The sequence below is a fragment of the Oryza sativa genome, chromosome 10 (genome assembly GCF_034140825.1).
Source record: "Oryza sativa Japonica Group chromosome 10, ASM3414082v1".
Taxonomy (NCBI): Eukaryota; Viridiplantae; Streptophyta; class Magnoliopsida; order Poales; family Poaceae; genus Oryza; species Oryza sativa.
This window is the reverse complement of record NC_089044.1, coordinates 17976767-18047954: the sequence shown is the minus strand read 5'-3', so window position 1 is coordinate 18047954 and position 71188 is coordinate 17976767. Positions and strand designations below refer to the sequence as shown.

The following is a 71188-nucleotide window of genomic DNA, read 5'->3' as shown; positions in this document are numbered from 1 at the left end:
TTGAACTAGTCGAGGATAGATGATGAACACTTCTACTAACTTGGTGAGCTAATCTTCTTCAGATAATGGAAGAGAATGATTTTTGGGTCATGGATAAGGATTTATTTGGATGAAGAGTTCACTCATATTGTCTAATTGCATTGTATTTGATATGTTTCATTAAGCTCCTTCGACGCCTCCTTTCCAGGTAGAAATTACATCGTGATGATGACGACTGTTCAGTCAACGTTTAACCGATTGAAAGGTAGAAATTACATCGTGATGATGACGACTGTTCAGTCAACGTTTAACCGATTGAAAGTGAAACAAACAACATATCTCAGCGGAGCATATAGGAATAACTCCATTGAGTATGAAGGCTAAATCAACCCTAGATTTGTCTTTGCTTTATAAGCATGCTGCAGCATGAGAGGTGGAAGCTAGCGAGATTGTTTTCTGACTTTTCTTCCCGGTTTATTAGGCTAGCTTATTGACCCAAGAGTAACTGAGCTGAATTTTGTTATGAAATAAGCTTACTTTAGATTTCGGAATAAGCCCACTTTGACTCACTTAATTAGTGACCGAATCTGATTCCTATCATTGAACTACAATACCGGATATATTGATCCTCACCTATTAAAACGGGCGCAATTTGACTCCATTTGCGGTTTTGGAGGGCAGCTTCGCTGACGTAGCGCCTACGTGGTAGTATTGACCTAGTGTTCGTACAACGTGGCGTTGACGTGGCGCTTACATGTCATTAGAACTTATATATATATATATATATATATATATATATATATATATATATATATATATATATATATATATATATATATATATATATATATATATATATATATATATATATATATATATATATATATATATTGTGGACCCACTTGTTATTCAAAAAAAAATTGTGGACCCACAAACATGTGGGACCCAAATGTCATCCTCTCTCTCCTTCCCTTCTTACTCTTCCCTCTGTCTCCCTCCTCTCTCCCTCTCTCTACCCCTTCTTCAGTCGTGTGCGAGGAGCATGTTTTGGAGTGGTGGCGGGCAGGTGCTGGAGTGGCGCCGGCGGGACAGCTTCGACTTCCTGCAGAAATCCAAACAAGCGCGTCAGGGATCCACGTCCACACCAGCACATCTTGACGAGCACCCCAACGTGGCGCGCCCTCATGTCCTTGCCCCCGCGTGCCTCATTGGGCCCCGCTGGTGGTAGATGTGGCCCCCATGGCATCGAGCTTGGCGCGGATGAGTGGGCAACCGATGGTAGCATCCCATGCAACGAAGGTCGAGAGGAGCGACGTGAACGGGGATTGCCCCGCTCGCCGGAGTCCCGGCCCCACCTTCCCCCTTCTGCCCTCCTCCTCTCCGCGCCGCCGTCTCTAACACCTAGATCCGCGTCTCCTTCCGCGGCTGGCTCGGCGCCCACGCCACTAGGACCTCCGGGGAGAGGCCACCGTCTCGCTCCTCGACGTCGCCCTACTTGGCGTCCTCCCAACAAACAACAAACGACGGCCCGGTCCCGGCACCGCTGCTGAACTACTGGTGCACCAACGGTAAGGGAGAGAAAGGGAGGAGGAAGAAGGGAAGGTAAGGGGGAGAGAGAGAAAGGAAGGAGGAATAAGGGAAGGAAAGGGAGGATCGTATATGGGTCCCATATGTGAGCGGGCCCTACATAAGTGAAACTGCCCTCCAAAACCGCCAAGGGAGTCAAATTGCACCGATTTCAATAGTTTGGGGGTCGAAGATATCCGGTATTGTGGTTTAGGGATACAGATCAAATTCGGTCACTAGTTAAGGGAGTCAAACTGGACTTATTCCTTAGATTTCTCGTCTTGATGTCATGTTCGTCAATTTACAGTAGCGAAGTATCCGAGATCGACAATATTGTGCCTGCTTTCAGCTCAGGTGGCGAGCTGACTACGGTCAATCCAGTTGAGTTAGAGTGTTACCTAGTCATATGAACACGTTATATATAAGCGTGCCTTGTTTTCTGGTGGTACATAATTTCCATGTTGTTAAAACATATATCTGATGGTAAAAAGATGGAAATACTTGACTTAAGTCCAAACCTAGAAAGATAAATAATTTGAAAGGATCAGCTACTAGCTTACATCATCGGCCGATATGATATACTCCCTCCGTTTTTTTAATAGATGACGCCGTTGACTTTTTCTCGCATGTTTGACTATTCGTCTTATTCAAAAATTTTATACAAATATATAGGATATAAATCACACTTAAAATACTATGAGTGATAAAACAACTCATAACAAAATAAATTATAATTACGTAAATTTTTTAAATAAGACGAATGGTCAAACATGTGAGAAAAAGTCAACGGCGTTATCTATTAAAAAACGGAGCTAGTATCTCTCAAATACTTCATCCGTCGCAAAATATAACAATCTAATATGAGATGTGATATATCATAGTACTATGAATATGGACATACATGTCCCATCATGTACTATATTGCTATATTTTAGGATGGATGGAGTTAGTTGCCTCTAGCGTCATGACTGTAATAGTGCATCTCCATCGTTGTCACCAAATTACTCCTAGATATTTATGGTTCCATCCTTTTACTTATACTTACGTTCATGCGAATCGTTTATTAACAAATTAAAAAATAATTTATGCGACGTGTCCTTATCGATTCGAAAGCAAATACTGTAAAATAAACTATATTTAAAAAAAACACAAAATCAACTCTAAAGTGAAGCTTTAAAATTCACATTTTAGCTTAAGTATAGGCATAAGAGAAACGATGGTGCTACTAGTGCGATTGTGTGAAGCTGTGAATATTGTCCGTATTACCGTTCCTTTACAGAACGAGTAAATAAAATTTTCATTTAACATTTTTAAAGTGCTAATATGTATCATCACCGTTTCTTCATTACATTGCAACTTCAGAATCCAGACGGGAATAGACAGGATACAATTCCGGAAGTGCTGTCATGCCATTGGGGCTGCCTCTGATTTGACCGTCACCACGCCGCCGCCCTGCGCGACGTTGTCCATGGCGACGTCGACGTCGATGGTCTCCGTGGACTCGACGCGGTACGAGTACTTGCAGCTGAGCACGACGAACGCCAGCAGGTTCGCGGCGGCGAGGGTGGCGAGGAACGCGTAGTAGTAGTCGAGGCGCGAGGCGTTGAGGTTGTTGGTCACCCACGGCGTCCTCCCCTTGCCGCCGCCGGTGACCCGCTCGACGGCCGCGAGGATGGCGCTGCTCAGCAGGTTCCCGGCGCCGTACGCCGTCAGCGACATCGCCGTCCCGAGGCTCTTCATGCTCTCCGGCGCCTGGTCGTAGAAGAACTCGATCTGCCCCACCACCAGGAACGCGTCGGCGACGCCCAGCAGCACGAACTGCGGCAGCAGGATGAAGATCGTCACCGGCAGCTGCCCGCCGGTGGCGACCAGCCCGTGCCTCCTCGCGTACCCCAGCCTCTGGCTCTCCACCACCGACGTCACCACCATCGTCACGATCTGGAGCAGCATCCCCAGGCTGATCCGCTGCAGCAGCGTGATCCCCCTCGGGTTCTTGGTCCGCCGGCGCACGGCGGGGACGAGGAACCGGTCGTAGAGCACGATGCAGATGAGCATCGTCGCCGTCACGAACGCGCCGAGGCTCGCCGGCGGCACGTGGAACTTCCCGATGCGGCGGTCCAGCGTCACGCCCTGCTTGACGAACAGCGTGCCCGCCTGCGCCACCAGCGTGCACGGCACCACCATTGTGGCGAGCAGCGGCACCAGCTTCACGATCTGCTTCGTCTCCTCCACCTGCGTCACCGTGCACAGCGTCCACCCGGGCAGCCGCGCCACCGATCCTCCTCCTCCTTCGCCCGGCTTCACCGCCGCCTTGTTCAGGAACGCCATGGACACCGTCGCGTCCATGCGGAACCCGCGGCGGGTGGTGTAGTGCTCGAGCTCGAGCTCGTGGAGCTCCTTGGAGTCGGCGGGGAGCGGGACGCGCCACTTCCACACGGCGGCGGCGACGACCCTCCCCATCGTGGCGAGGGGGCTACCCTGGGGCACCTTGTGGCGGTACAGCGGCGTACCGGAGAGGAAGACGGCGACGGAGACCATGAGGCCCAGGGTGGGGATGCCGTAGCCGACGGTCCAGCTGACGTTGTCCTGGAGGTAGACGAGGACGGTGGTGGAGAAGAGGATGCCGAGGAAGATGGTGAACATCCACCAGTTGAAGAAGGAGAGCTTATGCAGCTTCTCCGGCGGGTGGAAGTCGTCGAACTGGTCGGCGCCGATGGTGGAGATGTTCGGCTTCGTGCCGCCGTGGCCGAGCGCGATGGTGTACAGCCCGCCGAAGTAGACGCCCAGCTGCAGCGCCGACGCGCGCGGGCAGGCGGCGCCGCCGCCGCCGTCGCACGGCGGCGGCTTCAGTGCTGGCACGGAGACGGCCAGTGTGAGCAGCAGCATGCCCTGCGTTTGTTAATTTGGATGGTTCAGATTCAGAAGAAATTTGAAAGAGAGGAATTCTTCCATGTGTTTCCAAATTTCAGGTGAATTTAATTTGAACGAATAAATAATGTTCAAACTCATGTGTTCAGCTTGAAATTGAACTTGGGTTTGGTTTCTAGAAGTTCTACTTGGACTGTGATGAACAAGGTTTGTGTTAGGTTAACCTGTCAAGCATGTGTGGGTTTGCAGTTTGCACCAGTAAAGCCCAAATTAGAAGCCTGAGTTCCCACCAAACCAAAAATTGGTGAAGTTGATATTCTACTTTAGAAAAGCATATTAGTACTAACTACTCCCTCCGTTTTAGGTTATAAGAAGTTTTGATTTTGGTTAAAGTCAAACTGTTTTAAATTTGACTAAGTTTGTAAAAAAAATAGTAATATTTTCAACCCAAGAAAAATTTATTATAAAAATATATTCAATTATTGATTTTTGATGACCAAGTTTGTAGAAAAAAATAGTAACATTTTTAACCCAAGATAAATTTATTATGAAAATATATTCAATTATTGATTTGATGAAACTAATTTAGTATTATAAATATTACTATACTTGTCTATAAAATTAGTCAAACTTAAAGCAATTTGACTTTAATTAAAGTCAAAACGTCTTTTAACCTGAAACGGAGGGAGTAGAACTTAACCTTTATTAACAGTACAAAGTGTGCTAAAACAAAAGATGCATTTTCCAGCATGCTCTCGTAATTAGCTGTGACGTTTACCCAAATCTCCAATTTTTTAGTGGAAATGGACTTGAAGTCACAACATGAACACATCAATCCTCTGTACTAATTTTGGACATTTTGGAAAGGATTACCCCCCTACTTGCTTATATCAAAAGCAAAACCTGGTGTCAATCTTACACCCCATTGTCCTATTTTTCAGGACCAGATCTCACATGGGGTCATGGTAGTTGACCTATTATTTCCTGATGGTTTCATTTTTGTCGGATTTAGTTTGGAAAGACACAGATTATTGTCTTCGAAGATACAAATGCAAAGATACAAAATGACGTACGGCCGGCCTACTGGGATGCCACACACACATGGCATTCATTCTTGCACTTTCATTGTACAGAAGGTATCTCCAAATCCAGGCATTTCCTTCAAAATGAAGATTCCGTCGAAATATTGCTCTCCCCATTGTTAATGATATTGACACCATCAATAATGTATACAGGTAAATTTTATGAACATTGTGTGGTGAGTGCAACACGGTTTACGATAACAAAGCGGTTACTGTCGACATTGTAAAACCTTTTTTAAAAGGGACATTGTGAAGTGAAGTGAACCCCATTATGGGTGCAAACAGGACAAATGAAGTGAAGTGAGTATTATGACATTTCTTTTGTCCAATCAAGACTGGTTTTCTTGATTAAAAAAAAAAGGGAGAATGGTTTTCTTTTGCCGATTGCTTCATTACCACTACCCGGCTTCGTAACTTCGAGTCTGTCATAAGTAAAACTTTACAGAAAAATATAAGAGTAAATTTCACTTTACGATATTTGCAACACAAAATAAATATACTATAAAAATATATTCAATGATGCATTTATAAAACTAATTTGACCGTTTTATAAACTTGGTAAAACTTGAAGAGAACCGAGTTAATACAAACCCAAAATAACTTATAATATAAAACGGAGAGAGTAGTAGCTTCTTAATTAACAGGGGTGAAGTAGCATGAAGATACGGTCTACTATGCAAATTTGGATAGGGACAAGGGACCGGTTTACTATTAGCTGACGAGAGGTCTTTAATCATTACCTCTTCTAATCATATATCGACAAATTATATTGAATATAATATAACATCATTTATGATAAGGAGATATTAGATGCCTTTCAAACATTTGAGAAATTAGTTGAGTAAAACAAGATAGGGTCTTCCAATTATATATATTATCATATTTGGATGAGAAGTCAATAATTAACCACTGCATACATATATATATGCAGATGAGATTACACGAAAACAAAAGAATCAAGCTTAAACAGTTTTAAAAGACCCGAATTCTAAATTTTAAAATGTGTAAAAAAATTACTCTTTCGTCAGAAATTTCGGTACTGAGCTATAATTTGCATACGCCGAAATTGCAAACCATGCTTCAGAATTTTTTTTTTCTCCGTTCATGCAGGAGTAAAACTGTTTCAAAATTCCTAAGAAACTTTTTTCAGATTTTTCCATAACCGTGGTGTTTGAGTTGTCGAGAGTTTAATATTGTTTTCCGTTGAATAGAGAGGAGAGACAGAGGCAGAAGAGAACAGGGTATGTAGCTGAATAGAGAGAGAGAGAGAGAGAGAGAGAGAGATGTGACCATGAGGTAGACGGCGGAGCCGGCGACGAAGGTCCAGTAGCGGCCGAGCCAGGCGTCGGCGACGACGGCGCCGATGAGCGGCGTGATGAAGACGGTGCCGGACCAGTTGGTGACGTTGTTGGCCGCCTCCACGGTGCCCTGGTGCAGCTTCTCCGTCAGGTAGATCACCAGGTTCGACGCGATCCCGTAGTACGCCATCCTCTCGAACAGCTCGTACACTGCCACCACCACCACCACCACACAAACATCACCACCAAGCTCGCCGGCGACGACGACTATACACACGAACACGTTACACGTACCGACGATGAAGGAGCAGGCCTTCCAGCCGCCGCGCTTGGAGCGGAGGACGGGGTTGCCGCGGAGGTCGACGGAGCCGTCGCGCGTGTACTCGTCGTCCCCGGCGCCGGCGCCGTTCTCCATGGCGAGCGCTCGCTCTCAGCTAGCTGCACGCGAGGCGGGAGCTTGAGGTGGTGGTAGCGACGGCTGAGCTGCTGCGCGGGGAGTGGCTGGGCAAACCTGACAGGGCAGAAGCGAACTTAAGACGGGGGCCGCATTGATTCCCTATTGGCAGGACGGTCGCTGTCGACCCTGCTACAGTACTGCGACACTCTTCAAGTCCAGCCATTTATTACTCCCCGAGAGATAGGGTGGCGTTTCACGCTAAAATTGAAAGTTTGATTGAAATTGGAACGATGTGATGGAAAAGTTAAAAGTTTATATGTGTAAGAAAGTTTGATGTGATGGAAAAGTTAGAAGTTTAAAGAAAAAGTTTGGAACTAAACAAAGCCACAGATAGATGTCCAAATAGTACTCCAGTATGTAAACATCTATAGAATTATTCAAATTTTTTATAAAAAAACAAATGTATAAACATAGACGTTCAAGATACACGTATAATCGGACCGGAGAAAACCGGTTAACTCGGGCGGTTTTTATATAAACCGGAGATTAACCTGGCTGGTCAAACCGGGAAAGACCGGCTAATGGGGGGCCCAACTAGTTGCCTCCCGTGCATGCGCGCGCAAAATCCCGAGAAAAATTGGTGGAGACGAGGATTCGACCTCTGGTCACGGGATTGACAGGTTCACGCGCTAGCCATGCCACCATCCTGCTGCTTGTGCCATCACATAAACATTCATTCTATAATAGTAATCAGACCGTGGTTGGACCGGTAAAACCACTGGCTCGACCGCTAAACCAGTGAACCGAGAGCTCAACCGGTTCATTCACCGGTCCGGTCTTAATAACTATGCTATAAACTTGATGAATTCACCACGGTCGTCTGTACACCCTACCATGCACCTCATTACTAATAAGTACATCATTTATCAGTGAAACAATAATTAGCTGTAAATACGAACACCTGTCTAAAATTTAAAACTTGAACGAGGGTAGGCTGGTTACACCATAATGAACCTAGCTAGTTGGTTCTCCTTATATAATTATTTATGAGATATTGATTCCGATCTCTAGCAATTTTAAATGGATCAATCAGAAGAGTACAAACAATTTAAAATCTAACCAATGAGGTAATAAAAAATATTTTGATTTGTCAACCAATGTAGTAGTACCATTTTTGTTAAACAATCAAGATGTATATATTTAGGAACAGAAAATAATACTAGTAGTACATTCCTAAGAGCAAGTTTAATAGTATAGCCAACTGCTAGCTCCAATTTATCTATAGCCAATATAATAGTTCATTCATACAATAGTTATATAATACACTATTAGTATCTAGTCCCACCTATCATACACACACTGTGTCTTGGAGTATGTGCTACACATGGCTATAAATCTGTAGCCCACCGCTCCTCTCTCTCTCCTCATTTATATTCTTAAAATATGTTTGCAGTTATAGCCTGCTAATGTACCTGCTCTAAGTCCAAGTCATTATTACTCCGCGAGATAGATAGCTGTGGTAGACTGGTAGCTCGTACGGCTACACGACACGCAACAAACTGTACTGCCTCACACAGGAGTATGGCCCTCTCCAGCGCTATTAACTGCGGTGGGTTCCATTAATGTGAACAAGTGTGTTTGAAACTTTGAACCGAACGATCACCACCATGCATAACACGATAACTATGCAGGAGTAGTTTTTTTTAAAAAAAAATCAAAAGAAATAAAAACATAACAAGATATTGACGTATTGTGTCCAAGTTTGCTGAAGGAGTGAAATAATTGAGGGGGCTAGCAAAAAAGACTGTCAAGCTACTGCTTTGATCATCTCACATTCCCACCACATTTCGGTAGGAGTCGAGGGTACGTCTAATACACGAATGTTCGCGTAAAAGTCATACTAATGCTAGACACGTGCTTCTGCATAATGAGGATAATCTCCGGTAATATCGATAGAAACGTCATACTATATTGTACTTGTTGTTTAAGAAAAAAAGAGGATAATTTGCGGTAATAGCTAATGTAAAGCTCAATACAACAGGTTGATATATACTCCCTCCATCTTTTAATATTTGAAGTTGGTTAGTTTTTTCTGAAGTACTAATAAACGTAGAAAAGAAAGAACATGGGGGCAGAATTAGGATCAATTTTAGCCATTTTGTTCAGTTGTGTGGACTCTCCGGATCAAATAATACTAGTACGTCGAATCGCAACAGTAAAGAAAAAAACTGTCTATATATGGTGCACCAGCTGGGTATAGCTGCCGCGGCAGCAAGCCAGCAACAGCAACAAATTTAGGAGTACTTACTTATGTTGCCGTCGTAACTAGCACTAATGACGATACAACAATTTACGGCAATTCACTATGGCATTGAGATTTAGGCCGAGTTTAGTTTCAAACTTTTCCTTCAGATTTTCAACTTTTCCATCACATTAAAATTTTTGTATACACAAACTTTAAATTTTTCTATCACATCATTCCAATTTAACGTGAATTAAACACACTCTTATTTTACTTATGACATGTTATCCTCTACAATAAATACAGAGAATTTATGTAGGCTCGATCCGTGTGACTCTGGATTGTGGGTCCACGTGTGCGTTGCAGTTAGAGCAAATTCAGGAGAATAGCCCACTACTAGCTCTAATTCACATATAGCCAATACAATAGCCAATTTATACAGTAGTTACTTACTATACTATTAATATATTGTCCTACCTATCATACACACACTACGTCTTGAAATCCGTGCTGCAGCTGGCTACAGATCTGTAGCCCGCTGCTCTTCTCTCTCATATTTTATCTCATTAAAATATTGTCGGTGATATAGGCCCGGGGGTATCATGTTTAGAGGGAGGAGGCTGCCCCCCAATGCCACGTGGCCCTCCCCCAATGCCACGTGGCCCTCCCCGAGGGGAGTCCGGCCCAAGGTAGGGCGGCGGCCACTCCCTCCCAGAGATTGGACGGAGAAGGCTGCCCCCCAATGCCACGTGGCCCTCCCCCAAGGGGAGTCAGGCCCGAGGTGGGGTGGCGGCCACTCCTTCCCAAAGACTAGTCGGAGGAGGCTGCCCCCCAATGCCACGTGGCCCTCCCCGAGGGGAGTCCGGCCCAAGGTAGGGCGGCGGCCACTCCCTCCCAGAGATTGGACGGAGAAGGCTGCCCCCCAATGCCACGTGGCCCTCCCCCAAGGGGAGTCAGGCCCGAGGTGGGGTGGCGGCCACTCCTTCCCAAAGACTAGTCGGAGGAGGCTGCCCCCCAATGCCACGTGGCCCTCCCCGAGGGGAGTCCGGCCCGAGGTAGGGCGGCGGCCACTCCCTCCCAGAGATTGGACGGAGAAGGCTGCCCCCCAATGCCACGTGGCCCTCCCCCAAGGGGGGTCGGGCCCGAGGTAGGGCTGCGGCCACTCCCTGGCCGAGACTAGAGGGAGAAGGCTGCCCTAGGCGCCACGTGGCCCTCCCCCGAGGGGGGATCGGGCCCAAGGTAGGGCGGCGGCCACTCCCTCCCAGAGATTGGACGGAGGAGGCTGCCCCCCAATACCACGTGGCCCTCTCCCGAGGAGGGTCGGGCCCGAGGTAGGGCGGCGGCCACTCCCTGGCCGAGACTAGAGAGAGAAGGCTGCCCCAGGCGCCACGTGGCCCTCCCCCGAGGGGGGATCGGGCCCGAGGTCAGGCGGCGACCGCCCCCTCCCATGACTAGGGGTTGGGCTCCCCCGACCCCCTCTCTAGGTCACCACGTACGGTGGGTTAGGTGTCCGCCTACAGGTGCCCACCTACCCGCATTTATGGCGACTCGAGCGGTCGCGCCACGCCGCATTTAATGCGGCGTCAGTGTACTCAACCGGTCTGTGACCGGTCGAATGACCGATGGGACTGGCTAGTACGCCTGTGCGCTGCTCGTGTGTCAGGCGGCGTGCAGCCTGACATGTCCCATCAAATAATGATAATGAGAGGTTCTCATCCTCTTATCCCAGCCAGAGTCGGTCCTCCCGCTCTGGTTAAAGCTAGGCTCCCGTTTTCCCGGTGTAAAGGAGCCCAGAAGTCTTCACCCATTAAATGGTGAATGACATGGGCGCCCCCCGTGTCAGGCGGCATGGTTTGGTAGGCCCTACGACCGAGGCGACGTGTATGCGGCTTCCAAGTTAAGGAACAAGACATGCATTTAATGCAAAGATTGTAATACTTCTCGAGGAAGTTAGGTTGTTGGGCCTATGTGGTAACCCCTTGAGGTATAAAAGGAGGTCCAGTCCTAGTGAGAGAAGGGGGGAGGGGGGACTTCCGAGCGAACTGGCACTTGGGTCTTGCAACCCCAAGCACTTGTGTTCTACACTCAATCAATCAAGCACAGGAGTAGGGTATTACGCTTCTTAGCGGCCCGAACCTGTATAAATCCCTTTTGTCTCATCGTCTTTGGGGGATTGAACCCCCTCAAGATCACACAGCTTTGCCCACCAAGCCCTCAAATCTCACCCGCTGCCCCCCGCCGAACTCACAAAGGGCGAGGGAGTCGAGGCGGCGTGGGTGACGATTCTAGGCGTGGTCTAGCCGACCCCCTGATTTTCGCGCCCTAGGCGCCCCCATCATCAGCGCGGTTAACGGCGGTCAAATCGCCATTTTGGCTAATGTGCCAACCTGGCCGCTCGCCGGCAACCGTCTGGATTTCCCGTCGGGCCCACAACCACGGCACGAGAAGTCGTGAGGCGCCACGTCAGACTGTCCTCGAGGGACCAATGTCCGACGTGGTGCTGGGGGCTACTGTCGGAGATATGGGCCCGGGGGTATGCAAAGTGAGGGGAAGTTACCTTCCTATCCTGCCGCGTGGCTCTACAGCCTGGCCCTACTCCCGCACCTCGCGAGTCGCAAAAGCAGCCGAGGGGCCTCGGGGTGCCATGTCGTGCCCCTCGGGCCTTCGCGCTGCCTCACCTCAAGGCTCTCGCCCAGCTGCCATGTGGCGGGGGGAGTGAGTGGGGAGAGGACCCGGGCTGAACAGCCATCAATGCGCGGCGCCCCAACTATCCCTCACCGCGTTTAATGCGGTAAGGGCAGACGTGCGGTGCCGCCTGACTGACCCACGTCAGTCGGACGTGACCAATCTGTGACCGGCCTGTTGCCGGTCACGTCCGATTGACGGGCGGCCGTGCCCCCACGTCGTTTCTGTCTCCGGCGGAGTGGAGATAGGTATGTCCTGTCCCATCGAAGCGTCATTTGGAGTTCCCTCCGTGGAGGAGGACCACCGCAAGTCTTCACCCATTTATGAGGGAATGAAAGGGCTGTCCCCCGTGTCAGGCGGGGGGCAGCACTGGGTCCCGCTCAAGGACGGACTGCTGCTTAGCTTCCGGGCGAAGGCACGGATCGTGGCCCGGTCAAGATAGAGTGGGTGCCCCTCCCATGAAAGAGTAGGTAGAGGCGGTGTATGTGGTATCCCCTTGAACTATAAAAGGAGGACCTTGCCCACCGAGAAAAGGGGACGACTCTCAGTAAACCTGAACTCTAGGAGAAGAGAAGCGGGAGCGCTCTCCGGAGTTTAGGAACCCTTCTAACACTCAGCCATAATCCCACACACAAGAGTAGGGTGTTACGCTCGATAGCGGCCCGAACTTGTATAATCTTGGGGCTCACACATGATATAGCAGCGTTCAAGGCGAATACGCGATCTCCCCAAGCGAGCCTTTTCCCTCGGCCGAACTCACAAAAAGGGGATCTCACGATCTCCCGCTAGAGAGGATTACTCCTTGACAAATATGTTTATAGCTGGCTAACAGTATGTTAGTGCACCTCCTCTTACAAGTATAACTGAACTTGATATGAATTCCTTGCTATGAGCCTAGTACAATTTTATGTCGCTGCCTTCGTCTAATATCGCTATTCACTTGTTTCATACGGAATTACGGAATAAACCTTTTTGCTTTTCCCGATGAAGTTCAGAAAATGTTACTCCCTCCATCCCATAATATAAAGGATTTTGAGTTTTTGTTTGCACTGTTTGATCACTCGTCTTATTAAAAAGTTGTGTAATTATAAAAAACGAAAAGTTGTGCTTAAAGTACTTTGGATAATAAAGCAAGTCACACAAAAAATAAATAATAATTCCAAATTTTTTTTAATAAGACGAGTGATAAAAAGTGCAAACAAAAACTTAAAATCCCTTATATTATGGGACGGAGAGAGTAAGTAGAAGCCAACGTGACGTCAGCTGGTCATCATCCTGACGACTCCGCTCGTTAGTAGGCGCGCGTGTAGCAGTAGATGGCAACGGGTGCATACCCATCAGGTTTCCTTATCCCATACCCACACCCGCAACGTCTAAATTTTCCCACTTAAATACCCACACCCATCGCGGGTACAAAATCTTCCCCATACCCACACCCGTGCGGGTAACGGGTATCCAACGGGTACCCATACCCATATAGTTGACTTGTAGCATTTATAGTTTTGTACTATAATTAGTCATATTAGAGTTGTAAACCATCAATATTTTCTCTAGCAATAATATATTAACATTAGCATACAAAGGCGAGTAAAAAAAATTATACAACCACATACATAATCAAGAAATCAAATAATAATTTCATATAACTAGAATAGAACAATGCTTAAGATGTGAAAGGAGTTTCATATTATGATTTAGTAGTCGTTGAGACTTATATTGCTTATAGTTTTAGGCTTAATCAATAGGTTTTTTCACCCACGGGTTGGTGGGTATGGGTGGGTAAAGAACGGACCCATACCCACGTACCTAATGGGTAAGAGTTTTGCCCATTAGTAGACCCATGGGTATAAGAGTTAGAACACAATTAGCTCCTAATAGAGTAAAAACCCGTCGGGTCACAGGTTTTGGGTCCCCATTGCCATCTCTAGTAGCACCGTGGAGAAGTACGGCCCATTACAGGTGATGGGCCATCGAGACGAGGACTGTGCTGGGCCGTACTAAATGGATCAAGCCCATGAACAAAAGCACCGTGTGGAGTATGTAATAATGGGCCGTATAGATGACGGAAGCGGACTTCGTTTCGTTTTGTTTGGGCCGGGCTCGCGAATCGAGGACGAAACCGCGTCAGAACGAGCTACTTTGCGCTCGCGTCGGCGTCGGCTTCTGTCTCCGACGCGGCGGAGCGAGGGTCCCGGCCGTCGCGCGCCGCCGCCGCCGTCGTGGCTCCAATAGAAGCGCTGCAGCATCCGCGGCGGCCAGAGCTCGGTCCCCCACCTAGCCTGGGTTTTGCCCAGGCGGCGGCGCTTTGAGGAATGTCTCGGTCTCGCCGGCGTGCTGCGCGCATGATGTGCTCGAGGAAATGCCTGGGAGGAGGAGGAGGGACTCGGGGCGGGAGGAAGACGGCGAGGAGGGGACAGGAGCGCGGCGGGCGACGTCGCTCGCGCGGGAGCGCCATCATCGGGCGAGCCTCTCATGATCAAGGTACCATTCGTCTCTGACAACTCCACCGTGTGTTCTGAAATTTTGACTGCAAAACGCACTGCTCGCCATTGGCTCCATCCTTGACTCTGGCTGGATACTGTGCCATTGTGCCTTTCTCGGGTCATCAGTCCAAGTCATCTCACATGGTGGAGCCGGCTGGTCCATCGCTGTCGCTGTGCCGTGTGAAACATGCGCCGACCGCGACACGGCGAGCGCTCCAAATTCCTAATCCGCAGCACCCCCACCCGACGACCCCCATGGTCACGGTCAACCTCGCCCCCTGTCCATAGCCATACCAAGAAAGAGAGAAAGAAATACTCCTGCAGCTTTACAAGTGGAGTTCAATACTTCAGTTCCACAAGCTCCTTTGCACTCTACCAAATCCAGCCATGGCAGCCAAGGCCCCTCTCGTGCTGCGCCTCTGTCTCTTCCTCTGCATCTCCCTCTCCCTCTTGCTGTTATCATCTCCTCAACGGGTGACGAGCTTGAGCCTCGATGCCGATGTGGACGATCACTACTACCATTACGATGGGGACGAAGACGATGACAACTACTACCATGATGACGACGACGACGTCTTCTCCGGCAGGCCGGTACGGAGAATATACGACGGCGACGACGACGAAAACTACTACCGCAATGATGAAGTAGACTTCTCCAGCAGGCCGGCTCGGAGGCTATACGACGGCGGCGCAGTCATGCCGGAGAAGTACAACGTCCTGAACGGCAACTCCTCCAACAGCAGCTCCGGCTCGGCCTTTTGCAGGTTGCTTTCTCTCCAGATCCTGGACCTGTCAAACAACAAGCTCACCGGTAAGCTGCCTGACTGCTGGTGGAATCTGCAGAGCCTGCAGTTCATGGACCTCTCCCACAACCGCTTCTCAGGTGAAATCCCTGCAGTCAATACAAGCTACAATTGTTCTCTTGAATCGGTTCATCTTGCCGGCAACGGCTTCACCGGTGTTTTTCCATCAGCGCTAAAGGGATGCCAGACGCTGGTCACTTTAGATATTGGGAACAACAATTTCTTTGGTGGCATTCCTCCTTGGATTGGGAAAGGCCTTTCATCTTTGAAGATTCTTAGCCTTAGATCAAACAACTTCACCGGTGAAATTCCTTCTGAGTTATCACATCTTTCTCAACTCCAACTGCTAGATATGACCAACAACAGTTTGACAGGGTCGATTCCCACATCTTTTGGCAACTTAACATCCATGAAGAATCCAAAAATTGTATCCAGTGCGGGATCATTAGATGGGTCTACCTATCAGGATAGAATCGATATAATCTGGAAGGGGCAGGAGATAATTTTCCAAAAAACACTTCAATTAATGACGGGTATTGATTTGTCAGGTAACTCATTGTCTGAATGCATCCCCGATGAGTTAACAAACCTCCAAGGCCTTCGATTTCTGAACTTGTCAAGGAACAATCTATCGTGTGGGATACCTGAAAACATAGGTAGTTTGAAAAATCTTGAGTCCCTTGACCTCTCGTCAAATGAAATTTCAGGAGCCATTCCTCCAAGCCTTGCTGGTATATCTACCCTTAGCACTCTTAATCTCTCGTATAATCATCTATCAGGCAAGATACCCACCGGGAATCAACTTCAAACCTTCACTGACCCATCAATATACAGCCATAATTCAGGGCTCTGTGGCCCTCCGTTGAACATTTCATGCACAAATGCTTCAGTTGCGTCAGATGAGAGAGACTGTAGAACATGCGAGGACCAGTATTTCTACTACTGTGTAATGGCTGGAGTGGTTTTCGGTTTTTGGCTATGGTTTGGAATGCTCCTTTCCATCGGAACCTGGAGGTATGCCATTTTCGGTTTTGTTGATGGCATGCAATGTAAAGTTATGCAGAAAGTCTCCTCTGTTGATAAATTTCTTTCAAGAGGAAATACTGATCAGTATTTGTAGCTGTGTGTTTTCTTTCTGTACCATCTGAAGATGTAGCATGGTTAGTTTTGTCAGTGTTCTGTAATTGGCAGGAGTCATAGGACCCCCAACAAACTTCCTTTGTATCAAGACTAAGATGTAAGAAGTTACTGCATCCATCCAAAATTATATGGAACATGTCCATCTTATATACTACCAACAAATGCTGCTATGCTTGGATATTCATTACATCTGAAATCGAATTACTATATTCATTACATTTGGATGAATCATTTTGCTTTAGTTTTAGATGAAATACAAAATTTTAAACTACTACTCCAGCGTGCATGTGAGATCTGCCAAATAGGACCTAAATTATAGAAAATATGATTGACAGACCAAGCATAGGACAGCTCGGTTTTTGTTAATTCCAAAATTCGAAATTATCAAATCATGAATATGCTAAATTGAGACTCAAACACAGATATAACTCTATTATTTCTATTTTTTAAATAATAAATTGAGATATTAAAAGCATGGAAGAAGTATTAGTGTGGGTGTACATAGTTATTAATTACTATATTTTTTTTAAACTGTCAATAATGTAAAATTCTCACTTTCTTAGTATAAAGTACAAAGGAGAAAAAAAAAAGGCCGTGTGAATGCCCGGTTACCTTCTTGTGTTTTTGGAAGGAAAATTTTATTGTAACTTCTGTATTGATGATTACACACCTAATATTGTACAAATTATTTTCACATTTTGTCTATTGTTGAGGGCCATTTGTTTGATTTTTGTGTTAAGAACATTTGTTTTTGTACGAAATATCACTGAAAAAATGTATGTGAATGTATTTATCTACTACCAGCATAGGAGATTCTATGGTCAACAGGGTATGGCTGACGTAGGATTTCAGTGCTTGCTTACTTCACTAAAATAAACGGGAGTACCTATGTATCTTTCGAAAAAATTTTATAATCGTATCATACAGATTTTTAATCTTTGAATTAAAATCTGATAAACACAGTAAAAGGCAAAAAGCAACTAAGAAATATCATAATGGACACTAAATTACCATATCTTCAAGAAAAAGACCAAATCCAATACAAATATCAAAACTTACATGCGAAGATTCAAAAATTACACTGTAACTTACAAATTACAATGTAAGTTTCATAAATTACACTGTAACTTACAAGAAAATGCACTGTAAATTTAAGTGAGAAAATCGAGTGAGAGATAAGAAAAAATCTTTCGAGTGAGATATAGCAAAATCGAAAATAAACCTACCAAAATTTGATAATACTAAATTTTGCCATGACCAATTTTTGGTAAGGTAATAAGGTGTGGATGAAAGTGTTTGGTTTGTGCATCTTACCAAAATTTGGTAGAATATTTGAGAGTGGAAAGCTCTGGAATTACCATAAAATATCACTGAAGGGTTGAAAATGACATCAAATCAACAAGCCCTTAAGCTTCGCTGAATAATTACTTACATGCACCCGGCTCCTAAGCGTTTGAACTGTGCTAGAAGCGTTCAATAGAACCTGTTTTTTTTATAACAAAACCCTTATAGTTGTTCCCTCACCCAGATGGATGACTAGACAAATTTGATTGTCCAATCTATTAACTTATTAAAAGAATAGAAAAAGAAACCTCCATATTCGTTCTCACGGTCTAGAAATTCTCATATTAATCGGAAAAAAAGAAAAAACAGAGTCCATATAGAAATACAATTTAGAAATAGTTAAAATTCGGAATTAAAAAATAAGGAATATTGGAAAAGGAGACTAGAGCCCATATAGAAATACAATTTATAAATAACTGAAATTCAGAATTAAAAAATAAAGAATATTAGAAGAAGAGTATAGAGTCCATATAGAAATACAATTAAGAAATAGTAGAAATTTGAAATTAAAAATAAGGAACATTAGAAGTAGAGTATAGATTCCATATAGAAATACAATTAAGAAATAATAGAAATTCGGAATTAAAAATAAGGAATATTAGAAGTAGAGTATAGAGTCCATATAGGAGTGTAAAACTAACTAAAATTCGGAATAAACATAATAAAATTAGAGTAAATTGCACTGGCGGTCCTTAAACTTGTAAGCAGGTTTCATCTAGGTCCACGAATTTGCAAAGTGTGTATTGAGGTCCCTAAACTTGGTTTATTGTATCACCCCGGTCCAAAGCGTCGTTTGACCATAGTCTTGCCTACGTGGCATGACATGTAGACGACGACATGGCACATTATTATTTTTTTTCTCCCTTCTTCCTCTTTCATTTCTCTCTTCTTCGACCTCTTCGACAAGGGGGAGCTCGAGGTAGCTCTAGTGGAGGAAGAAGATAAAAGAATAGGAGGAAAAAGAAAAGGGGAGGAGAAAAAAAAACCACCATGCCATCATCCACGTAGGCAAGACCACGGTCAAACAACGCTTTGGACCGGGATGATACATTAAACCAAGTTTAGGGATCTCGATGTGCGCTTTACAAGTTCGTGGACCTAAGTGAAACCTCGTGACAAGTTTAAGAACCGCTAGTGTATTTTACTTAAAAAAGAAATATTCAAAGACGAGTCTAGAGTTTTTATAGGAATATAATTTACCAATAACTAATGTTTGATATTAAACATAATTAATAACTAACACATATATAAAATACAATATGGATATTAAACATTAGTAGTTTCGTAAAGTTAGTACAAAATTTAAAATTATGTTGTTATTTTAATATATTTGAATGATACATTGAGAAAACATATATGCTATTATATGAGAGAAAATATAATGATGTTAGCCGCGCAATCTGCGCGGGCCACCGTGCTAGTTATTTTTTATTTAAAAAGGAAGTTCCGGTTAAATATATTTTGGTTTTTATTTTTTAGAATAAATCTCCTAACATAGCCACAATGTGCTCTAAAACTAGATAGAAGCCAATAAAAGATATTCCCTCTAGTTTTTAATGTTTATGTCACGTATGTTTAATCATTTATCTTATTTAAAAATATATGTATTTATTATTTATTTTTGTTGTGATTTAATTTATTATTAAATATACTTTTAGCATGACTTATTTTTTATTTTTTTTAATAAGATAAATGATCAAATATATGTCTAATATTTAAAGGTGTTAAACACTAAAAACTGCAGAGACATTTTGAATTTTTAACAACAAATACATGTTGTTTTTATTTCCTGCATCGAGTTTTACTTATGAATTGGTAAAGATATATTGGAAAATTATTAAAAAACCATCCTAAATGTTACCTTGAGTTTGAGGAGAGAGAAAAAAAAGGTGCGAGCGACAACAACTGAGGAAGAATCTCAAAATAACCAAGGTAAATTAGAAGGGGATATTTGTAATAAATTAGTTTATATAAAAAAAATCTCAAACTCAAATGACATTTACAGAGTGATTCTTGCGATTTTCACATTGCTGTAAGAGAGATAGCTACGCAGGTGTGGAAGAAATCCTCCCATTTTGAACGATTGACCTAGCCAGAGTCCAATATGGCGGGAAGCGACGGCGACGCTCGTATGAATTCACGCGCACGTGGCTTTGGAGGTGCGACGAACCCATTTGCTGGTGTTTTAGCCACTCGTCGTATCACAACAGTTCGCCAATGAAGGCGTCGACTGCCCACAATCCCACATGGCACGCCTCGTCCTCCCTCTGCTGATCATCCTCGTGGCGGCGGCTGCTGCCATCCCTGCGCTGGCCAATGCGGCGACGCCGACGGAAGCGGAGGCGCTGCTGGCGTGGAAGGCCAGCCTGCAGGACGACGCGGCCGCGCTGTCCGGGTGGAGCCGCGCCGCGCCGGTGTGCGCGTGGCGCGGCGTGGCCTGCGACGCCTCCGCCGCCGCCGGCGCCCGCGTCGCGAAGCTGCGGCTCCAGGGGCTGGGGCTCGGCGGCGGCCTCGACGAGCTCGACTTCGCGGCGCTCCCGGCGCTGGCCGAGCTCGACCTCAACGGGAACAACTTCACCGGCGCCATCCCCGCGAGCATCACGCGGCTGCGCTCGCTGACCTCGCTCGACCTCGGCAATAATGGCTTCAGCGACTCCATCCCGCCGCAGTTCGGCGACCTCTCCGGCCTCGTCGACCTCCGCCTCTACAACAACAACCTCGTCGGCGCCATCCCGCACCAGCTAAGCCGTCTCCCCAATATTATCCATTTTGACCTGGGAGCAAACTACCTGACCGACCAGGACTTCGGCAAGTTCTCGCCGATGCCCACCGTCACGTTCATGTCGCTCTACCTCAACTCCTTCAATGGCAGCTTCCCGGAGTTCGTCCTCAGGAGCGGCAACATCACCTACCTCGACCTGTCGCAGAATACTCTGTTCGGGAAGATACCGGACACGCTGCCGGAGAAGCTCCCGAATCTGAGGTACCTCAACCTGTCCATCAATGCGTTCTCCGGCTCGATTCCGGCGTCGCTCGGGAAGTTGATGAAGCTGCAGGACCTGCGGATGGCCGGCAACAATCTCACCGGCGGCATCCCGGAGTTCCTTGGGTCGATGCCGCAATTGAGGATTCTTGAACTCGGCGACAACCAGCTCGGCGGGGCGATCCCGCCGGTTCTTGGCCGGCTCCAGATGCTGCAGCGGCTCGACATCAAGAACTCCGGCCTTGTCTCAACTCTGCCGTCGCAGCTGGGAAATCTGAAGAATCTCATTTTCTTCGAGCTGTCCTTGAACCGGCTCTCCGGTGGCTTGCCGCCGGAGTTCGCCGGGATGCGGGCAATGCGGTACTTCGGCATTTCCACGAACAACCTCACCGGTGAGATCCCGCCGGCGTTGTTCACGAGCTGGCCGGAGCTCATAGTGTTCCAAGTGCAGAACAACTCGTTGACCGGCAAAATTCCATCGGAGCTCAGCAAGGCAAGGAAACTGGAATTCCTTTACCTATTCAGCAACAACCTTAGCGGTTCCATCCCGGTAGAGCTCGGCGAGCTGGAGAACCTGGTAGAGCTAGATTTGTCGGAGAACTCGCTCACCGGACCGATCCCCAGCTCGCTCGGCAAGCTCAAGCAACTCACTAAGTTGGCGTTGTTCTTCAACAACCTCACCGGTACGATCCCACCTGAGATTGGCAACATGACAGCGTTGCAAAGCTTCGACGTGAACACCAACCGTCTGCAAGGTGAGCTCCCTGCCACCATCTCGTCCCTCAGGAACCTTCAGTACCTCTCCGTGTTCAACAACTACATGAGCGGCACCATTCCGCCGGACCTCGGCAAGGGCATAGCCTTGCAGCACGTGAGCTTCACCAACAACAGCTTCTCCGGCGAGCTGCCGCGCCACATCTGCGACGGCTTCGCGCTGGACCAACTCACGGCGAACTACAACAACTTCACCGGCACGCTGCCGTTGTGCCTGAAGAATTGCACGGCGCTATACCGGGTCCGGCTGGAAGAGAACCACTTCACCGGCGACATCTCGGAGGCCTTCGGCGTCCACCGCATCCTGCAATATTTGGACGTCTCCGGGAACAAGCTTACCGGTGAGCTGTCCTCTGACTGGGGACAGTGCACCAACCTCACCTATCTGTCTATCAATGGTAACAGCATATCCGGCAACCTTGATTCGACCTTTTGTAAATTGTCATCTCTTCAGTTTTTGGATCTATCGAATAACCGATTCAATGGTGAGCTCCCAAGTTGTTGGTGGGAGTTGCAAGCTTTACTGTTTATGGACATCTCCGGCAACGACTTTTATGGTGAATTGCCAGCAACAGAAAGCCTTGAACTTCCTCTACAATCGATGCATCTCGCTAACAATAGTTTCTCTGGAGTTTTCCCAAATATTGTTCGCAAATGTGGAGCGCTTGTTACCCTAGATATGGGGAACAACAAGTTCTTTGGCCATATTCCCTCTTGGATTGGAATTAGTCTTCCTCTCCTAAGAATTCTTATCCTTCGATCAAATAATTTCAGTGGAGAGATTCCTACAGAATTATCCCAACTTTCTGAGCTTCAACTTCTTGACTTGGCCAGCAACGTGTTAACTGGATTCATCCCAACAAGTTTTGGCAACTTATCATCCATGACACAAGCAAAAACCTTGCCAGCGACAGAATATTTTAACGCGGAAAGCAGTCCTTTTCAGCCAGAAGTACCCCAGGTTCCCAAGCCTCACCGCAGAAGAGAACCCAAAAATCAGTCCCCTCTTGATCAGTCTAGAGACAGAGTTAGCATACAATGGAAGGGACATGAAGAAACTTTTCAAAGAACAGCTATGTTAATGACAGGCATTGATTTATCAGGCAATTCACTTTACGGTGAAATCCCAAAAGAGCTAACATACCTTCGGGGCCTCCGGTTTTTGAACTTGTCATGGAACGATCTATCAGGCAGTATTCCAGAAAGAATTGGCAATTTGAATATCTTGGAGTCCCTTGACTTGTCATGGAATGAGCTTTCAGGTGTTATCCCCGCAAGCATTTCAAATCTGTCATGCCTCAGTGTGTTAAATCTCTCAAACAACCACTTATGGGGAAGCATACCCACAGGAAGACAACTTCAGACATTTGTGGATCCCTCAATTTATAGCAACAATTTGGGCCTTTGTGGCTTCCCTTTGATAATAGCCTGCCAGGCATCTAGATTGGATGAGAAAAATGAAGATCATAAAGAACTTGATATATGTTTATTTTACTCTTTAATTCTTGGCATTGTTTTCGGGTTTTGGCTTTGGTTTGGAGTTCTAATTTTACTTAAGCCATTAAGAGTTTTTGTTTTTCATTCTGTTGACCACATAGAAAGAAGCTATGCAAATTGCAGAAGATGTATGCACTAAGTATTCTTCAGATGCAAATCAGCAACCAAATAATATGCCCCTGTTGCTTTTCCTCGACAGAATTATATGTCAATGTCATGATTTTCATTTATCTTCTCTGTCTTGCATTTACAAGTTTGCTTAGCCAATGGGAAAAATAATAATATTACACAGGGATAGAAGCAAGTAGCAACGAGGAATACAAAGTTGATGAAGGACAGAACTTTTGTGATTGATAGTCTTCAGAATAATTTCAGTACATGTATCACCAGTAATAGAGTACTATCCTAAGCTTGCCCCTGGCGTTAATCTAACAATGCATCTTAGCTGTGAAATTCCAACCGTTCCCGACGGCGCAACGGGTGACCTGGAGTCGCTCCAGCGAGCCATGGCGATCTTGCCAGTAAAAGAGAGGGTAAAGGAGATTCATCGCGTGTAGAAGGACGATGGTCACCTCAATTTCGGACGAAGGAACTCGGGTGCGGGAGAATTTTCGGGATTTGGTGGAGCCGGTGAAAGCTAGGGTTTTCGCCGCGTTTGCGTCCGGCGACGGCGATGGAGGAGGCGAAGCCCTGGGCGGCTCTCGGGCGGAGGTAGACGGGGCGGAGGCGGTCTCTTTTGCCGTTGGCGGCATAGCTCGAGCGCATGGAATGGAGGTCGAGCTTGTCGTCGGCTTGGTTTGTTGGCGCGGCAAAGCTTGGGATGAAGCAGAGGCAGAGCTACTATTGCGTGGCTCGGCAAGGCGATGGAGAGCGGCCGAGCAGAGCTGCAGAGGAGACAGCGAATTTGGATCAGAATTCAGTAGAGAGAGAGAGAGAGAGAGAGAGAGAGAGAGAGAGAGAGAGCGAGAGGACCAGGCCAGGAGGAGATCACATCAAGGTGTAGTTAGTATATTTTAATTTTGAAGTTAGAGCATCTTTTTTATTTTACCCCAAAATAAATTCTAAGTGATTAGTGATAAATAAGTGATCACATCAGTGGATATGCTAGATGCAAATCAGCAACCAAGTAATATACCACTGTCAGTTTATAGGGATGTTTGTTTTGGTCATTTTTGCAACAAATAACTCCGATTCTATCTATCCAAATAAAAACTTGGTATGTTAGATGCATCTTTACTAAAAGATAAATATCAGGGTGTTTAGATCCAGTGGTGTAAAGTTTTAGCGGGTCACAACATATATACGGACACTAATTTAAAATATTAAATATAGACTAATAAAAAAACTAATTACATAATAAGCCTATAAACTGTGAAACGAATTTATTAAGCCCAATTTATCCATCATTAGCAAATATTTAATGTAGCACCACATTGTCAAATCATGGAGTAATTAGGCTTAAAAGATTCGTCTCGCAATTTACACGCATACTGTGTAATTAGTTTTTTTTTCTATATTTAATACTTCATGCATGTGCCTAAACGTTCGATGTGACAGGGTGAAAAAATTTGTCAGTGGATCTAAACAGGGCCATCATCTTTATGGAGAACATAAACATTTATCAACTCTGTGCTACCGCGTCGCCCACGCGCGGGTGGCTCAGGGGAAAACCTAGCACCGCCGCCACCGCCCCTCTCTCCTCCTCTCCCTCCCCTCACCGCCACCGAAGCGCGCCGCTAGAGAACCGAGCAGCTAGCCAGGATGGCGGCCGCCGTAAGATGGTCACGCTGGACAGGCTAGTACGGGGGAGAGGGGATCCATTCTTCTCTCTCATTCTCTCCCTTTCCAACCCAACCACGTGGATGGATTGAAGCGCGATGAAGGATGAGACTCTTCTTTGATGGCCAGCCAACAGCGAGACGTCGGCGCGGTGGCTGCACGTCGAAGGGGATTAGCTGGTGGTTCTGTTGAATCTGGCATGCACTCTTTAGCGCGGGAGAGTAGAACAAGGAGCGAAGGCCTAGCCTTCGGGCCGGCAACGGCGACGCCTACAGGCACCGTTTTCACCTTGGGACGTTGTTGCGTTTTCTATCGTTTCCCAAGAGGTTCTTCAAGTGAAAACCACATCCTGGTTCTCTAGGATGGGCGGCGGTGGTGCTTTTGGCGTCATTTTCCTCCTTGGAGCCATCGTTTAGAAGACTTATTCCTTAGGGGTATTGTGTGTTTGTTCAGTATTTAGCAGTAGGATCAGACGCAGATGCGTGGTGTGGTTATATATTTTCTTTTTTTTTACTATAGTCTCTCAGGACTATAGACTTATATTTTATTCCTTCTTTATCAATAGAAATGTCGCACTAGCGGGTTGTTTTAAAAAAAGAACAGCTACGTTCTACCATGATGTACTTGATGCCTATCTGGTTGTGGTTGTCTGATGTCTGCAGACCGCAACCTTTCTATTTTGAAGGGATTTTTTCATGCATCATATAATTTATTTTCTTTTGAAAAAAAAAGTCCATTTTACTCTCCTAAACTAATTCAATGGATATCTTAACCCCTGAACTATTTTTTCTCGTTTTATCCCCTAAACTACTAGAAATGTCGTTTTACTCCTTAATAACATTTCTTTTTTTTACTCTTTATACACGTTATATTTTAAGCTGAAATTTATTAGAGCCATAGATGATACAATTACTAAAGTTCAAAAATATTTTGAAATTTTTCATGACGTTTGCTTGAACTTTAAAATTCTGATGTTTAAATCAGTTTGAAGTGCTTTCAACCTATGTAAACAGTGAGAAAAAAAATCAAAGAAGAATGTTGAGACTTAAGTTATGGATGCATCTATATTCTACCAAAATTTCAATGCAAAATATGACTTATATAGTGAGAACTAAAGAAGATAAATAGTGTTAGGGGATGAAGTGGACTGTTTTAAATAGTTCGGGGGTGTAAAATGAGTTAAAAATAGTTTAGGAGATTAAGTACTCCCGTGAAATAGTTCAAGGGAGTAAAATGGAACTTTTTCTTTTCGTTTTTGTATCAAAGTGCAGGAGCACTGCCCGTTCATTTACAGTATCACACACATTTATCTGTCGTCCGTTCTGATTTCTCAGAATATGCTTAGTTACATTCATAGAAGAAGAAAGAGGACTGCTGGAATATATATACAGTTTATTTCTAAGGCCATTTACAATACAATAAGGTGTCATTCAGCCTCAACTAGCCAACTCAGATATTCCCCTTCACCTCAGCACTTTTGGATGGTTCACCAAGAACGGGGAGCCAAAACGTGCTACTCATTCCTCATCAAAACCACAGTTCTGGGCCCACACAATTTCGTGTGCCATGCCGTGCCCATCCGGGAAGAGAGAAGGACCGAAGGAGGAGAGCATCCACACCACCGGCCGTCGACGGCGACGGCGATGCAGCCACCGCGGGCGAGGACCGGACCGGTGACGGCGACGCAGCCACCGTGGACGAGGACCGGGCCGGCGCCGCGGACGAGAATCGGAGGGATGAAGAAGGGGGAGGGGGGAGGGGAGCTCGAGGTTGATCCGCGCCGCCGCTTGGGCCACGCCGCCGCCACCGTCGTTGGGGGTGGAGGAGAGGGTGCCGGCGACGGCGATGCAGCTAGCCACCGCGGACGAGGACCGGAAGGGATGAAGCGGGGACGGAAGCTCGAGGTCGATCCAGGCCGCCGCCACCGTTGTTGGGGATGGAGGATAGGGCGCCGCCGCTGCTCCGCTCGACCGCTGCCGGACGCTCGGCGCTGCTCCCGACCACGACCGCCGCGGCCGTGCTGCTTGCGACCACGACCGCCGCCGCCCCGCCGCTCGGCGCCTCTCGCAACTGTTGAGATTATGGGCAGCATATAATGATTTAATTTATTCCATAAATAAATCATGACATTACAGATGAAAACTAGCATGAACGCATCATTAGATCTACACATGTAAACTACGCAGAATAACATGAACAGATCAAATATGCGCAACATATTGAACACGTACCGAGGTGACGAAAAGACCGGCTGCTTGGTCGAAACTTTTCGCAGGTGTCTACGAAGGCACGAAACACGCGAGCGAAGAGGAAGGCGAGCCGTCGCGAACGAACAGGGAGCAGTCGCGCGAAGCGCTTCCCAAAAACCTTATTGCTGCCTTCTCCCGGTGCAGGACGTCAAAGGCAGAGGTTCCGGAGACCTGCTCTCCCGATCGCTGGTGCACGCCGGCGAGCGGGATGGAGTAGTCTACGAGCGACGGCGCAGTACAGAGTAGGAGGCAAACCCTAGATTGATTTTCACATATATTGCGTGAAGACGGCGGGTCGGTTTATATAGAGAAGGGTCGCTTGATCAGGGCGCCCGCACGATCTCTACTGCGCGTAACCGAACCGGATAAGTCGCGCGTAACTTATCCGGACTCCACGCCGTTTGCACGCATCGGATTTTTCGGAACGTTTCCAAAACAAAAACGAATCCGAATTTGCAGCAAAACAAAACTGCAAAAGGAGGCTGCATCTGCGCAAGGGTGAGGAGCCAATTTTTCGGACCATTCGACGCGTACGTCGTGCACGCGCGCCGCCTGCCCTGCCCTGCCAGGCGAGGCGAGCGAGCGAGCGCGTGTGTTTCCCCTCTTCTCTCCACCACACATGCTTCAAGTGGCTAGGAGGGCATCCTCCCTTTTAAGGAGGTCCCCCTCTCCTAGAATAAGCAAGGTGGTACTAAACTCCACATGCATGCCATCCCATGAGGTGGGCTTTTGTGATTTTCCAAAGAATTAATCTTCGAGTGGGCTAAGGCCCATTCATTAATTCCAACAGCAACTACGACCGCCGCCGCTCCGCTCGACGCTGCTCCCGACCACAACTGCTGCCGCCGCCGCCGCCGCCGCTTGAGACCATGACCACCGCCGCCGCGCAGCTCGTCGCCGTCGCCGGTTCGTTTCTTCTGCCGATGAGGGATGAAGAGAGGAGAGAGACGAACGGGAAGATGAAAAGGGGAGGAGAGAAAGGTGGGACCCACAATACTGTGATATGTGACCTGCACTGTGGAGTATGTGGCTAATAGGGTTCCTAGTCTACGTGGCACATGAGGATCGGCATTTTCCGTAGACGCACTGCTATTGCCCTAAGAAGTATTGAGGATCGGCATTTTCCGTAGACGCACTGCTATTGCCCTAAGAAGTATTGCTTTTCTACGAGGGAATTATATGGCGATTACATTTACAAGTTTATTATTTAGCCTATGAAAAAAATAAAAATACTCCACAGGGATAGTAACGACAAGGAATACAATGTTGGATGAACGATAGATTTTTGTGATTCAGTTTACAGAATAATTTCATTATATATTTATTATCACCAGTTATACTATCCTAAGATTGCCCTTGGAATTAACTTGACAATGCATCTTACAAATCACTAGCTGTGAACGGTTCAGAAAAGGTAGGCTTGAACGGGGACTGCTGGAAGGAGGCCAGCGGCGTGTGGCCGCGGGCGGCGGCTAAAACCGAGCAAAGAGGGGGTGCGGTGGCCGGGAGTCGCTCCGGCGAGCGAGCTACGGCGGCGATCTAGCCAGGAAAAATAGAGGCTAAAAGGGAGATTCGTCGCGTGTAGGGGATGAGGAGCGATGCGCAGGCGCTGCGGCGCGTGACTCGGCAAAGGCGACGGAGAGCAGCCGATCGATCAACAAGGCAGAGCGGGCCAGCAGCCCAGTAGGCAGCAAAGCAAGAGCAAAGGCTGCAGCCTGCAGGGGGCAGGGAATTTCGGCCGGATTGGCTCTGGGCCAGACTGGGCCAGAAAAAAGAAGAAATAAGTTCACCATCCCTCCCTCAACTTTACATCGAGTTTATGACATCCCTAATCCCTAATACCAGAAATCTTCACCCCTAAACTTTACAAAACCGTGCAATCTAGAGTCGATAACAGTATGGATCTCTGAGAGTTTCGCTGACGCGGTATCCTAGTCAGCACAAATAAAAATTAAAAAATTATGGGGCCCACATATAAGTGAGAAGAAAAAATGTGAGGTCCACATCTTTTCTTTCTTCTCTTGTCTTTTTTCTTTTCTCTCTACTGTTTTCTTCTCTTCTCTTCTCTTCACGGGAGGCCAGTGGCGGTAGATGGGGTAGAGGCGGCCGGTGAGACCGGCTGAGCTCTGCCACCGCACCTAACGACGCTCACGCGCACCACCGTCACCGTAGCCACTTCCCGCACCTGACAACCTTGGCACGACCGGCGAGGTCGAGGCATGGCGTGGGGAGGCGGGCATCGAGGACAGTGCGATGAGCATGGTCGAGGGGGAGGGGGAGGCGGCCGGCAAGCCTGGGCGGCGCCGGGATCCGAACGACGGTGTTGGCAATGAACCAGGCAGCACAGATGGAGCCAGCAGCCGCGCGCTCATCCTTCAGATCAGGCGGCGGGGTCGACAGCCGGTGAGGGGCCGCTTGATCCGCCCGCAACAGCGTGAAGTCCGGGTCGGGGGTTCCTCGACAGCGGCGCCCCCGCACCAGCACCGACAGGCCCTCAAATATGCGGCGAGTAGCCCTGTGAGGGTGCTCCGGCGATGACAGCGCTGGCGCCGAACGGGCATCGACGGTACGGGTGCGGCCGGTGGCGCCTTGGCTTGCTTCTCCAACACCGTAGCTTTCTTCTCCGAGCCCTTATCCTTCTCCTTCTTTTCCGCGCCGCTCCCTTCCCATGCTCCGGGTCACCGGAGCAGCCGCAAGTGGCGGTGTTGCGGCGATCTCATTAGGCTTCTTCGCCGCGGCGACCGGCGGTGACAACCACTCGTGTAGCGTCATGTAATGCCACGACACACTGACATGTGGGGCCCGACATATGCCACGTCAGCAAAACTAGGGGAATTTTTGGCCTATAGAGTCTTGGGATTAACTTTAAACGGTTTTGAATAGTTTAAGGATAAAGATTTCTGGTATTGGGGATTGAGGACCTGATACAAACTCGATATAAAGTCGAGGGACGTCAGGTGAACTTATTCAAAAAAAGAACTTGAAAGAACAACGTCCAATATAGGTCCCTTAAATATTATTATGTTATTGTGTAGTTTAGTGTACAATATTCTGATTTTTTTTAGTTGTGTTAAACAATACTACTTTGTAACTTTGAATACCCATGCTAGAAATCCTGCATCAGCCACCGTTTACAAGTGCATGAATTTTAGCGAATCCTAATGAATATATGTGCACGCCGAAAAGCGTACAAATTAATACATACATGCACCAAAATTACACCCGGCCATTCACCCCAAGAATCTATCTTTTTTAAATAGCAAAACTGGATCAGTGGGGGTAATGAGTAAGGCACTGACGACGAGCACCCAAAGCAACGACTGCACACCACTGGTGGCAGCGACACTAGTCCACTAGCAGTGCGCCAGTGCGAGTATGCGACTGCCGGAGACGACGGCGACGCGGGGTCGTTACGTCGTGCGGTGCCGCTGGTGGCCTGAATAAAAAAAACTCGAATATTAGAGAAGAATCTAATATCAAATAATTAGAAGGGGTGAGCCTTTAAATCCAGATCCTCTAGCCCACCACCTTGTGAAGCTAGCCAGAAAACTTCTGGGCATTTCTCGCTGGTGGCCTGAATAGTTGGCCTCCACCGCACGGGCTACGTTTTAGCCACTCCCGCTCTGCGAATTAAGCAGAAGTCAAATAGGGGATTCTGGTGATATTGTTAGGGGTTGTTTGGTTGAGTGACCCAACTAACTTGAGGTTATTATATATTTTAAGTTATTCATCTAATAGCATCACCAACAGCTTTTTTATTCTATTCCCTATCTTTAGATTCTATCCTTAGATTTAGGAAATTTTTATAGGACAAGCCTATCAGACTTTCTTCATTTATGGGCTTCAGATAGATTGGGCTGGTTGAGCCGTTGAGGAACTGTCGGAATTTTGACGGAAATTACCATACAAATACGGTTACCGATGAAACGGTCGGAAAAACATCCATCCCATTTCCGCTACCATTTCCGAAAGATATAACCGTTTCCATTTCTATCACCGTTGGTTACCGATACCGACTGAAACAGACAGTGCAAATTGGAAACGGCAGCTGAAAAGCTCGGAAATCTTCGTACCGTTTTCACCCCTAATAGTAGCATTGCGATTCTAAATATTTTTTCTTCGTGAATAGAAAAAATTCATTGTATCGTTAGATCAGGTTTGCTATAGAAAAATTCGGAACAAAACGTCTACCGCGTTGAAGCCTACTCCCTGTGAACCGATATAGGTACACGGTACACCCGATCAAAAATGGGTTGATCGTGACCATTCTATTGGATCATCGGAAGTTAATTAGAATCGTTACCAACAACGACCAAATAAAGGCTAGTTAAGTTGGTTAAGGTTCCTGTGGTGGAACACCCAGTTCAAATCTCAGATCTTTAGTGTTAAAATTTGTTCCCATATGCGCCTATGCTATAGGCATTACGTGCGGTATGTGTGCGCGCATTCCGGTGGATCACTGGATCTAGTTCTAGTGTGTAATCATCAGTAGGATAATCACACCAAAAAATATTTACGAACTAATAAATCACTCTTATAAACTTGAATAAATATGTTTACAAATAGAATTGAATAAACGTGTTCTCCTTATTTTGGCTATATTTCCTCTGCTTTTGTTTGGTCTGTTCTTTTTAATTTAAACTACACTCTTTCTTTGAGTGCTACTTTGTAATAATTGGTTGTAGCTCGTTCTGAGTAGAGACCGGAATGTTATATTCCATTATCTAAAAAAAAATAAATCACTTATATTTATATATAGTTAGCTATTGGCACCATCATATATTCATATTTGAAAGAGGGACCCGAAAAGGCATAGCCGGAGACGACGGCAATGCAGGATCACTGCGTTGGTGTTTTACTCCGCATGGCCCCCGTCGTCCACCCTTTCTTCCTCCTCCCCCTCCTCGTGGCGATCGCTTCCATCCCAGGATCAGTCAATGCCGCAGCATCGTCCCAGCAGACCGACGCGCTACTGGCATGGAAGTCGAGCCTCGCTGACCCGGTCGCGCTGTCCGGCTGGACGCGGGCTTCGCCGGTCTGCACCTGGCGCGGCGTGGGCTGCGACGCCGCCGGCGGCGGCCGCGTCACGAAGCTGCGCCTCCGGGGACTGGGACTCGGCGGCGGCCTCCACACGCTCGAGCTCGACTTCGCCGCGTTCCCGGCGCTCACCGAGCTCGACCTCAACGGGAACAGCTTCGCCGGCGACATCCCGGCCGGCATCTCGCAACTGCGCTCCCTTGCCTCGCTCGACCTCGGCGACAACGGGTTCAACGGCTCCATCCCGCCGCAGATCGGCCACCTCTCCGGCCTCGTCGACCTCTGCCTCTACAACAACAACCTCGTTGGCGCCATCCCGCACCAGCTCAGCCGACTCCCCAAGATTGCCCACTTCGACCTGGGAGCAAACTACCTGACCGACCAGGACTTCGCCAAGTTCTCGCCGATGCCCACCGTGACATTCATGTCGCTCTACGACAACTCCATCAATGGTAGCTTCCCGGACTTCATCCTCAAGAGCGGCAACATCACCTACCTCGACTTGTCGCAGAATACTCTGTTCGGGCTGATGCCGGACACACTGCCGGAGAAGCTCCCGAATCTGATGTACCTGAACTTGTCCAACAATGAATTCTCTGGCCGGATTCCGGCGTCGCTCAGGAGGTTAACGAAGCTCCAGGACCTGCTGATTGCCGCCAACAATCTCACCGGCGGCGTCCCAGAGTTCCTTGGGTCGATGTCACAGTTGAGGATTCTCGAACTTGGTGACAACCAGCTCGGCGGGGCGATCCCGCCGGTTCTTGGCCAGCTCCAGATGCTGCAGCGGCTCAAGATAAAGAACGCTGGGCTTGTTTCAACTCTGCCGCCGGAGCTGGGAAATCTTAAGAATCTCACTTTTCTAGAGATATCCGTGAACCACCTCTCCGGTGGCTTGCCCCCGGCATTCGCCGGGATGTGCGCAATGCGGGAGTTCGGACTTGAAATGAACGGGCTCACCGGTGAGATCCCTTCGGTGTTGTTCACGAGCTGGCCCGAGCTCATATCGTTCCAAGTACAGTACAACTTCTTCACTGGCAGGATTCCAAAAGAGGTCGGCATGGCGAGGAAACTGAAAATCCTTTACCTGTTCAGCAACAACCTTTGCGGATCCATCCCGGCAGAACTCGGCGATTTGGAGAATCTGGAAGAGCTGGATTTGTCAAACAACTTGCTGACCGGACCGATCCCTAGATCAATCGGCAACCTCAAGCAGCTTACGGCTTTGGCGTTGTTCTTCAACGATCTCACCGGTGTAATCCCACCTGAGATTGGCAACATGACAGCGTTGCAAAGGTTGGACGTCAACACCAACCGTCTGCAAGGCGAGCTCCCTGCCACCATCTCGTCCCTCAGGAACCTTCAGTACCTCTCCGTGTTCAACAACTACATGAGTGGCACCATCCCGCCGGACCTCGGCAAGGGCATAGCCTTGCAGCACGTGAGCTTCACCAACAACAGCTTCTCCGGTGAGCTGCCGCGCCACATCTGCGACGGCTTCGCGCTGGAGCGCTTCACGGCGAACCACAACAACTTCAGCGGCACGCTACCGCCATGTCTGAAGAACTGCACAAGCCTATACCGGGTGCGGCTGGACGGGAACCACTTCACCGGCGACATCTCAGATGCCTTCGGCATACACCCCAGCTTGGAATACTTGGACATATCCGGGAGCAAGCTCACCGGTCGGCTATCGTCTGACTGGGGACAGTGCACCAACCTCACATATCTGTCAATCAACGGTAACAGCATATCCGGCAACCTTGATTCGACCTTTTGTACATTGTCATCTCTTCAGTTTTTGGATCTATCAAATAACCGATTCAATGGTGAGCTCCCAAGGTGTTGGTGGGAGTTGCAAGCTTTGCTGTTTATGGACGTCTCTGGCAACGGCTTCTCGGGTGAATTGCCAGCATCAAGAAGCCCTGAACTTCCTCTCCAATCTCTGCATCTTGCTAACAATAGTTTCTCTGTAGTTTTCCCAGCCACCATTCGCAACTGCAGAGCACTTGTTACGCTTGATATGTGGAGCAACAAGTTCTTTGGCAAGATTCCCTCTTGGATAGGAACTAGTCTTCCTGTCCTAAGAATTCTTCTCCTCCGATCAAATAATTTCAGTGGAGAGATTCCCACAGAATTATCCCAACTTTCTCAGCTTCAACTTCTTGATTTGGCCAGCAATGGGTTAACTGGATTCATCCCAACAACTTTTGCCAACTTATCATCCATGAAACAAGCAAAAACCTTCCCCACAATAGGGACTTTTAATTGGAAAAGTGCCCCTTCAAGAGGATACGATTATCCGTTCCCTCTTGATCAGTCTAGAGACAGATTTAACATATTATGGAAGGGACATGAAGAAACTTTTCAAGGAACAGCTATGTTAATGACAGGAATTGATTTATCAAGCAATTCACTTTACGGTGAAATCCCAAAAGAGCTAACATACCTTCAGGGCCTCCGGTATCTAAACTTGTCAAGGAATGATCTTTCAGGCAGTATTCCAGAAAGAATTGGCAATTTGAATATCTTGGAATCCCTTGACTTATCATGGAATGAGCTTTCAGGTGTTATCCCTACAACCATTGCAAATATACCATGCCTCAGTGTGTTAAATCTCTCAAATAACCGCTTATGGGGAAGCATACCCACCGGAAGACAACTTCAGACATTTGTGGATCCCTCAATATATAGCAACAATTTGGGCCTTTGTGGCTTCCCTTTGAGAATAGCCTGCCGGGCATCTAGATTGGATCAGAGAATTGAAGATCATAAAGAACTTGATAAGTTCTTATTTTACTCTTTAGTTGTTGGCATTGTTTTCGGATTTTGGCTTTGGTTTGGAGCTCTAATTTTACTTAAGCCATTAAGAGATTTTGTTTTTCATTTTGTTGACCACATAGAAAGAAGCTATGCAAATTGCAGAAGATGTACGCACTAAGTACTCTTCAGATGCAAACCAGCAACCAAATAATATACCCCTGTTGCTTTTCCTTGACAGAATTATATATCATTGTCATAATTTTCATTTCTCTTCTCTGTCTTGCATTTACAAGTTTATTGCTTAGCCAATGGGAAAAATAATAATACTCCCTCCGTTCCAAAATGTTTGACGCCGTTGACTTTTTTAATCATGTTTGACCGTTCGTCTTATTTAAAAAATTTAAGTATTTTTTAATTCTTTTCCTATCATTTAATTCATTGTTAAATATACTTTTATTTATACATATAGTTTTATATATTTCATAAAAAATTTTGAATAAGACGAATGGTCAAAAATATTTAAAAAAATTAACAGCGTCAAACATTTTGAGATGGAGGGAGTATTAGACAGGGACAGAAGCAAGTAGCAACGAGGAATACAAAGTTGATGAAGGATATAACTTTTGTGATTGACAGTCTTCAGAATAATTTCAGTACATGCATCACCAGTTAAAGTAATAGAGTACTATCCTAAGCTTTGCCCCTGGAGTTAATCTATCTAACAATGCATTTATGCATCTTAACTGTGAAATTCCAACCGTTCCCTTCCCGGCGGCGGGGGAACGGGTGGGCGGGAGTCGCTCCGGCGAGCTACGGTGATGTTGCCAGGAAAAGAGAGGGTAAAGGAGACTCATCGCGTGTAGAAGATGCTGGTCACCTCAATTTCGGACGAAGGCCGGGTCTCAGGTGCGGCGAGTTCTCGCGAATTGGCGGAGGCGGTGAGGTTAGGGTTTCGCCTGGTTTGCGGATGGCGACGGCGGTGGAGGAGGCGAAGTGTTGTGCGGCTCTTGGGCGGAGGTAGAGGGGGGCGGAGGCGGTCTCTTTTGCTGTTGGTGGCGGCTTGATCAGTGATTCGGTGAAAGAGATTGCGGGGGAGGTGGATGGAGCTCGAGCTCCTCCTCGGCATGGCGCTGCGAGCGCCTGCGATCGCGGAGGGGACGATGCGATGCGTAGGCGTGGCTCGTGTAGGCGATGAAGAGCAGAATTTGGGCCGGCTCGATCGGCTGCGGGCCAGACTAGATTGGTGGCACACAGAAGGGGGAAAAGGAGAAGAGGAAGATAACGGGAGAGGGGGGGAGGGGGGGGGGGGGGGGGGGAGGGCTGAAAGAGCGAGGCTGCGAGAAAAAACAGGGAGGGGGGGGGGGGGGGGCGAGATTGGGATGGGCCGATCAGTCGTGCGTCTCCCTCCTCGCACACGATTGGGCACTTGTCTCGCGCGGAGAGGGGGCGGCGGACACGCCGCGAGGGAGGAGCGAGTTTCTTCTTCTTTTTTTTTTTTTGTCTTTTCCTTTTTTATCGTTTCTGTTCGGTTGGTTTTTTTTCTTTGGTTTTTTCTTTCTATTTGGTTTTTTCTCCGGTTTTTTCGTTCGGTTTGTTTTTTTCTGGTTTCTCTTCTGTTTGGTTTTTTTCTTTTTTAATGTATAAATACAAAATTTGTATTCGTATGTATACCAAGTTTGTATTCGTACGTATAGAACTTTCTATACGCGCGTACAAACTTTTCATACGCGTATACAAACTTTCTATACACGTATACAAAGTTTGTATACACATATACAAAGTTTATATGTGCGTATACAAACTTTCTATATGTGATGTTTTTTTTTATTTTTTTATTTTTTAGTGCGTATACAAACTTTGTGTCTGTGTGAATATATTTTTATGCATTGAAATATATTCATAAAAATATATATGTGTGTTAGGGTTATGGATACCACATACCTAATAGTAGTTGACTAAATCTTGGCAGGATCCACCACATACCATATCTAATACGGAAACTGACTTCAGATATGGAGGGAGTTCTGGATAAGGAAAGACAACCAGAGTTCTACATGGAAACGACAAGGACTACTCGGATTGTATCCATACTAGTTTCCCTAGTTCTACTTGGACAAGGGGACACCTGTGGGTATAAATACAAGCCCCCCTAGGAGGACAGGGGGACACCCATGATATGAGACGATCAACACGATCAACAACCACCATGGGGGACAAGACAATCAACACCCAACGGGATTAACACCTGACAGGATCAACACCTAACACAATCAACACAGAAGCCTACATACGCCAAGACACGCCGCCGGATATCGACTTCAGGGATAAGCACGGCTAGTACCCTACGGTGTCTTCGGATACTGTCAGGAGAGACGAAAGCGCTATCTCTGTTCTCGCCGGGCACGGATTCGAGGTGGAAGGCTACCCTGTTGTCGACTACGAGTCAGATCGTTAGACCGCCATGTCGACAACAGTTAGATAGGCTACCCCAAACATTGTACTGGTGTGATTATCATGAATAAGAGCAATACCGGCTTCGGCCAACAGAATGTAGGGTTATTACCTGACCGCTCAGGGGCCCGAACCTGTATAAAAATCCTCATCTCCATCTCTTTTACCTCAGTCTCGCGTATACCCTAGCACCGACGATCCCCATACTATGCAAATACCAGAATTGCGACATCAAACGTCGACACTGGCGCGCCAGGTAGGGGGATTTTGGTGCTTCAGGATTTCGACGAGATGGGTTTAAGAGATGAACTCTCCGACAACCAGCTGAGATCCAACCTAACCAGATCGGAACCATCATCGTCATCGACAACTTGGTCTATCGAGATCATCCAAGCCTCAATATACGCGACGTACCAAAAGATGTCAGATCATATGATGTCCAACGAGTACGCAATAAGATAATTGGTAGATTGGTTTTTCAAATTGATCTACTAATTTCGTAAATACATCCGGCATGTATCTACAAAGGTACGCAATATTTTATCTGCAATTTATCGTACCTATTCAGATCATACATCATTGTCAGATCCATGATTTATTATGTTTACCTAGAGCATGTTCTTTATACAATAATATCTGTTGCGCGAGTGTCCCCGATGTTAAATCGACTACGGTCTAACGTAGGGGGCTCGCTCTATTTTCTTCTGTATAAATCATGCTTGTTTACGGTTTACATAATGCCTGACATTTACATCTGCTCATTATATCCTGATAATACTAGAAGATCCATGCAGTTTTTGAGTACATACTCGATATCCCATGCTATATATCTTGTCTTCTAGAAAATATTTTTCAGGAACAATTGAGCACTCGAGTATATTGTGGTCGAGTACACCGCATTATCGAGAACGATCTCGACAAATGCAGAGTCGTCGCGCCCAACCTACCAAAGAAGTCCGACGACCTATCTCATAGCGCTAGCCATCGCTGGACTACTCGAGAAAAGGTTGTTAACGGATAACTCCTCACGAACACCGTCGGCTTGATCACCCGACATGATTGCGAGCGGACATCCGGATATGCTATAAGTTGGGTATGTGAGTCATGCTGGCCACATGATATGCACATGTAATAAACCAACTTTAGCGCCCCTATAGGTGATTAAGAGACTCCTACTCCTGGTTCTCGAACCAGCAAAATGTAGTGATCTCTCTCGCCTCACTTTAAGTGGTCGAGTTACGACTACTGCCTGGTCCTCGACTAGCGATGTAGCGTTTCTCCCACTACTTCTACTTTCAGTGGTCGAGTTACGACTACTGCCTGGTCCTCAACCATCGATGTAGCGTTTCTCCCACTACTTCTACTTTCAGTGGTCGAGTTACGACTACTGTCTGGTCCTCGACCAGCGACGTTTGTTTCTCCCACTACCCCTGCTTCAACAAAGTTGATACCAGGTGCACAAGATCGCCAAGGGTTTTACCCAGAGATCCCTTACCCAGATGACACCTAACGTTGAAACCTATCCTAATGTCCCTTTACGCCGTCTTGACAAGGCCTCCGATGAACCTGAGGGAACTTCGGCTAGGGACGCCTAGAGCCGATAAGGCCTTGTTGGATCCTTCAGAGACGAAAGACCATGTAAGACCTGGTCGTGTAAGAGTTCTCGCCGTGCGTATTAACCAAGCCGTGTAATTGGAAATTGAGTTTTCCAACTTCATGGCTGGGGACTAGGATCAGTGCTTGTTCAACCGAGGCAGGTCAAAGGTCCAAGAGCCTTGACATCCGAGAACGATTCTCCGACGACAAGGCTGGGGGCTAAGGAGAGTGTATGACTCTACAAACTGACTGATCGGAGTCGGTAAGAGAGAAGACGCTCATATACAAAACACTAGTCTGTACATTCAATTCACTAGTCTGTCATATTATAACATGTCACCCTTTGAGAATTCGCTCGGGGGCTATTTCTATCTAATATTCTTTTCTGAGTATTGATTTTAGGAAAATTCTATTCGACATTATCGAGGACTCCATGTCTCTATGGTTCTAAACCAAGATTGACTAAGGCGAGTGCGACAAATGTCGACAAAGTTCTATCGCAGACTCTACGCCTTCTCGATCGCTCGAGAACGGTTGCTAGATCTCGACAAGGAATACGGAATGAAGAAATGGTGTACCCGCCGAGATAAAATTTCTTGACTTCAATCCAAATTCTCGATTACAGCAAGACGTGAGACTTAGTCGTACGCTCTATATTTTCTCGGTCGACATCAAAGATTGACTTAGACAAACCCTTTCGGTGCCCGCACGAGGCTGACAAAGGAAGTCCAACGTGACGAAGCGTGGGGCTCCTCACCGGGAGACCGCGCGGGCCCCCCTTTGCCGGTTCGGCCGGGGGCGCTGGGTGAGGTTCTAAGCCCTTGATCTGTGGAATGGTTCGCGAGAGAGCAAATGCGCAAGACACGGGCGATGTAGACAGGTTCGGGCCGCTGAGAAGCGTAATACCCTACTCCTGTGTTCTGGTGGATCTGTGTATGAAGGAGTTACAAAGAGCTGGAGAGCAAGAGAGTTCAAACTCTAGAGACCCTCTCACTCCTCTTTTCTCCAGTCCCCCTCTTGGTAGGCATGGTCCTCCTTTTATATCTCAAGGGGATACCACATACACCATTTCTACCTACCCTTCTTTTGGGTGGGGACCCATCCTACTTTGACCAAAACTTGGCTCGTACCTTCGCCTGACACCGGGATAACCCTGTCCTCCCTCATTAATGGGCGGAGATTTGCAATGGCTGCTGTCCGAATGACCCTCCGATGGGATGGGTCATACCAACCTCCACTCCGCCGGAAGCAGGTGCAACGTGGAAGCACGGTTGTTTGCTGATGACGTGACCGGCGTCAGACCAGTCACAAACCGGTCATTCTTGTCTACCACGTGTCAGTTTAGCATGCCACACGTCAGCCCTTCTTCATAAAATGACTTCCTTGTAATGGTTGCGATGAAGCCTGGTATGAATCTAGCCGGGACCGACGTGCTAACTCCAGGAGTTCCCACGCCGGCTCCGTCTAGGGACGAGTGCCTAGAGGCTCTCATCATTTCGACGGGACGGGGCGAGGCGTGCGAAAGGCCGCCTGTTGCCACCTAACCCGCGATCTGACCGGTCTGTGACCGGTCACACACTGTGACCTGTCACGGACCGAACGAGTGTGCTGCGCTGCATTAAATGCGGCGTGGGGCGCTCGTCCAACCCGCAATAAACGCGGTTAGGTGAGCGCCGCTGTGCTCACCTAACCCACACACGTGGCGCCAAACCCTCAGGGGGTCGGGGCGCCCCAGCCCTCGGGGACGAAACGGGAGCGGCCCAACCCCTCGGGGAGATAGAGGGAGGGGCGGCCTCATCACCCTCGGGCCCGACCCCCCCGAGGGGGTCAGGCCACGTGGGTGACCGCGGCTGCCCCAAACCTCTAGTCAAGATATCCCCGGTCCCATGTCACCGACACAACGTTATCTCTAAACTCACCGAGAACGGTCACATGAGCTCGATAACAGTTACTCTAATGTCTGCGCGCGGTTGAGAATATGAATTCATTCATTTGCATCGAAGTTGGGGGCTACTGTCAGGGTTATGGATACCACATACCTAATAGTAGTTGACTAAATCTCCGCAGGATCCACCACATACCATGTCTTATACGGAAACTGACTTCAGATATGGAGGGAGTTCTGGATAAGGAAAGACAACCAGAGTTCTACATGGAAACGACAAGGACTACTCGGATTGTATCCATATTGGTTTCCCTAGTTCTACTTGGACAAGAGGAAACCTGTGGGTATAAATACAAGCCCCCCTAGGAGGACAGGGGGACACCCATGATATGAGACGATCAACATGATCAACAACCACCATGGGGGACAAGACAATCAACACCCAACGGGATTAACACCTGACAGGATCAACACCCAACGCAATCAACACAGAAGCCTACATACGCCAAGACACGCCGCCGGATATCGACTTCAAGGATAAGCACGGCTAGTACCCTACGGTGTCTTCGGATATTGTCAGGAGAGACGAAAGTGCTATCTTTGATCTCGCCGAGCACGAATTCGAGGTGGAAGGCTATCCTGTTGTCGACTACGAGTCAGATCGTCAGACCGCCATGTCGACAACAGTTAGATAGGTTACCCCAAACATTGTACTGGTGTGATTATCATGAATAAGAGCAATACCGGCTTCGGCCAACAGGATGTAGGGTTATTACCTGACCGCTCAGGGACCCAAACCTGTATAAAAATCCTCGTCTCCATCTCTTTTACCTCAGTCTCGCGTATACCCTAGTACCGACGATCCCCATACTATGCAAATACCAGAATTGCGACATCAAACGTAGATAATATGTATGTATATTATGTATATATGCACACGTATATACATATGATGCATATAGTATATATGAGAGACTAGAGGGGGGGCGATTGACCGCGCGCCTCCTCGCGCGCGCAGCTGATCGCGTATCAGCACCCCGGGGGGAGGGGGGACAAGTCGACTTGTTCGCAGCTAACTTTTCGTTAAGTTGATTGATATCACTTATTCTCAACACCATATATCTTTTCACTCCTAAATTATAAAAAAACCATGTAACTTAGGGTGAGTTCGAGAAGAGGATTGAGAAGATTGGGAAGATACGCAAAACGAGGTGAGTCATTAACGCATGATTAATTGAGTATTAACTATTTTAAATTTCAAAATTGGATTAATAAGATTTTTTAAAGCAACTTTCCTATAAAATTTTTTTGCAAAAAAACACACCATTTAGTAGTTCGGGAAGCGTACACGCGGAAAACGAAACAAACAAACTCTAAATCACCTCACCACGAATGCAGCCTTAGATCCGATTAATTACAGTAAAAACCTCATTTTTCCTTGTTTTTTATTACATCGTAGATGTCTGGGCCCACTTGTCAACCAACCAAGCTACGACCACCATATCACCGAGAGAAAAAAAATTGGCGCTCGTCATCGCTCCGCTACTCCGCCTCCCGATCTCTCCTACTTCCCCACCACAACCGATGCCGGCGGTAGCCCCCTCCCCCCCCCCCCCCTCTCTCTCCTAGCGTGTAACTCCATCTCCTTGGCGCCCTCCCCCTCTTAGCAATAGCGTCTGCCTTCGTCCTCAGTGCAGCAGGCAACCGCGCCTTGCCGTTGCGAAACGGCTTCGACCGCTGGTGGACGAGGAAGCTGTTGCTCATGTATTTGTAGACAAGGAGACCATTGGCAAGCCTGACGTGTCATCGCACCATCCTCTGGTTCAGCCAATGCAGTCGCTGTGTTTCAACGAGGGCTCACAACACGATAAATGTTAGGGGACGGTGGTTGCCACTGTCGCCGACGCCGCGATGTTCGACTCGAAAGCGCGGCTTGAGGTGTACAATGGCTGTAAGCGGTGACTGTCGCATTCGACGAGAAGCTCCCGATTTAGAGATTGTGGCCATCGGCAGCTAGTCGGATGGGAAGAGCTCCCTCCTTAAGGCCCTCCTCGACTTCCACTTCAATGTCCGGGAGGTCAAGATGGGGACCTACCGTCCCTTTGTCCTCTAGATGGTCCACAGCTTCACCGTCCTCGATCCATGGTGCCTCTTCCCTGTGCGTGTTCCGCTTCTTCCCCTAGGCGGCACCCTTTGGACGTCAAGGTCTCCTTCTCTTTTGAGGATGACAAATGGGCCTGAACATCTGTCATGTAAGAGAAAACAAGGGAAATTGGGATCTATACTACTACGAGACCCAAGTTCGGTTTTGTATAATTTAGGTGTATAGATTTTTGGTATTGAGATTAAGGCATGCCAAGCAAATTAAACTCGAAATAAAGATGAGGGATGGTAAGTGAACTTTTCTGAGCAAAAAACAGGTCAACAATGAGAAGCAAAAGGAAATAAAAATCTATTTTGACTCTCTTAACTAGTAGATGAATCTAATTCGTAATCCTCCACCATAAAATCAGATATGAATGCCCTCTCAACTATCAATATCTGATCAATGTACGTCCTTTGATGGTTCTTAGAGTGGTTTCGTACTATGTGACGTGTTTGTGACGTGTTGACTAGTCAATCCATGTTGAGTCATGAGATATAAGTATATAACAACATGACATTGACGTGGTGGTACAGCCAGAAAAAAAAGAAAATAAAGAAAAATCAGAAGCTCATTATCCCCTCCTTCCTCCGGTCTCAGAATGACAGACATGAAGGACAATACTCCATAGCTCCATGGCTACGGTGAGGAGCAGCAGCTTGCAGCAGAGGAAGCAGCGGGCTTGGTAGAGTCCTCGGCGGCATGCAGTGACTCCGAGCTACGGTGGTGGCTTGGCGGGTCTTGTCAAGCCGAAGGTGGAGTAGGGAAGCCGAAGGTGGAGTAGGGTGGCACTAGGGGCCTGTTTAGCACAGCTCCACCTCCACCTCCACCTCCACCTCCATCTCTTTTGGAGCTGGAGCTTGAGCTCAGCTAAACAGTTTCAGCTTCACAAAAACTGGAAGTGGAGTTGGGTGGAACTCTCTCACAAAATAAACTAGAGTTGTGGAGCTGGGTTTAGGCAGCTCCACAACTCTACTCCAAACCCAACTCTTAGGAGTTAGAGCTGTATCAAACAGACCTCTATAATTGAAGTTGCTGGGTCAACAAGCTCGGTCCAAGCTTTCATCTGCCACCCGACCGCCCACCACAGTTACCGCCACAGTCTCACCCACCAGTGTGAGGACATCTCGCTACAACGACGCCCCCGCTGGCCAGCCTCCACTCACCTCTGCCCGCTGCCGGTCAATAAAAGAACCATTGGTACACTTCACTCTATTAGAATGTACTCCCTCCGTTTCTAAATATTTAACGTCATTGACTTTTTTAAACATGTTTGTTTATTCGTCTTATTTAAAAAAATTAAGTAAATATTAATTATTTTTTTATCATTTGATTCATTGTTAAATATACTTTCATGTATACATATAGTTTTACATACTTCACAATTTTTTTAATAAGACGAATAGTTAAATATTTGCTAAAAAGTCAATGGTGTCAAAAATTTAAAATTTAAAAACGGAGGGAGTACCATAAGCAATCAACAACTAATATGAGACTCATCTAATAAACAGTGACAAAAAATACATTATACTATATATCAGGAGAAGTATATGCGTATATCTAAACGGTGATAATTTAGTGTTCAATTATCCACCGAATGATCACTTAATCACATGATGACTAGTGATACTGAACACAGTTCCTCTCCTTGGCATTCACTGATCTGGCTATCTAGACCATTAATTAGTTTTGACGAACCAATGTAGTTAGTCACATGCATGCAAAGAGATTAATTATTTCAGAGACAGATCGATGTTCTTTTGAGGGTGAGACAGATCGGTGTTGAACCATCCATTTGTCACCTTCTAGCTTTTGCAGCAGTAGTTAAGTACAGGAGATAACTATATACTATTTGAGTCTTGAGAGACTGATTATTGACTAATTGTTACATGTGTGACAGCTCAGGCATTTCTCCCGTTCTGCTAGACACATGCCTGAGCTGAAGAAAAAAGAAAGAAATAATTGGACCTTCTCCTGATAGTTAGTAGTACCATGCATGCATTTAAGCGCTAGCTAATCCGAGTACAACTCACTGCATATATTTATAAGTATAACAACCAATATTAGTCATTGCCACACATAGGATGTTTAATACTCTCTCCGTACTTTAACGTATGACGTCGTTGACTTTTTTTATCAACGTTTGACCATTCGTTTTATTTAAAATTTTTGTAAAAATATAAAAATATTTATGTCATGCTTAAAGAACATTTGATGATGAATCAAGTCACAATAAAATAAATGATAATTACATAAATTTTTTGAATAAGACGAATAGTCAAACGTTGGACGAAAAGTCTACGGCGTCATACATTAAAATATGAAGGTAGTAGTTAGATTAAGCTAAGTCTTTTTAAAACAAAGAATATTTTAATGAGTAGTAAACCAAATAATTGGCTGAATCGATCGCTAAGATATGACCAAGTTGTAGGATCGCACAGCAAGAATCGAGCCCAAACAGACATGGGATAACGGTTGTAGTAACAAAAAAACCAAAACTTTTAGCAAAATTAAAAGTTATCCTTGTAGCTGATGGAGATCGGTCTGACCGGAGTATATACACCAATCTGACCAATCGAAGACCTCCGGCCTAACTGGTGTTGAAGCTCTAGTCTGATCGCCTACCGCGCCGCCAACACCTGTCATCGCCGCCGGTCCAATCGCCATGGTGTCACTGGTCTTATCGCCGGTATGATCGTCAAACCTGAGCAAACACAAATTGAAGATCTCTCAAAAGTAAATTGAACTTTATTACGTCTATTCGTGTTTCTAAAGTGCAACAACATCACTCCTCCCACAAAATTTAATTAAACTCGAAACATTAACTTTTCTCTAAACTCAACTATGTCAAAATCAATATCGGGAGGCCTCAACCCCCTCTCTATTTATAACCAACTTGTACAAGAAATTCTAATCCACTATGAAACCTTCACATGCAGGACACAAACTTTACAAACTCCAATTATATTAAATTTGGACTCCTTCCAAATTCGACTCCTTATCCCATACACACACAATCTCCCTATCATATGCCACAAATAATTTTTATCAACCACGTACATTGTTCTTTAGCCTAAGCATCCTGCATAATATCATAATCGTCCGGACGTCATTTTCTTCCAAGTTGATTCCCGATCCATCACCAGCAACACTCTCCTGAAGCATTAAGACTCAGCTGCACATGAATCAACAAGAAACTATATTCGAGCACAAGTTCTCTCCAACTTGACTCAACATTAGTACACAATAGTATTATATACATATAATAAACATTTAGAAGTCATAAATATAAATTAATCATGAATATCAAATAAATAATCCGAAACTGAAACCGACACAAATTTAGCCGATCAGACCGTCCGCTCGCATAACTCCGGTCTGACCGGCTCCACTCAGCCGAAAACTTGTTCATCAACAATCACTATTCACAATATTTGTCTAACCGATACACAAAACCCGGGTTGATCGAACCACTTTTCTAAATAATAAAATCAATTATCTCAAATACTAATTGTTCGTCATGAAATAATAATGAAAAGACACTTTGTTCACACAAGTTGGCTGTTAAACAAACAGCATCATTTGCTCATCAGTCATCCCCGTGAACTAGTAGGTACACCGGACGGAAGATGAGTCAGCCATTCTATTATCAGATCTGTCCTCGGAAGTCGGAATCTTTACTTACAAAATATTGACCGACCAGGACCAGCATCTTTGGAGACGACACCAACGCGAGATCGCCACGTCGTGCCGATCAGCTCGATCGTGTGTTTTCCTCCGTCCGGCTCGCATGGCCGGCGTCGTCTTCCTCGTCCTCTTCGTGGCGGCCGCCGCCATGCCAGCATCGGTCACCGCAGCGACATCACAGACCGATGCGCTGCTGGCGTGGAAGGCCAGCCTGCTGCTGGGCGACGCGGCCGCGCTGTCCGGCTGGACGCGGGCCGCGCCGGTCTGCACCTGGCGCGGCGTGGCCTGCGACGCCGCCGGCCGCGTCACTTCGCTCCGGCTCCGGGACGCCGGTCTCAGCGGCGGCCTCGACACGCTCGACTTCGCGGCGCTCCCGGCGCTGACCGAGCTTGACCTCAACAGGAACAACTTCACCGGTCCCATCCCGGCCAGCATCTCGCGGCTGCGCTCCCTTTCTTTGCTCGATCTCGGCAGCAACTGGTTGGATGGCTCTATACCGCCGCAGCTCGGCGACCTCTCCGGCCTCGTCGAGCTTCGCCTCTACAACAACAACCTCGTCGGCGCCATCCCCCACCAGTTAAGCCGTCTCCCCAACATTGTCCATTTCGATCTGGGAGCAAACTACCTGACCGACCATGACTTCCGCAAGTTCTCGCCGATGCCCACCGTCACGTTCATGTCGCTCTACCTCAACTCCTTCAATGGAAGCTTCCCGGAGTTCGTCCTCAGGAGCGGCAGCATCACCTACCTCGACCTGTCGCAGAATGCTCTGTTCGGGCCAATACCGGACATGCTCCCGAATCTGAGGTTCCTCAACCTGTCCTTCAATGCGTTCTCCGGCCCGATTCCGGCGTCGCTTGGGAGGTTGACGAAGCTCCAGGACCTGCGAATGGCCGGCAACAATCTCACCGGCGGCGTCCCGGAGTTCCTCGGGTCGATGGCACAGTTGAGGATTCTTGAGCTCGGGGACAACCAGCTCGGCGGTCCAATCCCGTCGGTTCTTGGCCAGCTCCAGATGCTTCAGAGGCTCGACATCAAGAACGCTAGCCTTGTTTCAACTTTGCCGCCTCAACTAGGCAATCTTAATAATCTCGCTTATCTGGACCTGTCCTTGAACCAGTTCTCCGGTGGGTTGCCGCCGACGTTTGCAGGGATGCGGGCAATGCAGGAGTTCGGCCTTTCCACGACCAATGTCACTGGTGAGATCCCACCGGCGTTGTTCACGAGCTGGCCCGAGCTCATATCCTTCGAAGTGCAGAACAACTCGTTCACCGGCAAGATTCCATCGGAGCTCGGCAAGGCGAGGAAACTGGAAATCCTTTACCTATTCCTGAACAACCTTAACGGTTCCATCCCGGCAGAGCTTGGCGAGTTGGAGAACCTGGTAGAGCTGGATTTGTCGGTGAACTCGCTCACCGGACCGATCCCCAGCTCGCTCGGCAACCTCAAGCAGCTCATAAAGTTGGCGCTATTCTTCAACAATCTCACCGGCGTAATCCCGCCGGAGATTGGCAACATGACGGCGTTGCAAAGCTTCGACGTCAACACCAACATTCTGCACGGCGAGCTGCCAGCCACCATCACGGCCCTCAAGAACCTCCAATACCTCGCCGTGTTCGACAACTTCATGAGCGGCACCATCCCGCCGGACCTCGGCAAGGGCATAGCCTTGCAGCACGTGAGCTTCAGCAACAACAGTTTCTCTGGCGAGCTGCCACGGAACCTCTGCGACGGCTTCGCGCTGGAGCACTTCACGGTGAACTACAACAACTTCACCGGCACGCTGCCACCGTGCCTGAAGAACTGCACGGGGCTGTTCAGGGTTCGGCTAGAGGAGAACCACTTCACCGGCGACATCTCGGAGGCCTTCGGCGTGCACCCCAGCCTGGAGTACCTGGACATCTCCGGCAACAAGCTTACTGGTGAGCTGTCCTCCGACTGGGGACAGTGTACCAACCTCACGCTCCTGAGCATGGACGGCAATCGCATATCCGGCCGCATTCCTGAAGCATTTGGGAGCATGACAAGATTGCAGATTCTCAGCTTGGCTGGAAACAATCTGACAGGAGGTATTCCACTTGATTTGGGTCATCTCAACCTTTTGTTCAATCTCAACCTGAGCCATAATTCCTTTTCCGGGCCTATCCCGACAAGTTTGGGCAACAATTCTAAGCTACAGAAAATAGATATGTCAGGAAACATGCTTAATGGCACGATACCAGTTGCTCTTGGCAAGCTTGGTGCTCTGACATTTCTTGATTTGAGCAAGAACAGGTTGTCAGGGAAGATACCAAGGGAACTTGGTAATCTGGTTCAGCTGCAGACCCTACTTGATTTGAGCAGCAATTTTTTATCGGGTTGGATCCCCCAGGCAGCCTTCTGCAAACTGCTCTCTCTTCAGATTCTGATCCTGTCGAACAACCAGCTGACTGGAAAACTGCCCGACTGCCTATGGTACTTGCAAAATCTGCAGTTCTTGGACCTTTCCAACAATGCATTCTCAGGTGAAATCCCTGCAGCAAAGGCAAGCTACAGTTGTTCCCTTATATCGATTCATCTTTCCAGCAATGACTTCACTGGAGTTTTTCCATCAGCGTTAGAGGGATGCAAGAAGTTGATCAATTTAGATATTGGGAATAACAATTTTTTTGGTGATATTCCTATTTGGATTGGGAAAGGCCTTCCATCATTGAAGATTCTTAGCCTTAAATCAAACAACTTCAGTGGTGAAATTCCATCAGAGTTGTCACAGCTTTCTCAACTTCAACTGCTAGACATGACCAACAATGGTTTGACAGGGTTGATTCCCAGATCTTTTGGTAAACTTACTTCCATGAAGAATCCAAAGCTTATATCTAGTCGGGAATTATTACAATGGTCTTTTAATCATGATAGAATCAATACAATCTGGAAGGGGAAGGAGCAAATATTTGAAATAAAGACTTATGCAATAGATATTCAATTAGTGACGGGTATCAGTTTGTCAGGTAACTCATTATCACAATGCATCCCTGATGAATTAATGAACCTCCAAGGCCTTCAATTTCTGAACTTGTCAAGAAACTATCTGTCACGCAGCATACCTGAGAACATTGGTAGTTTGAAAAATCTTGAGTCTCTTGACCTATCATCAAACGAACTTTCAGGAGCCATTCCTCCAAGCCTTGCCGGTATATCTACCCTTAGCAGTCTGAATCTCTCGAATAATCATCTATCAGGCAAGATATCCACCGGGAATCAACTTCAAACCCTCACTGACCCATCAATCTACAGCAACAATTCTGGGCTATGTGGCCTTCCGTTGAACATCTCATGCACAAATTATGCACTTGCATCAGACGAGAGATATTGTAGAACATGCGAGGACCAGTATCTATCGTACTTTGTGATGGCTGGAGTGGTTTTTGGGTCTTGGCTATGGTTTGGAATGTTATTTTCAATTGGGAACTTAAGGTATGCCGTTTTCTGCTTTGTTGATGACATTCAGCGTAAGGTTATGCAGAAGGTGTCCTGTATTAATCAACTTCTTTCAAGAGGGAATACTGCCCAATATCTGTAGCTGTGTTTCCTTAACCTTCTGATGATGAAGTATGTGCTTCCTTTGTATTAAGAGTAAGAAAAATGTAATTGGAAGGGACCTGAAGAAACAGAGAACAGCTGGTTTAATGACAGGTATTGATTTACAAAGCATTTCACTTTACATTGAAACCCCAAAATAGCTGACATACCTTCAGGGCCTCTGGTTTTTAAACTTGTCAGGGAATAATCTATCACGCATGTGTTCCAGAAAGAATTGGCAATTACTATATCTTGGGAGTCCCTTGACTTAATTATGCATTGAGCTTTCAGGTGGCTTCTCTTTGAGAACAGCCTGCCATGGACCTACATTGGATGAGAAATGAAGACCATCAGGAACTTGATAAGTTCTTATTTTACTCTCTGAGTTTTGGCATTGTTTTCGGATTTTGGCTTTGGTTTGGAGCTCTACTTCTACTTGAGCCATTGACAGTCTTCAGAATAATTTCAGTACATGCATCACCAGTTAAAGTAATAGAGTACTATCCTAAGCTTTGCCCCTGGAGTTAATCTATCTAACAATGCATTTATGCATCTTAACTGTGAAATTCCAACCGTTCCCTTCCCGGCGGCGGGGGAACGGGTGGGCGGGAGTCGCTCCGGCGAGCTACGGTGATCTTGCCAGTAAAAAGAGAGGGTAAAGGAGATTTATCGCGGGTAGAAGACGATGGTCACCTCAATTTCGGACCAAGGAACTCGGGTGCGGGCGAATTCTCGGGATTTGGTGGAGCCGGTGAAAGCTAGGGTATTCGCCGCGTTTGCGCCCGGGCGACGGCGGTGGAGGAGGCGAAGTGTTGTGCGGCTCTTGGGCGGAGGCGGCCGTCTCTTTTGCTGTTGGCGGCGGCTTGATCAGTTATTCGGTGAGAGAGATTGAGGTGGATGCGGCAGAGCTCCTCGCTCCTCGGCTTGGCTTGCTGCCGCTGCGAAGCTTTGGAGGGGGGTCTCATGCAGCACAAGCTGCTGCTCACGGTCCAGACTGAGCTGGCAGGGCCACAAGCGAGGAAGAAAAGAGGAAGATAAAGGCTGTGTTTTGATTCAAAATTTTCTCATCAAACTTCTAACTTTTCCATCATATTAAATATTTGTACATATGTATTAAACATTAAATGTGGATGAAAAAAGAACCAATTGCACAGTTTACATGTAAATTGCGAGACGAATTTTTTAAGCATAATTACACCATGATTTGACAATGTGATGCTACAGTAAATATTTGCTAATGATGGATTAATTAGGCTTAATAGATTCATCTCGCAGTTTATAGGTGGAATCTATAATTTGTTTTATTATTAGTCTACGTTTAATACTTCAAATGTGCATCCGTATATAAAAAAAAAATTTGGCACACGAATAAAAGTCAATTTTGGCCTTCCTCGTTCTCTCTCTCGGTCTTTGATCGAATCGTCTCCCTCAACCGCAAAATCGGGTCTAACTGTTTACGCTCAAATTTAACACGTAGGTTCAAATTAAGGAAATTTGCCAAGATTTAGGAAAGTCGCCGGTTTCCTCTACAGGGCCGGTCAAATTGCGGCTTGAAAGCCGGTCTAACCGGCGGTATGTGGCCGGTCAGACCGGCAGAGTCTAAGCCCGAGTCTATTTTCATCAGGTCTCGAGTTTCCTTACTCAAAAATATATGTTTCGAGTTTCCATTGGTTTCTATCCCAAGTTGACGTGGAGGAGGATTTGTAGTAGGCAAGACCAACCCCTATTTAAGGGGCAAGGTCGATTCGATTAAGAAAATCTCTCTCCCCCAACAATCTCTACAATTGAATCGTTTTCTTTTACCTTTTACTTTTCAGCTATGTTTTCTACTTTACCCTAGTTTAGTCTATCTTTATCGGTTTGCGCCATAAATCGTCCGCCGTCGCTGCAAGAGTGCGATTACCCCTTTGTAGGTTTGTCCCGCAAACCTTTTGTTCGCCCACGAGACGGGTAGTTATCATCGTATCGATCAAAATCGGCTCCGCTAGCCGGTTTAGCTTTTCTTTCTACAAAACCCATTTTGAACTAGTTTTTGCTTGATTGAGGTGGTTAGCGACTCCATATCACCGCAATACTTTTAGGTGTCCCAATCATGTTTTTCTTCTTGCCAAAAAAAGTTTCCAACAATAATGTCTCTCTATCTTCAAAATCCGGTGTAAATCAACTCCTTCGGTGGTTTAAAAAGTAGTTTATGTTGATGTGGCAATTTAGGCTGGTCAGCGGATGGAACATGAGAGGACGCCGTCTGCGCCGGTGAGGAAGGTCTGAGAATAGATTAAGTAAGGTGGCTCCCGCCGCTGGAAGGGTGAGAGGGAAGAGGGAAGGAGAGAAAGAAGGGAGAGGTGAAGAAGAGGATGAGATGAGCAGGAAGTCATTTACATATGGTTCTCGCTTGCTGATTTAGTTAGTTAACCATGGTTAAACTGTCATTTCAGCATAAACCACTTCTAAAACCTCAAAAGGAGGTTATTTCGAAGTTAGGAAAGATTTTATACCCGGTTTTACGATGATGGAGCCAAAATAGACTTATATTCTGCAAAAGAATTAAGGGGCGAACCCGTCTTGGGAGCATTGTCCTCATACCTCTGGTCTAGTGTGACATGGGGTGTGGTGGTGTGATGTGATTAGTTTTGGCGTGTCACATCAGGTATTATATATGGTGTCGTATAGGGTGTTCGAGCACTAATAAAAAAACTAATTACAGAATCCGTCTGTAAACCACGAGACAAATTTATTAATCCTAATTAATCCATCATTAGCAAATATTTACTGTAGCACAACATTGGCAAATCATGGAGCAATTAGGCTTAAAAGATTCATCTCGTAAATTAGTCACAATATATGTAATTAGTTATTTTTTAGCCTATATTTAATACTTCATGCATGTTTTCAAATGTTTGATGTGACAGGATGAAAAATTTTAGGGTGGGATCTAAACAGGGTCGTAGCCATTTTTGAAAGAAAAAAAACAAATACTCCCTCCGTTTCGAAATGTTTGACGCCGTTGACTTTTTAGCACATGTTTGACCGTTCGTCTTATTAAAAAATTTAAGTAATTATTAATTCTTTTCCTATCATTTGATGTAGGCATATAATTTTACATATTTCATAAAAGTTTTTAAATAAGACGAACGGTCAAACATGTGCTAAAAAGTCAACGGTGTCAAACATTTCGAAACGGAGGGAGTATAATGGTAAACTTACAGTCAACTAACGAAATGGGTACAATTATCGGGGATAAAAATAAAACCTCACAGTAATATAAAGAGGATGATGTAATATTCAGAGGCAAGAAGGAATGGAGAAAAAACTTATGGGTACGTAAGGAATTTTCTCATTTCTCTCCGCATCAACTCCTGATTTGTTTCAAACATGTAATATATTATTTCATCTGTTCAAAATTATAGTGCATACCTTTAACTGTTTTGAGGCACAGTTCGCACCGTTATATTGCCCCAAAAATTTTCATATGAAAGTTTTTTAGGACTCTAAACAAGAGTATATATGATCTGGTTGAAAGTTTTCTTTTTCAAATAAGTTATTTAGTTGATCGCTGTAGTAGAAAGTTTTTAGTCACAAGTCAAACTTGTTGGTCAAAATTACACACTAAAGAAAAAAAAATAAATATAAAGTAACAAACCAAATCTTTTTCTATACAAACCAAAGCACATGCAGTTGGGACATAAAAAAATTAAGACATGGCATGGCTTTGGTGGAAAGTGGAAAGGACAAGGGTGCTAAAGCACATGAACATCGTGTGCGCGCATGTTCGGCAAGGGTCTTTTTTTTTTTAATTTTGTTGTATACTCATTTTGCTAAGCTCTTTTTTAGAGTGAAGTAAAAGAACGGTCCTCATGTGAATGTATCATGTAGATCTTTGTATCATGTAGATATGCAGTGGTTGTGGTGCTGAAATTTTTTTCTCCAACGAAGCAGACTCCAAACAGTAGCCCGAATGGGAGTATTTTCCGAATAGTTTAAAAGGTTAGATTACTTGTGTGATATATCTACTACCGTATAGAGTATTGCCGATGTGAGGAGTCCGAACCTCTATAAAAATACCCCTATACACCGCTCTTTAATTTACTCCATACTCGTATAAACCATGGTAGTAGTACTAAGCTAAGCCCTACATCCAGAAATAATGTAGTCGGGTTTAGTCCATACGTTGTGTGTTGTGCTGCCTTTCTCCCTGGTTTGCTGATTAGTGAGGTGGGTTCTCATAATAAACATATTTTTTTACCAAAAAAACCCTCGGAAGTCGGAATCCTTACTAACACATGATGTTGACCCATCCGAAGACTAGGGTAGCCGGAGACGATCCCAACACGGGGATCGCCGCGTACGTCGTGCCGAGCCGAATGGCGATGGAGCTGAGTAATCTAGTCAAAATACTCTCTATATCCATCTCAGCTTCTATAGAAACCAATATTCATTAAAATTGGAGTTTAGAGTTGAGAGTTAGAGTTTGGAGCCGTACCAAATAGGACCCTGCTCTCCTCGTCCTCGTGCTTCGTCTGCAGGGCAGTAGGGAATTTGGGTCGGCTCGGCTCTGGCCCAGATTGGGCAGAAAGGAAAAGAAAGATAAAGAAAGGGGAGTGAAAAAGTCTATTTTAGCTGTCTACTCTATTGACCCAATTTGATTCTCTCAGCCATAAAATCGGTTATATCACCTCTACCAAGTATTAAAATCGTGCAAAACAACTCCCTCAACTGTTTTAATGGTGGTTCTAGCTGACGATGGCTTCTACAGGGCGGACCGGTCATCGTAAAAATTTTAAAATAGATACGGGCCCAAATGTAAGTGACTACCTCTCATCCCCTCTCTCTCTCTCTCCCGTGCCGTGCAGCCACACTCGCCAAAAACCTACCACTCGCCGAATATTCGCACTAGATGTGGCCTTTTGTCGTGTCCTTCCGCCTGTTCATCCACCCACCACTCCCTCCCACTACTAGTCCTTGGGACACCAGGCAGTTTCGGTTTCTAGTGTGCAGTGGCTCAAGTGCCTCATCCATGGCACATCCGCATAGTCACAGAATCCCTCCTCACACGGGTCTTCAAGGAGGAGAAGGGGGTGGCCGAGTGAGGGAGAGGTGGGAGTGGGCATCGCTGGTTCGACCTACTTCTTATGGGCCACGACCATAGTGCCTATGAATGGGGCTATACCTAAGACGGGTGCCTTCTTTGTCGCTGCTCTCCGCCTCCTCGTCGGAGTCTACATTTGGTAACCTTGACGTCCTCCATCACCTCTCGTCCCTAAGCCAGTGTAACACTCTAAAAATTCAACTAATAAACTGTGGACCATAGTTGACGACTGTCGAAAACTTTTATTAAATTGCATCATACCGATGGTACACCTCTCATTTATTGTAGTTATTATTGGTGCCAACCAAATTAATTCATGGAGTCCTCAAAACCAAATCAAACTATATAAAATAATTAAAGGAATTAAGTTTTGATTTGATTAATAAAATTAAATAGATATAAGGGAGAAGTGTAAACTTATAAAATAAATATGGTAGAACCAAAGCATCTAGAATAAAGTTCATGAAAGATATTCCTAATTACTTAATTAAATCAACTTTGAAATTACCATTTTACCCTCCTATTTTTTTCCTTTTTCCTTTCCCCGTTTCTTTTAGGCAAAATTTGATACAGGACAATCAAAAATCGTGTAATTGGCTGAGAGACACCAAAAAATGTGACACTGCCGATGGACACTACAAAAGTTGTGTAATTAGTTATAGGACACCGAAGGGATTATTTTATAATTTTCGGGCTAAAAGAGGGGAGAGAAATTTCGAATTGACGGGAATGTCCCCTCTACTCCTTCCTCATGGCCGCCATCAAGCGCTCCCAGGCCACCTTCCACTTCTACCACTAGGCCACCACCGCCCAGACTCCCGCCGCCGTCAAGGTCGTCAGCCGCGTCTTTGCCGAGGCCGGATTCCGTAGCGGGGACATCAAGCTCACCATCCTCCGCCCGGCTCCATCCATGCCGCTCCTCGGCCGCCTCCCCACGCGCACCCGCCCACAGCCTCGCCGACGAGTATGCCTCCTTGGCACCCTTCACCGCCACCTCCGCCACCACATCACCGCCGCCGCCGTCGTCCTTCTTCACTGTCTGAAAGCCCTGCACGGCGCCGCCGACGTTCAGCATGTTGGCGAGGCCGATGGGCACGAAGCTGATCCGCCGCTCCAACAAGAGCTCGTAGGTGAACGGCTCGAGGGTGAGCTCGAAGGACTCGTTGCGGCGGAGCAGCTGAAGCTTCTGTGCCTCCACGAAGTAGACGGTGAAGCAGTCGACACCGTCGCCGTTGCCGCCACCGCTTCCGTGCCTCCACGAAGTAGGCGGTGAAGCAGTCGACGCCGTCGCCTTTGCCGCCGCCGCCATGCCTCCACTCGGACTTGTGCCTGTATAGCTCGTTAATTCATCTTCTCCTCTCTCCTTCACATTTGTTTCTAGGTAGCTTACTTGCTCTAAGCGATGATAAATTAGTAATATTCAATTATCCACCAAATGAGCAATTAATTACCACATGACTACTGATATACAAACACAGTCCATCTCCTTGGTATTCACTATTACATAAAAGCACTTATGTGCCGCTTGGGAACCGATCATAGGTACCGGATATCCCAACCGGCACTCAGCAAGTGGCACAGATGACTTTAGTTTGGCCATTTGTTGCATTAATTTTGACAAACCCATCTAGTAGTCACATGCATGCAAAGAGATTAATTATTACCTCCATATCAAAGTACATGTCACTCTTAAGTATGATTTATCCCATCACATTTCATTTAAATTTCTCTCTATTCTACCCCCAACTACCACTACACTCCTAACCATGTACTTCCTCCGTCCCACTCACTAAGGCGCACACATATTTTAAATTTTAACTCTTTAAATATTTGATCTGCAAATACTTTATTATAAATTAAATTTTATTTGATGAAAATTATATTATTGGATTGTCATCTATATTTACTTTTATATGATTATGATTTTGTTGTTACAAACATTATAATATATGAGAAATTTAAAGTCAAAGATTAGTTTTGAAGAGTGCATCAGGTTTGACCGTGTCTTAGTGAGTGGGAGAGAAGGAGTATCATTTAAGGATAGTATAATTTTTTCTTAAACTTTAATCTATGCTAAACTGCTAAGTTATTCAGAATGACGGATGAATTATCTGAGAGACAGATCGATGTTGAACCATCCTGTCACCTTCTGCTAGCTTTTGCAACAGTAGTTAATTACTACTCCCTCCATCCTATAATATAATAAGTTTTAAAGTTAGACACGGTTACTAGGTAGAAGTGAATGGTGGAGGGTTGTAATTGGATTAGTAGTAAAGGTAGGTGGGAAAAATGAACGATGGAGAGTTGTGATTGGTTGAGAAGAGAATATTGGTAGAGAAGTTGTTATATTTTAGGATAAATCCTGAGAGCTAAAAGTTGTTATATTTTGGAACGGATGGACTACTTCATTATAGCCCATAGTTAGACTGATGATTGACTAATTGTTAGAGCAAGGTCAATAGTATAGCCAGCTAAAAGCTATAAAAATAACCACATCAGCAAATTATAGTTAGTGCTAATAGCTAGTGCATACAATAGAGATCTACTATCTTCTATTGCTACACAGTTCCCATCAACCATGAACAAATGCATTCGGTAGAATGAGGTGACCCCACCCAGCTTCTTGCGTTGCCATAGCGTGCAGCCAACAGCACTTAAATGCTTTGCCTTGGATAGAGTGAGCAGCTAGCGACTAATTAGTCGCCTGTTTAATCTCTCTCACCACCTTTTTCACCTCCAGCTAAGCATCAACGCTGACATGGTCATCCTATCGCCAGCATCTACCGTCTTACTGTACCTGCTCTAAGTACATGTGTGACAGCTCAGGCATGTCTCCCGTTCTGCTGGACACGCATGATTCAGCTGAAGAAAAAAATTGATATAATTGGAGCTTTTCCTGCTATCATACCACGCTTGCAGTTATGAGCTCGCTAATCCGAGTACAACTCGCAGCATATTCTACACACGCAATATATCTATCTATTATATTATTAAAGAAATAGAAAAAGAAGCTTCCACGTTCACTCTCATGGCTTAGAAATTCTCACATTAATCGGAGAAAAAAAAAAGCAGAGTCCATATAGAAATACAATTTAGAAAATAGCTGAAATTCGAAATTAAAAAAATAAGGAATATTAGAACATAATAGAGTCTATACAGGAATTTAAAACTAACTAAAATTTGGAATAAACATAATAAAATTAAAAGTAGAGTTTAGAGTCCGTATAAAAATACAATTTACAAATAACTAAAATTCAAAATTAATAAAAACATGGGAAGAAGAGTTTAAAGTCAATATAGGAATACAATTTAAAAGTAACTCAAATTCGAAATTAAAAATTAAAGAATATTGAAAGATGAGTTTAGAGTCCACATAGAAATACAATTAGAAATAATAAAAATTCATAAATAAAAATAAATAATATTGGAAGAAGAGCGTAGAGTCTATATAGAAATATAATTTATAAAAAATTCGGAATTAAAAAATATTAAAATACGAGTCTAGAGTCCATATAGAAATATATATAATTTACAAATAACTAAAATTTGATATTAAAAATAATTAATAACTAACACGTATATAAAATACAATATGAATATTACTACACATTAGTAGTTTTGTAAAGTTATTGCAAAATTTAAAATTATGTTGTCATTTTAATATATTTGAATAATATAATGAGAAAACATATATGCTATTATATGAGAGAAAATATAATGATGCTAACCGCGCAATCTGTGTAGGCCACCATGCTAGTTTATAAGTATAACAACAACAATAATAGTCCTTGCACCCACATGATGGTGACTAGTTAGATTAAGCAAAGTCTTCTTAAAACAAAGAATGAGTAGTGATAAACCAAATAAATCGATCAATAAGACATAAATGACCAAGTTGGCTGTTAATTAAACAAACATCATCACGTACGTACTCCCCGTGAACTCGTAGTAGGTATACCGGACGGAACATGAGTCAGCCATTCTATTAGATCTGTCCTCGGAAGATGGAATCCATGCAAAAAAAAAAAATTCACCGACCTGCACAGCCGGAGACGATCAGCTCGATATATCGATCGTGTCTTCCTCCGTGTGTCTGCTCGCTACGTACGCCTCTGCCATGAAAGAACCGACTGCCCGCATGGCCGGCGTCGTCCACCGTTTCCTCCTCCTCCTCCTCTTCGTGGCGGCCGCCGTCATGCCAGCATCAACCAATGCCGCAGCGTCGTCGCAGACCGACGCGCTGCTGGCATGGAAGGCCAGCCTGACCGACGTGGCCGCGCTGTCCGCCTGGACGCGCGCCGCGCCGGTCTGCGGCTGGCGTGGCGTGGCCTGCGACGCCGCCGGCCTCGTCGCGAGGCTGCGGCTCCCGAGCTTGGGCCTCCGCGGCGGCCTCGATGAGCTCGACTTCGCGGCGCTCCCGGCGCTCACCGAACTCGACCTCAACGGGAATAACTTCACCGGCGCCATCCCGGCCAGCATCTCGCGGTTGGTATCCCTCGCGTCGCTTGACCTCGGCAACAACGGGTTCGTCGGCTCCATCCCGTCGCAGATCGGCGACCTCTCCGGCCTCGTCGAGCTCCGCCTCTACAACAACAACTTCGTCGGCAACATCCCGCACCAGCTCAGCTGGCTCCCCAAGATTACCCACTTCGACCTAGGGAATAATTGGCTGACCAACCCGGATTATCGCAAGTTCTCGACGATGCCCACCGTCAAGTTCCTGTCGCTCTTTGCCAACTCCCTCAACGGCAGCTTCCCGGAGTTCTTCCTCAGGAGCAGCAGCATCACCTACCTCGACCTGTCGCTGAACAATTTCTCTGGGTCAATACCAGACTTGCTGCCAGAGAAGCTCCCGAATCTGACGCACCTCAACTTGTCCATCAATGCGTTCTCCGGCCGAATTCCGGACTCGCTCAGGAGGTTGACGAAGCTCTAGCATCTGCGAATTGAGTACAACAATCCCACCGGTGGCATCCCCAAGTTCCTCGGGTCGATGGGGCAGTTGAGAGTTCTTGTACTTGGCAACAACCCGCTCGGCGGTCCGATCCCGCCGGTTCTTGGCCAGCTCCAGATGCTGGAGGAGCTCCAAGTAATGGCCGCCGAGCTTGTTTCAACTCTGCCATTGCAGTTGGCCGATCTTATGAATCTCTCTGTCCTGAACCTTGCCTATAACAAGCTCTCCGGTAACTTGCCGCTGGCATTCGCCCGGCTGCAGGCAATGAGGGTGTTCAGAATCTCATCCAACAATCTCACGGGTGATATCCCGAGCTCGAATTCTTCGGTGTGGACAGCAACATGTTCACTGGAAATATCCCACCAGAGCTTGGTAAGGCAAGGAAACTGAATATGCTGTCCATGTACGACAATAGATTATCCGGCAGCATTCCTCCGGCATTGGGGAGCTTGACAAGCTTGAAGTATCTTGATCTGTCAGCGAATAATCTGACAGGAGGCATTCCATATGAGTTGGGTCATCTCAGCAATTTGCAATTCCTCAATCTTAGCCATAACTCCATTTCGGGGCCAATTATGGGAAATTTGGGAAACAATTTCAAGCTGCAGGGAGTTGGTTCATCAGGGAATTCCTCCAATTGCAGCTCTGGCTCAGCATTCTGCAGGCTGCTCTCCCTCGAGAATCTAGACCTTTCAAACAACAAGCTCACTGGTAAGCTGCCCGACTGCTGGTGGAACCTGCAGAATCTGCAGTTCATGGACCTCTCCCACAACGACTTCTCAGGTGAAATCTCTGCACTCGGGACAAGCTACAATTGTTCTCTTCATTCGGTATATCTTGCTGGCAACGGTTTCACTGGAGTTTTTCCATCAACTTTAGAGGGATGTAAGACACTGGTCTCCTTAGATTTTGGGAATAACAAGTTCTTCGGTAATATTCCTCCTTGGATTGGGAAAGGATTTCCTTCGATGAGGATTCTTATCCTTAAATCAAACAACTTCACTGGTGAAATTCCTTCGGAGTTGTCGCAGCTTTCTCAACTTCAACTACTAGACATGAGCAACAATGGTCTGACAGGATCGATTCCCAGATCTTTTAGTAACCTCACTTCCATGAAGAATAAAAAACTTAATATCTCCTCAGGAATTATTACAATGGCTTAGTTCCGATGAAAGAATTGATACAATCTGGAAGGGGCAGGAGCAAATTTTTGAAATAAAAATTTCTGGATTAAATTTTTTTCAACTACTTACGGGTATCGATTTGTCAAGTAACTCATTATCACAATGCATCCCTGATGAGTTAACGAACCTCCAAGGCCTTCAATTTTTGAACTTGTCAAGAAACCATCTGTCATGCAGCATACCTGGAAACATTGGTAGTTTGAAAAATCTCGAGTCCCTTGACCTCTCGTCAAATGAACTTTCAGGAGCTATTCCTCCAAGCCTTGCCGGTATATCTACCCTTAGCATTTTGAATCTCTCGAATAATAATCTATCGGGCAAGATACCCTTTGGGAATCAACTTCAAACCCTTACTGACCCATCGATATACAACAAAAATCCTAGGCTATGTGGTTTTCCGTTGAACATTTCGTGCACAAATTCTTCACTTGCATCTGAAGAGAGATATTGTAGAACATGCGAGGACCAATATCTATCCTACTTTGTGATGTCTGGAGTGGTTTCCGGGCTTTGTCTGTGGTTTGGAATGTTCTTTTCCATCGAGACCTTAAGGTATGTCATTATCTGCTTTGTTGATGCCATACAGTGTAAGGTTACGCAGAAGGTGTCCTATATTAATCAATTTCTTTCTAGAGGAAATACGGCTTAGCATCTGTGCAGCTGTGTTTCCGTAATGTTACCTTATGATGAAGAAGTATATTTAGCTTTCTGTTGTTCTGTAATTGGCATGTTTCCTTTGTATATTAAGACTAAGAGGAATTTAAAATGCTACTTTATCTTATCCAAAATCTTATGGCTTTATTCTGGAAATACTCTATCCGGCAGTATTCCAGAAAAGATAGGCAGTTTGAAACCCTTGTGGTGTTATTCCTCCGAGCATTTCAAATTCGTTATGCTTTGGTATGTTAAGTATCTGAAATAGGGTGAGGTAACCACTGTAAGTCAACTTCAGTCAATTGTGGATCCATCAGTCTATAGCAACAATCTGCTTCTTTGTGGCTTCCCTCCATGCACCTACACTGGATAAAAAAATGAAGACCATAAAGAAATCTATGCGCCATTACTTTATTCTGTAATATTATTGGCCTTTTTTTTTGTGTGTTTTGGCTTTAGTTTGGAGCTCTGGTTTTACTTAAGCCACTGAGTTTTCATTTTTCACTTTACCAGATAGAAAGAAGTTGTGCATAAGCAGTAGACATTAATGCACTCTTCAGTTGCAAATCAGCAACCAAAGAATCATACAGTTTTCAGTTTATATTGGCCATTTTTGAAATAGTTAATTCCCATTCAAAAATTAAGTATATTAGATGCATTTTTATGGCATGCATGTGTTCACCTGAATGAACAGCTGTGTTCTAGCTACTCTAGTGTACTATACTCATTCCTACTACTATTCTTGTTGTGGTTGTCCGATGTCTGCAGCCAGCAACCTCACCAATTCGAATTGAACTTTTCATGCATCATGTTTTCTGGAATACGCAAAAAATTGTGCATTTTTGTATTAAAACTTTGAAAAAAGTGAAGTATTACAATATTATAATTCTGAAATGCTATACTCAGGGAAAAAAAAAGAAATACACTACGTCATGTCCCACACCACCACCACACCCTAAGAAAACACAGCCACGACCAAGAACCTCCAAAAGGATGCCTCTAAAAAGGTTAAGACATTAAAAACACCACCATCGCCCATCCCAAAAGATATGGTTTTCGCCTAAAAGATCTTATTAAAGAGGGGAAGAGAGGCACCTCGACAACACCTTCAAGAGGGTTCCGGCGCCTAAAGGCGTTGCCGCTGTCAGCTTAAGATTGGGCTGGCTTTCGCCTGGCGGAACCAAGGTAGCCGTACTGGAAGGTGCGGCTGGATCACCTCCTTTTCAGGGAGAGCTAATGCTTATGCTTATTGGGTATTTTGGTTTGACACTGCTTCACGCCCAAAAAGAAGGCAGCTACGTCTGAGCTAAACTTGGATATGGAAGTCTTCTTTCGTTTAGGGTGAAGTAAGACCAACCTCATGAGCTTATTATCCTATGTCGGAACAAATTAGTTAAACTTGCACCTTTCTTGTTGCTACCTCACCAATCACCAATCTTGCTGACACGTGACTGCAATAGCACCAACGCCGCTTCGCCGGCTGTCCTCCATACGGTTGTCATGCTGCCGACACGACCACAACCATAACCATGACCAATCTTGCGACCAACCACTGTTGCACTATGGCGACCAATTATTAGCCTTCTTCCCATGCCATCACCTCCATCAGCTCACCAAGAAAGGGAGGAGGTGTGACCGCCACCAACCGCTACATGTTGGCAGCCTCGACCTTCCTTTCCTGTCGCCATCTTCACCGTCTTGCCATATGGGACTCCCCATGACCAGGTAAACCTATCAAGAAGGTGAGGAGCTCCATGGAGATGTGAAGGCACCATAGATAGAGAGCGACCCACCATCATCGCTGCCCGTGATGGCGGTGCTATGTGGCCAAATCCGGGCTCGGGGCCCCAGATCCAGCTTCTGCTCCACCCAACACCAGCTACGCCGCCACACGGGTTGGCAAACAGCAAACCTCCGTCGTTGCCATGCACGCTGGTGCTCCGGTCGAGTCGTCCTCAAGGCGTGTTAACCCTCCGCCTGGCAACCCCTGTGCATCTCCATGCGCCCAAGGAGAGGCCCCATCGTCGCCACCACTGGCCAGCCGAGCGGCCGTTCGCGAGGAGAGGCAAGGGCCGCCACCGTCACCTGCGTAGGCTTCCACCATCGTCGCCCGTGCCGACCTCCTCGACACCAGCTGTCGCGGCATCCCACTGTCGCTAGCCATCATGGCCTTCCACGCAGGAACCCGCGTGGGACTCCCGCCGTTGATGCTCCATCGTGCCAGCAACTCCAACCAGATCTGGTTCAGAGGCGGCGGATCCACCTGACGGAAGACTAGATCCGGCTACGGCAGCATTGAATCTGTGGCCTACACGCTGCGTCATCTTCCCAGCGATCCATGCGCCAAGCCACCTTCGTCACGCTGAAGGCGAGGCGCCGCCAGGGTTCGGCCCCGCTGCCGCCATCCCGACTTGCCGCACGGTTCTCTGACAGCGGCGAGGAGAGGGAGAGGGGAGAGCGGCGGCGGCGGGTGGTAGGATTCGCCACCCAGGCGTGGACGACACGGAGGGTGCTGCTTGGATTTGAGTTTTTTTTTTTTCATACATCATGTTGAACGAAAGAGCAGAAGCATTGCCACTCATTTACAGCATCACATACATTTCCGTCATCCACTGAATATTCTTCTAATTCACATTCATAGAAGGAAAAGGGACTGCTGCAGTGAACAGTTCTTTCTAAGATATGTTGATTTTCTCTCAGAGAATTATATGGCAAAGTCATAAATTTCTCCATTTCTCTTCTCTGTCTTACATTTACAAGTTTATTGTTTAGCCTATGGGGGAAAATAATAATATTACCACAGGGATAGTAACAACGAGCAATACAATTGTACAAAGTTGATGAAAGACAGGTTTTGTGATTCAGTGTACAGAATAATTTCTATATATTTATCAGCAGTTAATGTAATATACTATCCTAAGCTTACCCTTGGCATTAATATAATCTGAGGATGCATCTTACAAATCACTAACTGCGAAGTTCCCTTCCTCCCCTCCTGGTGCTTTACATCTCTGCACAGATATATATTCACTTCTGGTAGTCTGTTAGCTTGCTAATTGTGATCAGTTTGAATGGTTCAGAGAGGTAGGCTTGAGTATGCGCAGAAATCTCCTGCGCTACAGATCTCATGGAAGGCCTGGATTCAGGGTTCACCCTTGTGCAACCAAGCGCGATTCTCACGATGAACACGACCTCTTCTGCGAGCTGCCCTGTTGGAGCATCCAGCCGCTGGTCTAGTATGTCCTTGAGCAGTAGATCATCTTCTTCTGATGATGAGATGGCTGGCAGGGATGTTAAGAGGTCACCTGGGTGCTTTCCCATCATGACCTCTAGCGCAACCACGCCAAAGCTATACACATCGCACTTCTCCGTCACCCTCATCGTGTATGCGAATTCTGCAAGAAATAATCGAAGTCGGTAAGTGTTAATGGTGCGGTGCCGTACTTGTCGGAATTTGAGCAGTTCCTTTTCCCAATGACAATCTTTCAAAGTTCTGCAAATCTTCAGGACAGGAGTATGTGGCAATCTATTCAATAATGACCACTCTACTTACAGTAATGACTTCAGTACTTTCATGAATCACAATAATGTGCAAAACAATCTTAAATAGATCGGATCTGAGTTTCTTTCTCTCATTTTTTCCTTTTTTAAACAACAGACAATTCGACAACTATATTTCATAACTACTGCTCTTCATTTGGTAGTTACTTGCACAAAATGTTCTTTTATGGTCAGAAATGTTTGACAGTTTATCATACACTACATTACTACCTGGGAGTATCGAACTAAATTTAGCCATCTGGTTTTTCGTTAATTATGACTGAAACATCCCAAATGCTATTTGGTGCTACCATAAGGATCTCACTGAAGCACTTTGAAGTATAACTAGGATTTGATATTATAAGCTACATTTCAAAAATTGTATGCATAAGAAACATGTGACATTTTAAGGAAAAAAATGTTCAAATTTAAGAAAAGTACCTGGAGCCATGTATCCATATGATCCTGCCACAGAAGTCCAGTTCGTCGATGCACCCCCAAGCAACTTCGCCGTGCCAAAATCACACAAGCGCGGCTCAAAGTCTGACTCAAGCAGGATATTATTAACAGTAATATCACGATGAACGATGGCTGGATTGCAGTCATGATGCAAGTAAGCCAGGGCATGAGCCAGCCCCTGCACCACCTTCACCCTCATGCCCCAATCCATCTTCTTCTTCCCTTCCTCCCCATACAATGTCTTCCCCAAGCTGCCCCTTTCCAAGTACTCATACACCAGGTACATGTAGTCACCACTGGTGCAGAAGCCATGGAGCTTGACAATGTTGCGGTGGCGGACCTCCGTCAGCGCCTTGATCTCGTTCTCGAAGCTCTTCTTGTTCACATCCGGTATGTCACCCGTGTCGGCGACATGGAAGCGTTTGACGGCCACAACCTGCCCACTGGAGAGCTCAGCCCGGTAGACACTTCCGAACCCTCCTTTGCCGATGCAGAAGGTTTCATTGAAGTTGTCCGTGGCGTTCACGATGTCGAAGAATGTGAACTTGCCTTCCTTTTCCCAGATTGTGGACTCATATGAATAATTGGTGTTAGATTCCACCTCTTTCTTCTCTCTAGGCCTCCTCCTGCATAACAGTATGATGCAAGTAACAACGGCTAGTAGTAACACCACTCCAACTACTGACACAACTGTTGCAATGACTACTCTCTTGTGATGCCCAGAAGATGATCCGGTAGAACTGATGTCACAAGGAGTTAGACCTTGCACATCACCACAGAGCCCCGAATTCCCAACATATGCAGAAGCTGAAGCATTCTGGAAAACATTCCCTGACGGTATACTCCCGGTGAGTCGATTATAAGAGAAATCAACTGATTCGAGGCTTGACATGCGAGAAAACCCTGCCGGGATCGAACCACTGAGCTCATTGTGTGATAAGTTCAGTCTCTGCAGAGTTATCAGCTTCTCAAGATTTGGAGGGATCGCGCCTGATAGAGAATTGCTGCTCAAATCAAGCAGGATCTGCAGCTGAGCCAGATTACCAAGCTCACTTGGTATCTCCCCTGACAACCTGTTCTTGCTCAAATCAAGCAATATCAGAGCATCAAGCTTGCTAATGGCAACTGGTATCGTCCCATCAAGCATGTTCCCTGAGAAATCGACTTTCTGAAGCTTGGAATTGTTGCTCAAGCTCGCCGGAATCGGCCCGGAAAAGGAGTTATGGCTCAGGTTGAGATTGAAGACCCTGATATTTCCCAACACAGGTGGAATCCCTCCTGTCAGATTATTTCCAGCCAAATTGAGATCCTTCAAGCTTGTCATGCTCCCAAATGCCGCCGGAATGCCGCCGGATATGCGATTGCCGTCGAGATGCAGGAGTGTGAGGTTGATGCACTGTCCCCAGGCAGACGACAGCTCGCCGGTGAGCTTGTTCCCGGAGACGTCCAGGTACACCAGCTTGGGGTGCACGCCGAAGGCCTCCGAGATGTCGCCGGTGAAGTGGTTCTCCTCCAGCCGGACACGGACCAGCGCCGTGCAGTTCTTCAGGCACGGCGGCAGCGCGCCGGTGAAGTTGTTGTAGTTCGCCGTGAGGTGGTCCAGCGCGAAGCCGTCGCAGATGTGGCGCGGCAGCTCGCCGGAGAAGCTGTTGTTGGTGAAGCTCACGTGCTGCAAGGCCAGGCCCTTGCCGAGGTCCGCCGGGATGGTGCCGCTCATGTGGTTGTCGAACACGGCGAGGTACTGGAGGCTCCTCAGGGCCGTGATGGTGGCTGGCAGCTCGCCGTGCAGACTGTTGGTGTTGACGTCGAGGCTTTGCAACGCCGTCATGTTGCCAATCTCCGGCGGGATTACGCCGGTGAGATTGTTGAAGAATAGCGCCAACTTTGTGAGCTGCTTGAGGTTGCCGAACGAGCTGGGGATCGGTCCGGTGAGCGAGTTCACCGACAAATCCAGCTCTGTCAGGTTCTCCAGCTCGCCGAGCTCTGCCGGAATGGAGCCCGTAAACTTGTTGGTGAATAGGTAGAGGATGTTCAGTTTGCTCGCCTTGCCGAGCTCCGGCGGAATCTTGCCTGTCAACGAGTTGTTCTGCACTTGGAAGGATATGAGCTCCGGCCAGCTCGTGAACAACACCGGCGGGATCTCACCGGTGAGGTTGTTCGTGGAAATGCCGAAGTACCGCATTGCCCGCATCCCGGCGAACTCCGGCGGCAAGCCACCGGAGAGCTGGTTCAAGGACAGCTCGAAGAAAATGAGATTCTTCAGATTTCCCAGCTGCGACGGCAGAGTTGAAGAGAGCCCCGAGTTCTTGATGTCGAGCCGCTGCAGCATCTGGAGCTGGCCAAGAACCGGCGGGATCGGCCCGCCGAGCTGGTTGTCGCCGAGTTCAAGAATCCTCAACTGCGGCATCGACCCGAGGAACTCCGGGACGCCGCCGGTGAGATTGTTGGCGGCCATCCGCAGGTCCTGCAGCTTCGTCAACTTCCCAAGCGACGCCGGAATCGGGCCGGAGAACGCATTGATGGACAGGTTGAGGTACCTCAGATTCGGGAGCTTCTCCGGCAGCGTGTCCGGTATCTTCCCGAACAGAGTGTTCTGCGACAGGTCGAGGTAGGTGACGTTGCCGCTTTTGAGGATGAACTCCGGGAAGCTGCCATTGAAGGAGTTGAGGTAGAGCGACATGAACGTGACGGTGGGCATCGGCGAGAACTTGGCGAAGTCCTCGTCGGTGAGGTAGTTTGCTCCCAGGTCGAAGTGGGCAACCTTGGGGAGGCGGCTGAGCTGGTGCGGGATGGCGCCGACGAGGTTGTTGTTGTAGAGGCGGAGGTCGACGAGGCCGGAGAGGTCGCCGAGCTGCGGCGGGATGGAGTCGCTGAAGCCATTGTTGCCGAGGTCGAGCGAGGCCAGCGAGCGGAGCCGCGAGATGCTCGCCGGGATGGCGCCGGTGAAGTTGTTCCCGTTGAGGTCGAGCTCGGCCAGCGCCGGGAGCGCCGCGAAGTCGAGCGCGTCGAGGCCGCCGCCAAGGCCGGCGCCCCTGAGCCGGAGCGAAGTGACGCGGGCGCCGCCGGCGGCGGCGTCGCAGGCCACGCCGCGCCACGCGCACACCGGCGCGGCGCGGCTCCACCCGGACAGCGCGGCCGCGCCGTCCTGCAGGCCGGCCTTCCACGCCAGCAGCGCGTCGGCCTCCGTCGCCGCATCCGCCGCGGCGACCACCACCACCAGCAGCAGCAGGCGGAGGGCGTCGTGTCTCCGCGGCATTGGCGAGATCTAGCGGCGGCGGGTCAGTGGCTTGGGTTTGGCTGCTTTGGAGGCAGCCTGGTTGGTCGCCGGAGTTCGCGTGGAGGGAACGTTTTTTTTTTAAGAGCTTGCGGCGCGGGGGGCGGTCAACGGGGCGGGGTTGACCAAAACACGTGGGGTGGGGGTTGGGTGGGGTCGACGGCGGGTGGGGGCCACGTACGTTTGTGTTGACGTGGAATGATTATAGCCGTGCGATGTACGGCCAGCCCAGTGTCAATTTGTGGTGGCCAGATGGCGTGGGTCGGTCGAAAGTCCAAAACCCAAACCGGAGTGTGTCGTGTGGTACGTGGGGTGGGATGCCATATTCGCCCCCAAATATAATAATTTTTTTTTGTCATATCCTTTATTTTATTGGTGAAATAAGCCAAACGATATATTTGTAAATTAAATAAATTTTTTATATATGTGTTTTTAGCAATCTAGAAGTAAAGGCTGAAAAATAAACTTTGATTGAAAAAACCTCAAAATCAACTTTAAATTTTTTATGTTAAAAATTTAAATTTTGGTAGATAAGTATAAGCATAAGCGAAAAGATGAGTCCCTTAGTATCGGATAACATTCTAGTACTGGATGTGACATATTCTAGTATAATGAATCTAGACAGATGTATGTCCAGACTCGTAATATTAGGATATGTCACATCTAGTATTAGATTGTTTTTTATGGGATGGAGAGATTATGTGATTCTAAATTTTTATATTTTGAGATGGGCAGTAATCATAATCATGGTCCTATGTGTCCTAGGAATTTAGGAACCACGGGCGTACTGGATGTGTGTGAACATTTGTATGTTTGACTTTGGTGATGTTAATATTATCTAAAATTTGGATCCAAACTTCAGTCCTTTTTCATCACATCAACCTGTCATACACACACAACTTTTCAGTCACATTATCTTCAATTTCAACCAAAATCCAAACTTTCCCTCAACTAAACACAGCCATTGTCTCTGATCCTACAGCCCCATTTCCACTATCAGAAACATATTACGTCAATCATTAATATAGAGGTATCCACATTAAAAAAAAGGAAATCAAAGGTGCTCAACTGTCTAATTGTCAGTGTCAGTAAAACTAGATCCACAAATTCCCAATGTCGTCTCATCACAGGAAGATGCTCATCTAGAGTTGAAAATGAGCCGATCTTGGTACGGTGCTATTGGAGTGGGAACGTGGGATAAACTTGCTTTCTCTCAAACATTAGAAAACACGCTCCACTTGGAACTTGATTGTTTTGATTGTTTGATCTACTACTGATAAAGCCGTAGAAAAACAAACTCAAGCAATAGAAAATGATTATTAATGAAAATTTAAAATATTTGTCCTTAGCGTTTTAAAAACCACTGCTAAAAAATAAAATTAAGAAAAAAAACTCAATATCAGCCCTTAAACTAATTTATAAAATTTGAGTCCTAGTTGCGGTTGATAAGACAAGAATAATTGACGAACTCAGAAAAATGACTGACTGGCCGATCTTACAACGAATCGCAGTACAGACATATGTTCATCGTCGACAAGTAAGAAGCTTTTAGCTTTGTGCGCCAAAAAAAATAATAAAAAAAAGAACAAAGGAGAAGCTTACCAATGGCTTTCGCTAGCGGTTAATTGTCGGTGTCAGCTGACTCGGACGGATACACTGTACATCATCCACGAGGATCACGGCCAAAGCCGGTAGTCATTCCGTTCTAGATTATAAATTGTTTTGACTTTGTCAAAATTAAATTGCTTTAA

General features: G+C 46.4%; 6 protein-coding genes and 1 pseudogene across 6 annotated transcripts; 5 read left to right on the top strand and 2 right to left on the bottom strand.

Moving 5' to 3' along the window:
* Positions 1-2798: 2798 nt before the first annotated feature.
* On the bottom strand, positions 2799-7326 carry LOC4348864 (protein NRT1/ PTR FAMILY 5.2). The gene is made up of 3 exons (XM_015757306.3): positions 7088-7326; positions 6786-7003; positions 2799-4434 (listed from the first exon to the last, which is right to left on the bottom strand). The coding sequence occupies exons 1-3, from the start codon at positions 7206-7208 to the stop codon at positions 2950-2952; spliced, it is 1824 nt and encodes a 607-aa protein (XP_015612792.1). The 5' UTR covers positions 7209-7326; the 3' UTR covers positions 2799-2949.
* Positions 7327-14288: 6962 nt separating this feature from the next.
* LOC4348863 (receptor-like protein EIX2) lies at positions 14289-16697 on the top strand. The gene has a single exon (XM_015757334.3). The coding sequence runs from the start codon at positions 14988-14990 to the stop codon at positions 16521-16523; it is 1536 nt and encodes a 511-aa protein (XP_015612820.1). The 5' UTR covers positions 14289-14987; the 3' UTR covers positions 16524-16697.
* A 3143-nt stretch (positions 16698-19840) lies between these two features.
* Positions 19841-23954, top strand: LOC4348862 (receptor-like protein 52). Its single transcript, XM_015759357.2, has one exon. The coding sequence runs from the start codon at positions 20134-20136 to the stop codon at positions 23278-23280; it is 3147 nt and encodes a 1048-aa protein (XP_015614843.1). The 5' UTR covers positions 19841-20133; the 3' UTR covers positions 23281-23954.
* A 7733-nt stretch (positions 23955-31687) lies between these two features.
* Positions 31688-35943, top strand: LOC107275831 (probable leucine-rich repeat receptor-like protein kinase At1g35710). Its single transcript, XM_015758966.3, has one exon. The coding sequence runs from the start codon at positions 32001-32003 to the stop codon at positions 35142-35144; it is 3144 nt and encodes a 1047-aa protein (XP_015614452.1). The 5' UTR covers positions 31688-32000; the 3' UTR covers positions 35145-35943.
* Positions 35944-46335: 10392 nt separating this feature from the next.
* Positions 46336-50509, top strand: LOC4348859 (probable leucine-rich repeat receptor-like protein kinase At1g35710). Its single transcript, XM_015758965.3, has one exon. The coding sequence runs from the start codon at positions 46832-46834 to the stop codon at positions 50285-50287; it is 3456 nt and encodes a 1151-aa protein (XP_015614451.1). The 5' UTR covers positions 46336-46831; the 3' UTR covers positions 50288-50509.
* An 8895-nt stretch (positions 50510-59404) lies between these two features.
* LOC112936636 (LRR receptor-like serine/threonine-protein kinase FLS2) lies at positions 59405-62328 on the top strand (annotated as a pseudogene).
* A 2545-nt stretch (positions 62329-64873) lies between these two features.
* Positions 64874-69489, bottom strand: LOC4348855 (probable leucine-rich repeat receptor-like protein kinase At1g35710). Its single transcript, XM_015758652.3, has 2 exons — positions 66146-69489; positions 64874-65559 (listed from the first exon to the last, which is right to left on the bottom strand). The coding sequence occupies exons 1-2, from the start codon at positions 69417-69419 to the stop codon at positions 65192-65194; spliced, it is 3642 nt and encodes a 1213-aa protein (XP_015614138.1). The 5' UTR covers positions 69420-69489; the 3' UTR covers positions 64874-65191.
* Positions 69490-71188: the final 1699 nt, after the last annotated feature.

Bases quoted from the DNA above. Each gene is read 5' to 3' on its own strand.
- LOC107275831 (XM_015758966.3), top strand. From the start codon at position 32,001: ATGCAGGATCACTGCGTTGGTGTTTTACTCCGCATGGCCCCCGTCGTC.
- LOC4348864 (XM_015757306.3), bottom strand. From the start codon at position 7,208: ATGGAGAACGGCGCCGGCGCCGGGGACGACGAGTACACGCGCGACGGC. The intron at 7,004-7,087 runs GTACGTGTAACG...TGGTGGTGGCAG, and splicing joins GGCCTGCTCCTTCATCGTCG to TGTACGAGCTGTTCGAGAGG. The intron at 4,435-6,785 runs GTCACATCTCTC...TAACAAACGCAG, and splicing joins GCTCCGCCGTCTACCTCATG to GGCATGCTGCTGCTCACACT.
- LOC4348855 (XM_015758652.3), bottom strand. From the start codon at position 69,419: ATGCCGCGGAGACACGACGCCCTCCGCCTGCTGCTGCTGGTGGTGGTG. The intron at 65,560-66,145 runs GTACTTTTCTTA...TATTTCTTGCAG, and splicing joins ATATGGATACATGGCTCCAG to AATTCGCATACACGATGAGG.
- LOC4348863 (XM_015757334.3), top strand. From the start codon at position 14,988: ATGGCAGCCAAGGCCCCTCTCGTGCTGCGCCTCTGTCTCTTCCTCTGC.
- LOC4348862 (XM_015759357.2), top strand. From the start codon at position 20,134: ATGGCACGCCTCGTCCTCCCTCTGCTGATCATCCTCGTGGCGGCGGCT.
- LOC4348859 (XM_015758965.3), top strand. From the start codon at position 46,832: ATGGCCGGCGTCGTCTTCCTCGTCCTCTTCGTGGCGGCCGCCGCCATG.